The 72,089-nt window shown below is 34.4% G+C and overlaps 3 protein-coding genes across 4 annotated transcripts; all 3 read left to right on the top strand.

Moving 5' to 3' along the window:
* Nucleotides 1-33,956: 33,956 nt before the first annotated feature.
* LOC141678169 (uncharacterized) lies at nucleotides 33,957-37,630 on the top strand. Of its 2 annotated transcripts, none has more exons than XM_074484419.1 (14): nucleotides 33,957-34,284; nucleotides 34,764-34,861; nucleotides 34,933-35,225; nucleotides 35,370-35,437; nucleotides 35,544-35,703; nucleotides 35,801-35,825; nucleotides 35,914-36,003; nucleotides 36,123-36,294; nucleotides 36,426-36,502; nucleotides 36,585-36,654; nucleotides 36,780-36,851; nucleotides 36,943-37,076; nucleotides 37,175-37,248; nucleotides 37,352-37,630. In XM_074484419.1, the coding sequence occupies exons 3-14, from the start codon at nucleotides 34,934-34,936 to the stop codon at nucleotides 37,444-37,446; spliced, it is 1,329 nt and encodes a 442-aa protein (XP_074340520.1). In that variant the 5' UTR covers nucleotides 33,957-34,284; nucleotides 34,764-34,861; nucleotide 34,933; the 3' UTR covers nucleotides 37,447-37,630. The 2 variants fall into 2 exon arrangements, with proteins under 2 accessions (XP_074340520.1, XP_074340522.1); XM_074484421.1 differs by having other exon boundaries at nucleotides 33,961-34,284; nucleotides 36,429-36,502.
* Nucleotides 37,631-38,067: 437 nt separating this feature from the next.
* LOC141678875 (dirigent protein 18-like) lies at nucleotides 38,068-38,971 on the top strand. The gene has a single exon (XM_074485296.1). It carries the CDS (start codon nucleotides 38,117-38,119, stop codon nucleotides 38,852-38,854), a length of 738 nt encoding a protein of 245 aa, XP_074341397.1. The 5' UTR covers nucleotides 38,068-38,116; the 3' UTR covers nucleotides 38,855-38,971.
* Nucleotides 38,972-39,847: 876 nt separating this feature from the next.
* LOC141681038 (beta-glucuronosyltransferase GlcAT14A-like) lies at nucleotides 39,848-43,839 on the top strand. Its single transcript, XM_074487100.1, has 4 exons — nucleotides 39,848-40,641; nucleotides 41,620-41,695; nucleotides 41,790-41,905; nucleotides 43,184-43,839. Exons 1-4 carry the CDS (start codon nucleotides 40,137-40,139, stop codon nucleotides 43,690-43,692), a joined length of 1,206 nt encoding a protein of 401 aa, XP_074343201.1. The 5' UTR covers nucleotides 39,848-40,136; the 3' UTR covers nucleotides 43,693-43,839.
* Nucleotides 43,840-72,089: the final 28,250 nt, after the last annotated feature.

Below are 72,089 nucleotides of genomic sequence, written 5' to 3'. Positions count from 1 at the left end.
AAAATTAATAGGGAGGTTCCAAAATAATCATGAAGCCACGTATAAGGCAAATCATTGTAAATGTGTAGGTCGCTTCACACTTTACGCAAAAACGATACCCTGTAAGGGAACAAATGAACTTAACTTCTGCAAAATATTTTACGATTTCCCAGAAGTTAAGGGAAAATGATAGGTGTTGGTGAGATTGCGTAGCTGTATAAACAGTTACGTGATAACTCAACACAAGCATAACAGCAGAATAAGACAGGTTAATATGACCACGACTACACAAGAAATCAGGATGAATGAAGACAAGACAAATACAAAGAATCAAAAGATTAGAAGAAGGCCTGAAGTCCGTCTACAGGTCACTGAAAGAAGTTCATTAATATGATCATGCCTCAGTGTAGAATAAAGGTTAAAGACTTTCAGGGTTTCAGAAATGTTTAAGATTCAGTATACAAGTGCTACCAGAAGATTTCAGTATATTAGCATTGATTGAAGATAGACAGTGTTTGAAGCATAGGAATCTGAAGAATTGAAGACAGGGTATAGACAGAGGTTAATGAAGATGTTGTCTAAAGTACCAGAAAGGAATCCAGTGAAAGTACAGTTGTTTATTGACAGTCAGTGTCTGAAGCGATAAAGTTGTTGCAAGCTTAACAATATAATCAAGTCTATAATACGAAGACCTGAATCGGGGTTAGTCATCTGTGAACCAGACCAGTTGCACTAGGCATCAATAGCCCGTGAAAGGAATCTGGCTATTATTTTCAGAAGAATTGTTAAGTTGAGGAACATTGTAACACCCCCAGATCCGGGGTTAGGGATCTGGGTCGTCACGGTCTTTCTTTCCACAATATCACTTCACTTAATTAATAATAAATAACCCTATGCTGTGACCCCACACTAACACACACCACAACCCGTTATAGTCTCAGAGATGAAATTGAAATAAGTACAAGTCCTTGAATCCACAATTATAAGTTATTACATCCCAAAATGATTACTTGATAAATTTACAGTTAATTGCCATTATCTGCCACAAGTTATAATTATACATAATTTGATTCTCAAAAGTAGAATGCCTGATCTACCAATAGATCTACCTCTGCAGCTATAGCAGCTACAACATCAACGGGAAGACGCGGGACGCTTCCCACGCGCTTGCGCTGGGTCTGCTGGAGTCTGGCCATCTTTCCTAACTGTTGTTGTGTGATGAAGAAATAAAGCAAGAGTGAGCCTTACAGCTCGCAAGATAATATATAGTGATAACAATAATACAAGTATCTAAATGGATACTTACTAGAATTCTTTATCATGTGTAAGGTAATTACTTACTGGATATAAGTTTTAAAAAAAGATGAAGTTACCAATTACTTCACTATACTTATACCATTTTTAGAAATCTACTTGAACTACTACTGTTTAAAGTATAATAAGATTCACGAGGTCATCCCATAGATGAGACCACAAATAAAACTTGAAAATATTTGATCTTTGAAATATTTTGAAAAGAAATGAAGTTACGAGATACTTCATTCAATGGATACACCAATAAAACTGTTTGACCCTGTCAATGCTTCGGCAACCACCCATTAGTAGCCTTTCGATCGAAATGCTACGGGTAGTGTTGCAGAATTATCCAAATGGATGATGAACTCATTACGGGAGTTTGCCGCGCCAGGAAGACCACTTACGATGATCAGTCGTAGTAGTACAACCCCACCATTTTCTACATGTAGAGGAGAACCTGTCGGATTTACTTGTCAACTGAACACTGAACTCCTAAGGAATGGACCGCCTTAAGGGAACTTCCAGGCCATTTGGGCCAATATAATAATACGGCTGGGCCGGCGCTACTCGGCCACTTACGCCACTCCTAGTTCAGATGAAATCCATGACTCTGAAACGTAAAGCTCGTCCCCACTTTCCCCAAGTAAAAACTTGTTGATACGGCTCCACCAAGAAGTCGTATCTAGTTGGAAAGGAAAACTCACCGATATTTCCCAGGCGATGCCTAATAATGGATTAACTTGTTCCAAGAATTTTACTTCCCGAGTATTGGGTAAGTAATCAAAAACTCTTTTATCAAGACAGCAACCTTGTTGCGAATATAAAACACACCACAGAGCCGGATCCCTCAGGTTTTGAGCGAGTATTTAAATCCCCTTCGAAAGGAGGATCTTAAATATAAAAATGAGTTTTGGGATCCGCTCTACCTTTTAAAAATCATTTTAAAGACTCGAAAACACTTTAAAGAGTGTTTGGAATAATGCTGATTTAATAAAGTAAATCAGTCTCAATAAAAAGAAATATCTGGATATTATTATTTAACTAATATTTCCATAAAGAATAATCTTTATAAAAATAATTGAAGTAGAAGTTTTAAAACTCTTACTTGAATGAAAATTAAATAATCAAGGATATACTTATACAAAAGTACTATCTTTATTTGAATAATCGAAAATAAGTTTGATTATCGAAACATTATTCTTTAATAAATTAAAGAATATTATTAAATAATAAGAGGAGTCATAATACCTCGAATGAATATTATAATTAATATTCATTAAATAAAATAACGGAGTCATACATCCTCAAATGAATATTCAAGTAATATTCAATAAATAATATAAAGGAGTCATAAGTCCTCGAATGAATATTCAAGATAATATTCATTAATAAAATAAAGTTATCGAATAAACCTTATTCGATTAATAGTTTTGAAAACTATAACCATATATATATAAATATATATGTATATCAAATCTACTCGGGGTCCTCAACTCCCGGTTTTTAGAAAATGTTTTCACCTTTGGGTCCCTATACTAAGGGTATATGCAAATTACCGCTATTCTCTAGCATAGGTATTATCAACTGAATCAACAGATATATATATAGCAAGAATACAAAACAGGCATGCATATGTACCATATCACATACTACAATATATCGCAAGAATTTGCTAATATAACCATCATGCATCTACTACAAGATAATGCATATACAAGCGTATACATCAAAACAACAGTATAACGGATAGAAAACTTGCCTGAATGACTGGGGGTGATAAAAGGCTCGGGACGAGTCTGGTAACCTATAAACAACAAGTAAGTTGGAATTAAACCAAAGTCACTTGTAAATATATACTTTAACCAACTTAGACACTAACGCTTGTTTTGCGCTTACTGATTCTCTTAAGTCACTCGAGTACCCTCGACTCCACAATTTTTAATAATTTAACCATTACGAGTTTTAAGGCGATTCCTTCGCGAGTGTCTTACCAACTGCCTAACACTCTTACCATAATTGTTTCATACATTAATTAACTCTTTTTGGTCTTTAACCTATGTTTCAAAGTAAGGCGAGGGGAAATATTTCGTTCGCGAAACGCCGTTACTTAAAACGGTCGTTTCTCCTAAACCGTATATCGGAATCAAACGAAATACATATCAAAATGAAGCTCGTAACATGAACTATCTAAACATGGCAATGGTTAACATCTAGAAGGGGGTTCTCGGGTCCTAATGTTATGAACAAAAGCAGTCTAAAGTAAATCGGACATTACGACGGCTATGTTTACGCGATTTCCCAAATTTAAACCCTCAAAACAACCACAATTCAACCCCAATTCACAACCCAATCAAAACTCCATCCAAAATACATTACAACAGCCCCAAACCAACTCATTATAATCCATTTACTTACTCCTAAAACTTGAATTTAAACTATACTACAATCTTTAACCAAATCTTAAGATTTCAACAAATCAATCACCACCATTCCAACCCAAACTCTTAAACAAACAAGTTTCAAGCTACTCTTTACTCTAACAACCAAAATCAACCTAATATACAAATTAAAGCTAGGGTTTGGAGATGATATACCTTCCTTGAAGTGGTGTGAGTAGCTAGGAAGCCTTAGGAAGCCTTGAGGAGTCTTAGGAAAGCTGGGATCTTAAAGGAAAATCAAGAAAAAATAAAGTTAAAACCTTGAAATCACTATTCATTGTCTTCTTCATTGATTTATTGGAGAAGATAGAGAATGAATGGGATGCTTAAACTCATAATATAGCCATAACTATGCATAAGGATGACTAGGGAATTATCTTACAAATTTAGGAAGCCTTGATCTTGAGTTTTGAATTTTGTCTTCTTTGAAATAGTAAAAAGCCGAGAGCATGAAGAAAATAAAATGCCTTGTGTTCTTGTTTTGATGAAAAATGAATTATTTGGCTTGGTTGGTTGAATGTTTGATTTGTTTTTGGTTAATTACCAATTTAACCTTGATTTTGTGTGGTTAATATTCCACCACATTTCCTTCCTTCCCATGTCATGCTTATGTCATGCTATGATGTCATCTTTCCCTCCTTGTCCTCTTCTCATTGGTTGGGTGACATCATCCTCTCTAATCCCTTTGATTAACTTCCTAATTGTTTGCCTAATGACCGCTGATCTGTTATACGGTTCGCTTAACTTTCGTTTTCGTTTATCGTTTGAGGGATCATACCCGGGATCTTATTACTTAGGTTCCCTTAACCTTTCTCAATATATTATATTCCTTTTATGATCCTCTCTTATAATCCTTTAATTTAAATCCTTTTTATCCTGTTACCTTATACTCAATTCTTTCCGTATTTAGTGGATTTCCGGGAAAAATCAAAGTGTTCGGTATTGGATTCTAACGATCTTTACATACACTTATATACCATGTAGAGTACTAATAAAATCTCAGAATATTCATAACAGAACCCCTACATAGTAAGGCATGAAAAGTTTTCTCATTCAGCTAAAACACTATTCATAAGGGTTACAAAAAGTTCAAAATTTTGGGGGTTATTACAAACATACTTGGATTGAACATTTATGTGTTAAAGTACGAGAAGAGGTGCACGGGGTATACAGCTAAACAACTCAGGGGACTGGCGAAGCTCAAAGTTTAATTGGTAAATTAAATAAATTTATTTAGTGGACTTTATATAATTTATTTAATAAACTTAAAATGATTTATTTTATAAACTTTAAATAAGTTTATTTTATAAATCTAAATTAGTTTATTTATATATATTATATTTAAGTTAATTTTATAAATTAATTTAGTTACAATTTAAACTTAAATGAAAAGAAAAGAAAGAAAAAGAAAAAGAAAGAAAACAAAATAGAAAAGAAAACAAAAAAAAAAGAAAGAAAAGAAAATAAAAAAAAAGAAAAGGAAAAACAAAACAAAACAAAAAAAGAATAAAAGAAATGATAAAGAAACCAGGGTGACATAAGGTCGCCACGGGTGTATATTTTGTTTAGTTAACTTAGTACATACAAGTACTGGTGGTACTAGTATTAATAACTAGTCGCCACAGGAGATCTCACACCCCTAGTCGCCACATAACCTGTATATCCTAGTCGCCATAGAGAACCTAACGCAGTCGCCCACAGAAGCTCTCCTCAACCTCAACCACTACTTTATTGATTCATTCAATTTATTTATGTGGTTAAAATTGAGCCACACATTTGAATTGAATAAAATGACTACACTCAGCAGCAGATGAGATTCAAGCTATTAAAATTTTTCTGTTCATCTTCTCTCCCAAGAGAGGTGAAAAATAGCAGCAATGATTTAAAGAGAAGCTCAAGTTTTTTGTATATCTGTTTAACTTCTCACCGTAGTAACGTTATAATGCCCAATTTAATTCTTGTATATTCATAGGGGAATTATAATCGTTACCCGGTAATTAAATCCTAATACAAACAAAGCTAGATTATTGTATATGATTTAATTTGTAAATCTTTATAGAAGTTAGGAACTTTATTGTTCTTAGATTGTAGCCGGTTAATTTATTTATCGGAGTGTAGCAACACCCTCGAGGATTTATATACGAATATATATTTCTCCGAATATCTTGTGTTCCTCTTTTATTGTTCCAAACACTATTTCTCTCAAGAACACGAAATCACTAACCGAGCACTAAATCTTACATCCGCTAAAGATTCGAAAGAATTTTTAATTTAGTGATTATCGTATTCAACCCCCCCTTATACGATAATTCGGGACCTAACAATTGGTATTAGAGCTGACTGGTTGATACACAAATCAGGATCCTTAAAAATAATTTATTTTATTAATTTTTCATTTACATAAATTTATTTGGTAAATTTGATTTAGAAAATTTATTTTATAAATTTAATAAATATAAGTTTATTATGAACTTAATTTATATTTTATAAATTTAACTAAATTAATTTACTATTTAAATTTTAGTAAATAAAAGTTTTTAATTTTAATTTATTTTTATTTCTTTCGAGTGTATTTTTTTTTGCTTTTCAGAATTTTTTTTCTGCCAATTTTATTATATTCCTCCTGTACACTGTAGTCGCCATACAATTTCTTTTTCAAGTAAAAGTCGGCTGAGTCGCCAAAGAAGTTACACAGGAGTAACATTCGCCATAGAAGAATGAACCTGTAGTGGCCACAGAGATAGCACTTAACAATTTCTTTTGTAATCCCAAAAATTAATTATTTCTGATTTATTTATTTTTTCCTAAAATTTAAAATTTTTATTTTCTTAAATAATAATTTACATTTTATTTAATTTTTAAGAAAAATCAAAATTCTTGAAAATTAGATTTTATGTAAATATTTATTTTTGATTAATTTATTTTCTAAGAAAATTAACAATACTGGAAATTTAATTTCTCTTAAATATTATATTAAGGGTACTCAAGATATTGGTAGACTCGGGATTCCTCCGGGCTGTTAAAGTGGATTTTAATCTTTCGAAGAAAACGAAGACCATGTGCTATTTAGACGGAAAATTCCCGAATACGGAAATTGAAGATAATGGTGTTCTTACTCCAATGGAACTGATTTCAAGACCTAGAAACGAAAATTGTGGATCTTGATCAAAGGCTCGGAAATTGAAGATAATGGTGTTCTTACTCCAATGGAACTGATTTCAAGACCTAGAAATGAAAATTATGGATCTTGCTCAAAGGCTTACTCCATAGGATACCACTGGGTTTTCAGACGCAGGAATTGAATGAAATTTCTACGGGTACAATTTTTCTCGGAGATTTTAAGACAACTCTATGATTCCAGATTATATAGTCACACAGTGGTTTGTACCAATGCTATATTTATCCGGGAATCAATGAGATCATACAGGCAGGAATTGTGGAGGTCAGAGAGAATAGTGGGGACAAACAAACATCTCAGTCACAGGTAGTAAAGTTGGAACATCAGGATAAAACGTAAGAGTTAATGACAACTGAATCAAAGGAAGCTCAGGTAGAATTACTTGAGGGACTGGATGTCAGGGCAGTGTTTCACTTGTCAGGGAAGTTTAGCCGTATCACATTCACAAGGAGTACATAAGCTATATCCAAGGATCAAGCATATTTATTCCGAAACAGAGATTCTTACAGATTCAGTTCAAGGGGTGATTACAAGACTGAAATTGGAACATAAACAAGAATTGATAGCTACAGGTTTGACATGTAATATGTGTCAAGTAACTATCAGGGATTTTGCTACAACAGAACAAGAAGCTTGACAAATAAGGATGAGTAGGGATTCAGTTGAAGAGCTGAGACAAAGGTGGAATGTTTTCTTAGGGAAGCAGCCAGTCAAAACTTTTAGTGCACGGGAAAGTTGGGATGGATCAAATGACGAGAATCATTAATATCTTGCTTTCACAACAATCTCTGAAGATGGTCCAACTCACATATCTCAGGTTTCAATTTCTTGAACCACTGCAATATCTTGCTCTCAATATTCAATGCATGATAAGATCATAGTGTTTAAATGTTTAACACTCGCACAAGCATGATAGCATCACACATAGATAATGCCGAACTAGTTCACTAGATTATCTTTCTGATAACTAAGATTGATGTTTAACTTGTGCATGTTACTTTAGACGATCTTAATATGTGTTTGAATATTTGTTGAATATGATTACTTGCTTTAGTGAGGTATATGTTTTTCCAGCATATAAGACCTTTGTTTATGCTTATCTTCTGTATCCTATTACAATGTGATTTACTCATTTGATCTAAATTGGTTGTTAAGATGTATTATTTTATGATTGGTTTGAGATAGTTAGATGAGATACATCAATAGGAATAGACTAAATAGAATTAGTGATTTATTAGTTAATTCTATTTGTTCCATATCATGCCTCTATTGCTTAATTCTTATGTGTCATGTTTCTGAATGAATGCCATGTATTCCTAATACAATGCTTGTTTATTTATATGCCATGAATGCATCTCTTAGTACTTGCATAAATTATAGAAAGCATGTTTAGAATTAGAATAGGGCAAAGACTGCTAGTCCTCTTTATGTAAGGTTGGAACCATTTTTCCCTAGCCTAGAGACAATTTTGTCAAGGGTATTAAAATGGAGAAAATGGTCAGTCAAAGATAAGAATTAGCATGATAAGGTTGTAGCTGTTGTTATCTATGTTTATAATAATATCTTTAATCCATCTGGACCCAAACTGATAAGTTGGGTACCAAGAACTGTTAATCCATTTGTGAGTGCAGGACATAATAGGTTAATTGATTCATATTTATTCTTGGTAATTCATACTCAAGGCAGATGATCAAAGATAGAGCCTCACAATCAAATGTGATTGACAAAAGCTATTCCGTCAGTAATCTTTGAAGATGATAGCAAAGGTTTTCATTACGGGACAAGCTATATAGTTAAAGGGATGTCACCATGAATTGAACAATTGGTATCATTGATAACAACTAATCATTGGAGTCATTGATAACAGTTGAAGCAACTTCCTTGCTGGAGAATCAAGGCACAAATCCTCTTATCAGACAGTTCTGCATCAAAGGACAAAATGTCAACTCAATGAAGGATCAGTGTCTCATCTGAAGCAGGAAGGTTGAGAAGCTTGCTCTTCGAAAAGTAAGGAAAGGAAATGCTCGTGGCTAGACTGGAAACTCTGAAAAGGTGAAGTCAATGGTTTCTACTATAAAATTTCATCTAACAAAAGTTTAGCTATGGAATTGGAAGCTCTCTCCCTTGAACATCAACTCAAGGAACACTTTTGTGGAAAGTGGTTAGTGAGAGGACTGCCTCATCTGGAATTCAGAAGATGAAAAATGTGAGGCATGTCAGAAAGAGAAGTCAAAGACAACTTCACATCAAAGTAAAGATATATCTTAGTGATGGTAGTTGACTACTCTTATGAAACAAAGTTGTTGTTTATACATTCTCAAGACAAGACATCACAGATGGTGATTGATCATATCAGAAGATCAAGCTGGAAGCAACTGTAAAAGAAATGATCTTATGGTCAGATAATGGGACTGAATTCAAGAAGCAGTTTTAATTAATATCTGTAAAATCAAGAACATTTTGAGACAAATTCAGCACTGGGAAATCTGTGTCATAATGGAGTGGTACAAAGAAAGAACCGGAACGTGATTAAAGCAACAAGGACAATGTCAAGCTAATAAAGATTTTCTAAATACCAAAGGGCTGAAGCGGTCAAAATAGTTTGCAACAAGTAAGATCAAGCCTTGATCTGGATGTATACATGAAGACCACTAATGAGTTAACGGCCAACAGGAGCAAACACTGGATAACCTGAAAGTGTTTGGAAAGAATGTTCTACAGAATCAAACACTGGATAAACTGAAAGTATTTGGAGAGAATATTCTACAGAAGAAAATAATGAAATGTTTTCAGTTGTTTGAAGATCTTGGCATTTGCAGCTAGGACTTGTTAGGATATTTTTCATCGCTACTCAGTGGAGTATACAACCTACAGGGCATTTGTGGTTGATCAACACGTGGTGATAGACAGTCTAAGTGTACAGTTCAACAACTCCATGCTCCAAGCTGTTAAAGGAAAAATTAATGGTATTGATGATTCATATCCAAGCAGTGGAATGGCAGTGTATAACACAACTCATTATTTCTATGAAGCGAGACAGCAAGGGTAAGGATTTTTAGGAAATCTCAGCAACAGGGGGAGCAATAGAAGGATCAACTAGTAAGATACAATACCACATTGACAATCAAAGGACACTGAAGAACATATCTAATGAGACAAAGGGTTTGATGTCAATATTATTCCCAGAGTCTAGTTCTTAAGTGATCTAGATGGTGGAGTAATGATTAGCAGGGCTACTGAGTATAAATAATTAATTCTCTAGTTTTCTATCTGAAGAAGAAACTAAGAAAGTTACAGAAGATCTGATAGATCCGGATTGCTTCGGTGATTGCAAAGCAAGATGAGATCAATCAGTCAGCAAACAGATTGAAGGGAAGTTGGTATCCAAACCAAATGATAAATATTGTAATTGGAACAAGGATAACCAGAAGTCAAACTGGATGACAATGGCATTGTTACGAGGGACAAGGCCAAACTGGAGGTTATTATCAGGAAGCAGTATCTGACAGAAAGCACCAGTGACGAGACTTGAGGATATTACGACATATCAGGCACCTGATGCACATTACACTTGGAATTAGAATCTAGTAGATGTGTACAAGTGCACTCCTGGTTGGTGAGTCAAAAGAGGATGTCAATGCACCACAGTTCATGGACTTTGCAGTTGCAGATCTATTGGACCATGCATATCTCTTCTTCACAATCTCACTTCAGGTTGGTCTGAACTAGTATACTACTCAAGCAATCATCAAGGACATGGTATGGTATGGCACTCTAACTGAAGTTACAATTTAATGTGAACTAGTAGAGTCGTCATATTAATATCTCTCTTATCACTAGGCACAAACATATTATTTTATATTTGCAGTGATATAATGATAATGTTATATGTTGGTCTACTAACAAAAACTTGTGCAAGATTATTTGCTAAGTAATTGCAGAGTAGGTATGGAGGAGCGTGTTGGAAAGGTGCAATTCTTTTTAGGATTACTTTAAGTAAGCCATTAGAATAATTCATTTAGGAGCTCAAATAAGCCAAAAGAACAATTCTTTTAGGAGCACAAGTAAACCAAAAGAATGATGGCAATACAAGTAAGTTAAGGATCTTTTAAAGATGCAAAATTTGGAAGATTATGAACATGCCAAGACTACTTACCAACAGAAACGACTAAAGCTTGATCAGTGCAACTCAGGTATAATGACAAGCTATAGAGGTATGACGAGATCACTCTTTTACTCAAATGCTAAAAGACAACATGTAATGTTCTCAAGATGCCAATGTGCAAGGTTCCAAGTGGATCCTAAAGAATCCAATATTATAGCTATTAACAAGATTATTAAATATCTTAAGGGACTACCAACTCTTGGAGTAAAGTACCCTCAAGATATTATACTTAACATGTTTGTGAAAGGAATATGTCCTAAGTCCAATCATGTATGAGGATTTAGGAATAACTTTTCAATAATCTATTTTGATTTCATTGATATTAATAAAAGACTTGTTTTATTTTTATTACGGGCTTTATCTATTTAAGTGTTTAAATAAGATATACCATAGTTTAGAGTAAAGCTTTTTATGGATTATGATGAGATCATAATAGTGAGACCTAAAAAGATGATAACTCTAAATTTAAATAGTTCCTGGTCATAGGATTACTAACTGGTAATTAATAATCCGCAAAGATCGGTACATACTATGCCTGCTTCATTATGAAGGATGTCTGTTCTCATAGACATTTATGTGGTGACACTATAGCTAGTATGTAGGTGCTTATTATAGAATAAGTTCACTGAACATGACTCGCACAGCTGAACAACTGATGGAGTTCACTCACGTGTCAGCAGTTGTTCACATAGTGATAGTTGTACAAGTATCCTTAGACTTGAGGTCATCATAGTCATCTTGTGTACACTGAACTATGCTTTGGTTTAGTTCTTAGTCTCCAGGGACAATTATTAAGGCTCTACTGGGTATAGGAATTTGTACACGAAGATAGTGTATGATCAATATAGGATCTACCCCTTCCAGTGAAGGAAGCGAATGTTCAAGGCTGATCCACTTATGCTAGTTCAGGAATCTCTGGCCAGAGTGAATGAAATTAGAAAGTAGTTTCTAATTTGCATAGAACTACGCATAGTAAATGGTAAGCAAGTGATTAAATTAGATATGCTTGACACGAGATCCATGCCTTGTATTTAATCGGGACATTGTAGGGTAGAAGGAGTTTATTGTACGGTAACTATTCACTGAATAGGTTCTTGGTATTCTAAGCAGTGAATTCATATTATCCGGATAGTCGCGATATGCTGAGAAGTATCCCTCACGATGTAGAATAAATGTGATTAATTAATTAATCATATTTAATAAATTAGAGAATTTATATAAATAATGATAAAATAGTTTTATTATTATTTATTTCTACTACCGGCTTAATATTGAACCTACAGGGTCACACCATAAAAAGAGAATGATTTAATGGTGGAGGAATTAATTAATAATGGCTAATAATTATTTATTTGTGAAATAAATAATTAATTGGCAAATTTAATAATTGATTAAATGAGATTTAATTGATTATAAATTAATTAAGAAAAGTTCTTAATATTATTAATTAAAGGATTTAATTTTTGGAAATTAAATCAAGAGAGAGAATTATTTCTAAAGTGTTTAGAAAAAGGATTAATAATTAAAAGGTGTTTTAATTATTAATGAGAATAATAAATGGGATAATAATAATAATATTTATGGGAAAATTTTAGCTAAAAATTTTGCCTATAAATACACTTTTATAGACCCTATTTTCATTCTAACCCCAAAAACCCAAAAAGTTTGGAAAACCCAATTCTCTCCACCTCCTTCCTCCTCCTTAACATCGTTTTCTTGGTGGATACCGGTGGAGTGCTTCACACTTGAGGAGCAACTGCTAAGGATCTCTGATCGTTGTCTCCGAATTATTTTAAAGGTTAGATTCGATCCCTCGAATTTTTATTCATGATCTGTATGCTTTTATTTGGATTTTATGTGTGTAAAAGTGTTTTTCCATGCCCCCTCTACGATTAAAATCCAACAATGGTATCAGAGCATAGGTTGTATGCATATAGATCTGTGGTAAAAATTTCAGAATTTTATGTGCTTGTATGAATTTATTATGATTTTTACAAGTTATATCATGGATTAATTTTGTCTGATGAGAAATCATTTCTCAGAATTATTTTGAATGTTGATCTGGGTTCTACAAGTGTTGTAGATCGTCTGGGTATTTTTTTCATAATTTTATGATGTATAGATTTTTTATTATGAATTTTTGAAGTTCTTGTAATTAAATTCATAATTAAATAAGTAAATATATGTATATATAGTATATATATATATATATATTTGTATATACATCTGTATTGTCTACTGTCTGCTGTGTTGCACGGAAAGAGAAGGAGAACAAGCGGTTGCACGGCGATCGAGGAAAGCTGTCGGCTGCTGCAGAAAAAAGAAAAAAAAAGGGTGTCACGCATTCCGGGAATGCGTTACACATCTGTGGCGCATTCACGGAATGCGTTACACCTTTTAATTGGTTAAAAGGGTTGTAACGCATCACCGGAATGCGTTACAGGGCTTGTAACGCGTTCCTCTAATGCGTTACAGCCCGACTGTTTACATTAAAATTGATTTTCTAGGAGTTTCGTAACTCCGTTTTAGGCGTGCAATATACCGTTGGATTCGTTTTTCCGAGACGGATCTAATGGAGTGATCAATTTTAGTTTATATAAAAGTTTTGAACTATTTATATTTCCGAAAGTGTTTTAAAGTTGTTTTTAACTGTTTTTAATTGCTTTTAAATGCTTCATGTGATACATAGAGATGTATAATGCTTAGACTAATGTGCTAGATGATATAAAATGCCTACCTTGATGTTTATTCATGTTGATATATGTGATATATTCTTAGTTTATCATGCGATGATAGATTTAGGTGAACTTAAATGAACATAAGACGTTTGTTAGACAACCTAGTATAGTGAAATTGTTTCATAACCTTAAGAATAATATTATGAATACAATCATGAGATTCTTGTGTTTATGAAACACGTAATTGAATATGAATTTTTGATATGAGAGAAAGGATGATTCTGTCAACAACAGATTTCTATCTGTAAGAAAGGGTTATTAAGTGACGCCTCTTGACAATGCTCCACCCGATCAAGGAATCATCTGATTATTGATTATTGATTTGAAATATTTAATTTTAAAGGAAGAATTTCTTTATAATATGATTATAATTGTAACGTAATATAATCCCTCTAAAATTAAATAATATCAAGTAGTAATTGGCCAATGATACAACGGGCTTGTGTCGGTCATAGCCTTCCAACATGATAGAAAAGTAGTTCTTATTTTTGAATCATTGTCGGTTCGTGCTACAGCCGAGGGCTTTGATTTCGAAATAAGAAATACTTGCCTATTACATAGAGATGTGTACATTGAATAAGAATCTAAAGGTCGGTACGTGCTACAGCCGTGGGCCTTTGGGGACTGATTCAATTGTACGGAATGTTGGGTTAGACTTGACTTAGAATATTGAGTTTATCGTGCCACAGCCGAGACTCAATTATTCAAGAGGCTAACGTTTGATTAGGGAATAACATAAGATGTAATTGACAAGAGTTGTCTGCCTATTGAACATTACATGGCGGTTCGTGCTACAGCCGGGGTTGTGTAATGGAATGTAGGATCCCTATTCCCACTAGCATTATGAATGCTTAATTTTTCACGTAGGGGGTTGAATAAATTAGATAAACTAGTGGGAGTCACTTATGAATAAAGACCCGATTCATATAGTGTTTTAAAATGAAATCAAATATTTGCTAAGTGTTGTTATGTGTTTATCATTTACAGATTTACTTTGTACGTTATGTCTTCTGCACTATCACTCAGGAGCATACTAGATGCTCACAAATTGACTGGTCCTAATTATGCTGACTGGCTTCGAAACTTGAGAATTATTCTCAGGAATGAGAAGCTGGAATACGTGATTGACTCACCTAAGCCTACTGAACCTGCTAGTGATGCACATAATGATGAACATGTTGTGTATCATAAGTGGATAGATGATGCAAATGTTGCTCAATGCATCATGCTAGCTTCCATGAACATTGAGCTACAGAAGCAACATGAGCATATAGATGCTCACACTATCCTAATGCATCTACAAGAGTTGTATGATGTGGCAGGGAGGACAGCTCGATATGAGATATCGAAGGAGCTGTTCGGTTGTAGGATGTCTGAGGGATCATCTGTGAATGACCATGTACTTAAGATGATCAATTTGATTGAACGTCTTGGACAACTTGGTTTTGCCATGGATGGGGAGCTGAGCCAAGACTTGGTCTTGCAATCGCTTCCGAGTTCGTTCTCGCAGTTTGTTGTGAACTTTCACATGAATAAGTTGGATGTCAGCCTGCCTGAACTCCACAACATGTTGAAGACTGCGGAATCGAATTTTCCCCCTAAGAAGAGTTCTGTTCTTCTAATTGGTGAAGGTTCCAATCCTAAGAAAAGGAAGAGGAACCCTTCCAAGAAGAAGAAAGTAGGTGAGAAAACGCCGGTTCCACCAAAAGCTGAAGACCCCAAGAGCAAAGTTGTTTGCTTTCACTGTAACAAGGTGGGGCACTGGAAGAGGAACTGCAAGGTTTACCTTGCAGAATTGAAGAAGAAGAAGGGTAGTGAGACTACCGCTTCTGATTCAGGTATGTTCATGATAGAAGTGAATATGTCATTAAATCAAATTTCTACTTGGGTATTAGATACCGCCTGTGGTTCTCAAATCTGCAATTTGTTGCAGGGACCAAGGAGAAGTAGGACTCTTGAGGAAGAGGAGGTGATTCTACTGATGGGAAATGGAGCAAGAGTTGCTGCTGAAGATGTAGAATCATTTCATTTACATATGCCTATGGGCAAGACTATTGTTTTAAATAATTGTTATTTTGTTCCCTCGATTGTGAGGAATATTATTCCCATGTTAGACTTGGATGGATTTTCATTTATTATTGAGAATAATGAATGTTCTATTCTTAGAGATAATATTCTTTATGGACGTGGTGCTTTAAATAATGGTCTGCATATATGTGACATAATTTACTTCAGATTGAATAAACTAATAAAAGAAAAGGGATGATGAAAATCTCACTTTATAGTGGCACTGCAGTCTCTATTTAGTAGACATGGAGAGAGGACTGCAAATTTGCTAGGAATGGTACACACAGATGTATGTGGACCAATGTCTAAGCAAGCCATGGGTGGATTTTCATACTTCATTAATTTCATAGATGATAGATCTAGATTCGGATATGTGTTTGATGAAACACAAGTCTGAGGCCTTTGAAAAGTTCAAAGAGTATAAGTATGAAGTGGAGAAACAAACCAAACATAGTATTATAATTCTTCGATTAGATCGAGGTGGTGAATACTTTAATGGAGTGTTTCTAGATTATCTCAAAGTAAATGGTATAGTCTCCCAGTGGACTCCTCCAGATTGGTATCTGAAAGGAGAAATCGAACTTTGTTAGACATAGTTCGGTCCATGATGAGCTATGCAAATCTTCCAGTATTCCTATGGGGTGATGCATTGGAAACCTCAGCATATTTACTGAATAAGGTGCCTTCCAAATCTGTTCCTCAAACTCCGTATGAGATATGGAAAGTAAGGAAACCGAGTCTTAAACACGTTAAGATTTGGGGATGTCCAGCTTATGTCAAGTAAGTTGACCCAGATAAGCTGGAATATCAATCCGTAAAATGTAGTTTTGTGGGATATCCTAAAGAGACTTTAGGGTATTACTTTTACACCGATCATCGGGTGTTTATCTCCAGACATGCTACCTTCTTGGAAAAGGAGTTTATCCTTGAAGGAAACAGTGGGAGCAAAATTGAATTTGATGAAGTTCAAGAAGCACAAACTACTACGGATCAAGTGGAAACACCTGTTCTGACTGAACAACCTTTTGTGGAACAACCCATTCATAGAACAGGGAGAGTGTCTCGCCAACCTGAGAGGTAATATGGCCTTGTCATTGAGAATGACAATGAGTTGTCGATCATTGATGACGACGACCCTGTGACCTATAATGAGGCTATGAGTAGTGTTGACTCAGAGAAATGACATAGTGCCATGAAATCCAGAATGGAATCTATGTATACGGTATACAAAAGATAGATTATAGCAGATGGCCGGGTGGAGACCTATAAGGCCAGGCTTGTGGCAAAAGGATTCAAACAAAGGCAATGGATTGACTTTGATGAAACCTTTTACCTGTAGCCCTGTTAAAATCAGTTCGGATTTTGCTTGCGATTACTGCTTACTACGACTATAAGATATGGCATATAGCCAGATGGTTTTCTTTCCAAGGGAAATGAAAGCCTAGTGTGTAAGCTACTGTGAACCATATATGGTTTAAAGCAAGCTTCTCGTAGATGGAACATTCGTTTTGATGAGACAATCAAAGAGTTTGATTTTATCAAAAACGTAGATGAACCATGCGTCTACAAAAGGGTTAGTGGGAGCGCGATAACATTTCTTATATTGTATTGAATTAGAGTTGACACACATAATAGCATAGCAGACCCACTCACAAAGCTACTTTATGAAAGTCACTTTGATCGTCATGAAGACAAGATGGGTATTAGATACCAGAGTGATTGGCTTTAGTACAAGTGGGAGATTGAAAGGAATATGTCCTAAGTCCAATCATGTATGAGGATTTAGGAATAACTTTTCAATAATCTGTTTTGATTTCATTGATATTAATAAAAGACTTGTTTTATTTTTATTACGGGCTTTATCTATTGAAGTGTTTAAATAAGATATACCATAGTTTAGAGTAAAGCTTTTTATGGATTATGATGAGATAATAATAGTGAGACCTAAAAAGATGATAACTCTAAACTTAAATAGTTCCTGGTCATAGGATTACTAACTGGTAATTAATAATCCGCAAAGATCGGTACATACTATGCTTGCTTCATTATGAAGGATGTCTGTTCTCATAGACATTTGTGTGGTGACACTATAGCTAGTATGTAGGTGCTTATTATAGAATAAGTTCACTGAACATGACTCGCACAGCTGAACAACTGATGGAGTTCACTCACGTGTCAGCAGTTGTTCACATAGTGACAGTTGTACAAGTATCCTTAGACTTGAGGTCATCATAGTCATCTTGTGTACACTGAACTATGCTTTGGTTTAGTTCTTAGTCTCCAAGGATAATTATTAGGGCTCTACTGGGTATAGGAATTTGTACACGAAGATAGTGTATGATCAATATAGGATCTACCCCTTTCAGTGAAGGAAGCGAATGTTCAAGGCTGATCCACTTATGCTAGTTCAGGAATCTCTGGCCAGAGTGAATGAAATTAGAAAGGAGTTTCTAATTTGCATAGAACTACGCATAGTAAATGGTAAGCAAGTGATTAAATTAGATAGGCTTGACACGAGATCCATGGCTTGTATTTAATCGGGACATTGTAGGGTAGAAGGAGTTTATTGTACGGTAACTATTCACTGAATAGGTTCTTGGTATTCTAAGCAGTGAATTCATATTATCCGGATAGTCGCGATATGCTGAGAAGTATCCCTCACGATGTAGAATAAATGTGATTAATTAATTAATCATATTTAATAAATTAGAGAATTTCTATAAATAATGATAAAATAGTTTTATTATTATTTATTTCTACTACCGGCTTAATATTGAACATACAAGGTCACACCATAAAAAGAAAATGATTTAATGGTGGAGGAATTAATTAATAATGGCTAATAATTATTTATTTGTGAAATAAATAATTAATTGGCAAATTTAATAATTGATTAAATGAGATTTAATTGATTATAAATTAATTAAGAAAAGTTCTTAATATTATTAATTAAAGGATTTAATTTTTGGAAATTAAATCAAGAGAGAGAATTATTTATAAAGTGTTTAGAAAAAGGATTAATAATTAAAAGGTGTTTTAATTATTAATGAGAATAATAAATGGGATAATAATAATAATATTTATGGGAAAATTTCAGCTAAAATTTTTTCCTATAAATACACTAATATAGACCCTATTTTCATTCTAACCCCAAAAACCCAAAAAGTTTGGAAAACTCAATTCTCTCCACCTCCTTCCTCCTCCTTAACATCGTTTTCTTGGTGGATACCGGTGGAGTGCTTCACACTTGAGGAGCAACTGCTAAGGATCTCTGATCGTTGTCTCCGAATTATTTTAAAGGTTAGATTCGATCCCTCGAATTTTTATTCATGATCTGTATGCTTTTATTTGGATTTTATGTGTGTAAAAGTGTTTTGCCATGCCCCCGCTGCGATTAAAATCCAACAGTTTGGCTATATTGATACAAATTATACAGGTTGTAAGAAAGACATGAGAAGCATCTCTGAAGCTGTCAACTTAAGTGACATGAGAAGCATCTCAGGAAGCTGTCAACTTCATGGAAGAAGATTGATTTCTTGTTATGATAAGAAACAACTTCAAAGCCATCAACTCTGTGGAACACTCTATGACAAGACACCTTCACATTAGGTATCATTAATTTCGAGAGCATGTCTTTTAGTCAAAGAATCACTTGTAGAAACACTTATTAAATCACTTGTTAAAGTTAATTTTTGAAGACTGGTTTGTAAGTGTGGGATACCATTCATTGCATAATAGCTGGAAATCCCATCTATAAGGAATTCTTCATATAAGCTCACAAGTATTAAATCTTCAATATTTAAAGGACTTGTGAATTTATCAGTAATCCAGTACCTCGTACTTAGTGCTACTATCTTGATTATCATGATTACAATGTCAGATACATTTGTGGTAGTTAAGTATTATAGCATTAAGTTTGAATACTATTTTAATTGATTTAAATTATGACTGTAGACAATTCCATTCTATATTAGTCTCATAATTTAAATTATGTTAAAATAACATGCAGCATAGTTATTTGTATCATGTACGAATAATTGTGATACTTTTAGTATTAGTGATATTCTTTAGAATTTTTGTTCTAAGTAATCAATGTTTATTTCTAAAAATCACTGATATTGAAAGTTGAAGTATTCTCTAAGTGATGTGTATAAAACTCTCAATATTTTATATGCTTACAAAGTATTTCTAAAATTACTAATTATCCAGAGAGTGATTGTCATGTATATAAATCATATATCCTTTTGGTGATTATTCAAGGATAATTATGAAAATATTTAAGTGCTAGTATTTAACTCACAGATATTTGGTATTTATTTATTTAAGTATTTATTTTGGGTAGTTTGGATTATGGAAATTGAAGCAATTCAATAATTTTATTTGCTCCATAATTCAAACTAACTTAAAATAAATAAGTAGCATGATTGATTATAACTAAATCTGTCAACAATTGATATCTAGTATATTGATTGTAACTTATGTGTTATAAGTTAATTATAAGATTTTGGTTTTAGTAAATTTAGCAATGTTTATATCTCAAGAATTTACTGAAATCAGAATCATGATTGTAGCATGATTAGTTGTGTGTAAATTCTTGACTTATATCAGTTAATGATATTTAGTTAAGAGTTAAATTATGAACTAATTGTGAAGTATTAGTATTTGTGACATTACTTTGAACTCCTCTAAGTAATCAATGTTTATCCTCAGTCACTTATACTAATATAAAGTGTAAAAATCTTTCTTAAACTATTGTAAATTCTTGACTTATATCAGTTAATGATATTTAGTTAAGAATTAAATTATGAACTAATTGTGAAGTATTAGTATTTGTGACATTACTTTGAACTCCTCTAAGTAATCAGTGCTTATCCTCAGTCACTTATACTAATATAAAAAGTGTAAAAATCTTTCTTAAACTACAACTATGGTTACAATGTTTGATGTTTTATTATAAGTAACCATATGTTGTCCACTTAGAATAATTTTTAAACTTACTTGGAAATTCCTAAACACTTTGATATTAGATGCAATACTCAATGGATCAAAGTATATGGAACTTAGAATATCTTTCTAATATTGCATTCAAGACAATGTTGGTAAATGTTGCTTTATTTATCGTACCAGTATTGTTTGAGATACTACAGTTGTTAGGAGTTAACAATTGTATGATATATGAAATTGAATGCTGATGTCTTTTTGATAGATAATTGGTATTTAATTTATTGATATCTTATTTTAATATTTAAAATAGGATGCAACATAATTATTGGTATCTAAAGTACTTGACAAGTATCAGAAAATGATATATTGTTAATATTTTGTTGCAGATAATTGTGAGATTTTAAGTTCTAGTGGATTTATATGAGTGCTATATCTGACAAATTCACTACAATTTGAAATCAGCAGCATCGTCAGTCTTATTAAGGATATTTATCAATAAACAATTTTTTTGATTATAATCTTATAAAGATAGATTATGGAGCTTTTGATATGAATGAGAATTGCTTAGACTTTACAATAAGTGATCAATGCTTTTACAAAAACTCATTCATTATAAAAGACAAAATCTTTCTTTCTCTTCTTAATACTGCTAGGTCATCAGTCTGTGTCTTATCAAATCATTTATCTTTTTAGGCATAAAAACAGACTTGTGCACTCGAACAGTTTTAGGAGAAAATCAAACTTCTTTCTACATTGGTGATTTCTTATTTCATTAAAATCGTTGTCAAATCACTATTGTACATCATTTCTCTCAAAAGATTAAATGCATAATTTTCATTCATTATTGATCTTAAGTGCATTATATTTCTATATTTCCATGTGTTCTGTGATACAGGTTCAGCCTCCAATGGCCTTCTTTCATTTGATAGTCATAAGGTTGAAAACCCACAACTTCTATACCAGACTGTAAAGACAAAAATAGAAACAGAACCAACCAACACTCTATTACCCCTAAAATGAAGTATGAATGAGCGTGAGGGAGAAAGTGCCTTAGTGCACCACATAAGGAAGGTTTTGAAGTCAACCCAACAGCTCTGTCTCCTACAAAGATTAGTAGTATTTAAACAGAGACAACTTCTAGCTCCCATACATCTTCTCAAAAAGAGGTAATGGCTGAAAAGGCACAAAACAGTTACGAGATTCATCCTCTCAACAGGGTGCGTCTATTGAAATTCACCTGTCGGCCAGGGTATCCGATGTAGTGTCACCACCTCAAACATAAGCAATTCTTGATGCACAAGGAAAGGTTACACATTCAAAGGATGAGTTGATGGAAACAAGAGTTTCGACCATTTTACGGTCAGATCCGATTGTTCAAGGTTCTTTAATGGACCAATTGTTTTTATAAGTGTTAGGAGAGGATACTGATCCAATAGCCATATGTCAGTGGCCAGTGTCTACCTCCCCAGGACTAATAAACCTGGATGCATCTACGGATAGTGGATCTGACATAGGTGCGGATCGGCAACTTGTTGACAATGATTCAGATATTACCTGATGAGTCACAAGGAAATGTCTTCACAGACATTAGAAGGAAACTTTGATCTTTATGCTAAATTCTTTGGATCATTGCTTACCTTCCCAGAGTTCAAATCTGGAACCCTAAAAAGGAAACTAGCAACTTGTAGATTATGACTCAGATTCATCTGACGAGTCTAACAAGGATGGGGATTTGTGAACTCCTATTGCACCACCTGTGACCTCCTTGAGGATGGCTAAGGTGATTTTCCTTGTAGGTACAGCTGGATTTTGGAGCTATGAGAGGAGTGATACACTTGTGAGAATGAGTGTAAACACCAGTGGAGAGAAGAGTGAAACACTAGTGAGGTACACGAAACAGAATCACACACTCACAGTGAGGAAGAAAGAGAAACACCATATCCCATTCCTTATCCCTAAACATGGTTCTTGATACTTTGGGTCTCGAATTTATTTATGATTGGAACCTAACTCTTAGGGACCTAACATTTACAGGTTGGATTAGAATACTTTGATACCTAACAAGTTGGGAGCTAACAATTGGTAACAAGTGGTGATCTCACATTTGGGAGGTATAAGGAGTTGGGAAGATTGGTGAACATTATGATCAAGAGTGAAGTCATTCTTGCAGCATTTAAAGGGACATGGTTGATCAGACTATGACTTGTTATTTCTCTTCCAACCAAGTGAAATATGAGAACTTCTTCAGACAACGGCATACATTCCTTTTTAAAGGGGGTGATAAAAGCTTAAGTAATAGTTTGGCGGATTCCTCAACTAAGGGGGAGAAATAGCAGGGAGGAGGCACATGTACACTACACCACACCATTGTTGTTTGTAACTACGGATCCTATTGTACGGAAGAGGTGGTAAAACACAAGGTGATTTTCTGGTAATCAGAAGAAGTGAAGAAGTGGTTTGGTTCATCACTATTCTTCATAAGAGGAGAAGCTGTTTTCCAAAAAGGGGAGTACCATTAGTTCTTATCTGCGGATCCTATTGTACGGGAGAGGTGGTAGATGAAGGTGATCTCCATTAAGCAGTTGATTCTCATAGGGGGAGAAGCAAGAGAGATATGCGCTTCTCAACAGGAAATATGGTTGTACAAAAGAAGTTGATGATGATAACTTCAAGACTGAGAAGTATTATCTGGAAGAGATTTAAAGAACCAAGGAAATGAAGATGAAACTACTTGAAGGTCAGTTCAATGCTAGAGGAACATGCATATTTCATTTCAGTTACTCAAGAAACCTGGAAATGCAGTATTTGATCCAAAAAACCAGTAGCATTATTTACAAGTTCTGGTACATTACTTATTCTAGTTGTTAGTTGAGTTATCCTCTCTATTTAATTTGTTTTTTAGGTTTAACAATCAAATAGGGGGAGATTGTTGGTGAGACTGCATAGTTGTATGAACAGTTATGTGATAACTCAACATGAGAACAACACTAGAACAAGACGGGTTAATAATATTACGACTACACAAGAAATCGGGATGAATGAAGACAAGGAAAATACAAAGAATCAAAAGATTAGAAGAAGGCCTGAAGTCTGTCTACAAGTCACTGAAAGAAGTTCATTAATATGATCATGCCTCAGTGAAGAACAAAGGTTAAAGACTTTCAGGGTTTCAGAAATGTTGAAGATTCAGTATACAAGTGATATCGGAAGATTTTAGTGTATTGACATTGATTGAAGATATACAGTATTCGAAGCATAGGAATCTGAAGAATTGAAGACAGGGTATAGACAGAGGTTAATGAAGATGTTGTCTAAAGTACCAGAAAGGATTCCAGTGAAAGTATAGTTGTTTATTGACAGTCAGTGTCTGAAGCGATAAATTTGTTGCAAGCTTAACAATGTAATCAAGTCTATAATACGAAGACCTGAATCGGGGTTAGTCATTTGTGAACCAGACCAGTTGCACTAGGCGTCAACAGCTCATGAAAGGAATCTGGGTATTATTTTTAGAAGAATTGTTAAGTTGAGGAACGTACTTTGATTGAACACGTATGTGTTAAAGTACGAGAAGAGGTGCACGGGGTATACAGCTAAACAGCTCAGGGGACTGGCGAAACTCAAAGTTTAATTGATAAATTAAATAAATTTATTTAGTGGACTTTAATATAATTTATTTAATAAACTTAAAATAATTTATTTTATAAACTTTAAATAAGTTTATTTTATAAATCTAAATTAGTTTTTTTATAAGCTATATTTAAGTTAATTTTATAAATTAATTTAGTTACAATTTAAACTTAAATGAAAAGAAAAGAAAAGAAAACGAAAAAGAAAGAAAAGAAAAAGAAAAAGAAAATAGAAAACAAAACAAAAAAAGAAAGAAAACAAAACAACAAAAAAAAGAGAAAAGGAAAAACAAAACAAAACAAAAAAAGAATAAAAGAAAAGATATAGAAACCAGGGTGACATAAGGTCGCCACAGGTGTATATTTTTTTTAGTTAACTTGGTACATACATCTACTAGTGGTACTGGTATTAATAACTAGTCGCCACAGAAGCTCTCACACCCCTAGTCGCCGCAGAACCTGTATCTCCTAGTCGCCATAGAGAACCTAACGCAGTCGCCACAAAAGCTCTCCTCAACCTCAGCCACTACTTATTGATTCATTCAATTTATTTGTGTGGTTAAAATTGAGCCACACATTTGAATTGAATAAAAAGATTACACTCAGCAGCAGATGAGATTGAAGCTATTGGAATTTTTTTGTTCATCTTCTCTCCCAAGAGAGGTGAAAAATAGCAGCAATGATTTACAGAGAAGCTCAAATAAAGTCCAAATAAGGATACAATTCCTTGGAGATTGGCCCCCAAGAAATCCCATAGGATAAGGAATCAACTTCCTGCATTATAGGACTCCAAAGTCCATTCTAACTATGAGACCTGTCCACCAAGTCTCCTAACCCTAGTCCATTTTAAGGACTCCCAACATATATATAAGGGGCCTCACCCCATAAATCAGAACTATTTTTTTGACTTGATCCTTGGCGAACAGCAAGGTACGTAGGCATCTTGTTAAGGCAGATTGAGTCACGAAACAAAAGAGCAGTCAAATCGAGTCTCAAAACTCATGAACCCTAGTAGTAAATACAACAATAAATACAACCTAGTTTTTGATCCATAACAATTACGCTGTCAAATTAAAAGAAAAAACTGAAGATTGCAGTATGCAGATATATAGACAGAAATAGCGTAGACAAAAAGATTGCAGATTGAGAGGAATATAGGTAGATGGACAGATTGCAGATTGAGAGAGATAGGGTGGAGATATATGGGAGTTTGAGAAGTATTTATAAGATGACATTAGAGTCGTTGTAGCTTTATTGAGTAGCCGTTGGTGGGTGGGGTGCAGACTGCGATGACAATGAGCAAAAAACGGGAATAAGATGGGAAATTCAATTTTAGAGACGTTGATGTGTGGCATTGACTCTCGAGCCTGTATGGGTTCAAGCGGCTCGTGGCTCGTGAGGGTTCGTGCGTGCCAGATTCGGTATCGGATTTTTTAATTCCTTGTTCGTGATCTGTTTGTCAATAATTAGCAAGTTATGCGATTTTGAACCGGCCCTGTTCAGGCTGAATAAAATCGGGTTTCCGTATAAGCCGATTTCAAACTGACGGTTCAAACCTGCATGACTGACCACTTTTATAAGGGCAGCCACCTCTATTAGAAATATAAACCGTTGTTGTGCATGCTTTTAATGTTAATATCAATGTTTATAATACATGCGTTTAACTTGCTCACTTAAATAGCACACACGATTGTATGTACGGAAATTTTCTATGATACGTTAAGTTTTCATCTTAACTAGTGACATCATACACATGTTGTCATTATCTTTTTTTCAGTATTGAATGTACAGTATTATCAAACTGAAACATTACATATGTGTCGCGCGAGGCCCAGACTTTAGAACGGTGCCATTCTGGACACTAAACTCTAATTTTGTGTTATTTTGAACATTTTATCTTGATTTGATGCATAAAATAATATAAAACCCCAGTCCCACATCGAGAAGATTTGGAACTTTATTCAGTTTATAAGGTAAAGATTTGATGCACCAACAAATCATGATCTTTTGGGGGGTCTGTAGTGGGCTTATTTTTTTTATCAAAGTTCGCTGCATTTGGGCCAATAGGCCTCGGCTTATTAAGGAATCGGAATCGGAATCGAAATCGAAACTTGAACCGATTTTCAAAAAAGACTTGGAATTTGGCCCAGATTGTCACATATTGTATCAGACTCGACTCTCAAAAATTTGATACGTCAAATTGCCGGAGGTGGGGACACGAGGGCCGGTGATATTATCCCACAATGGAGAAAGATCCGAAGGGGGGACAAGAAGCTAGCTTATATTATCACACAATGGCTACAGATGAACGATCTGGACCTAGGGCTGTCAATGGATCGGATCTGGATCAGATCGGCCTTGATCCATATCCTGATCCATTTAACTTTACCGGATTCGAATTAGGATCGGATTTTTGTCGGATTTTTTATAGCTCGATCCATATCCGGATCCATTAGGATCACGGATCACGGACCGGAGCTCCGATCCGTTAATATTTAAAAAAAATGAGCCCTTTTGTATTTAATCTCAGGTTAAGGGGTTGCTACTGTAACACCCCCAGATCCGGGGTCGGGGATCCGGGTCGTCACGGTCTTTCTTTTCACAATATCACTTAACTTAATTAATAATAAATAACCTCATGCTGTGACCCCACACTAACACACACCACAACCCATTATAGTCTCAGAGATGAAATTGAAATAAGTATAAGTCCTTGAATCCACAATTTAAAAGTTATTACAACCCAAAATGATTACTTGATAAGTTTACGGTTAATTGCCATTATTTGCCACAAGTTATAATTATACATAATTGGTTCCCAAAAGTAGAATGCCTGATCTACCAATAGATCTACCTCTGCAGCTATAGCAGCTACAACATCAACGGGAAGACGCGGGACGCTTCCCACGCACTAGCGCTGGGTCTGCTTGAGTCTGGCCATCTTTCCTAACTGTTGTTGGGTGATGAAGAAATGAAGCAAGAGTGAGCATTACAGCTCGCAAGATAATATATAGTGTAAACAATAATGCAAGTATCTAAATGCATAACTTACTGGAAACCTTTATCAAGTGTAAGGTAATTACTTACTGGATATAAGCTTAAAGGAAGATGAAGTTACCAATTACTTCACTATACTTATACCATTTTATAAAACTACTTGAACTACCACTGTTCAAAGTATTATAGGTTTCAAAAGGTCATCCCATAGATGAGACCACAAGTTAAGACTTGAATAGATTCAATCTTTGAAATATTATTGAATGAAATGAAGTTACGAGATACTTTATTTAGTCCCGATATATATATCCACATATATATCTCTTATACATTTCCTGGAAACCTCTGTTAGGTAAAGTATGAACAGAGTTTGTAACATCCAATGAATTTTGGAAAGGAAAAGAATTTTGGCATAAACCCGATATCTTGCTGATCAGGCAAAGATACCAATAAGTAACCTTTTCTACTAGTAGATGGACGAATTCCCCACTGGTCATCACCCTGACCGCAATAGGACCTTATGCTGGACTGCCACTCAGCCACTTACGCATTTGATGGACTCCCATTGAGCCACTTACACTTTCATGGACGCCCACTGAGCCCATGTTGCTTATGCCGACTCAATAGATGGACTTACTTCCCGAACGTTGGGTAAGTAATCAATTCATTTATCAAAATAGCAACCTTGTTGCGAATATAAATACTCCACAGAGCCGGATCCCTCAGGTTTTGAGCGAGTATTTAAATCCCCTTTGAAAGGAAGATCTTAAATATAAAAATGAGTTTTGAGATCCGCTCTAACTTTTAAAATCATTTTGAAGACTCGAAAACATTTTTAAGAATGTTTGGAGTAATGCTGATATAATGAAATAAATCAGTCACGATATATTAAAAAATATCTGAATATTATTATTTAAATAATATTCCCATAAGGATAATCTCTATATAAATAATTTGAAGTAGAAGTTTTAAAACTCATACTTGAAATGAATATTAAATAACCAAAGATATACTTATACGAAAGTACTATGTTTATTTGAATAATCGAAAATAAGTTTGATTATCGAAACATTATTCTTTAATAAAATAAAGAATATTATTTAGTAAATAATCGGAGTCATAAGTCCTCGAATGAATATTCAATGTAATATTCATTAAATAGAATAAACAGAGTCATAAGTCCTCGAATGAATATTCAAGATAATATTCATTAAATAAAATAAACCGAGTCATAAGTCCTCGAATGAATATTCAAAGTAATATTCATTAAATAGAATAAACAGAGTCATAAGTCCTCGAATGAATATTCAAGATAATATTCATTAAATAAAATAAAGTTATCGAATAAACCTTATTCGATTAATAGTTTTGAAAACTATATATATATATAAATATATATATATAATATACTCGGGAACATCGACTCCCGGTTTTAGAAAATGTTCGCCTTTGGGTCCCCTATACTAAGGGTATACGCAACTACTGCTTATCTCTAGCATAGGTATTATGCAATTATAAGAATTGGAATCAACAGATAGATATCAAGACTACGAAACAGACATGCATATAAACCATATCAGCATGCTCCAATATATCGCAAGATTTGCTAATTAACCATCATTCATCTATCACAAGATAATGCATATACATATATACATCACAACAACAGTATAACGGGTAGAAAACTTGCATGAGCGACTGGGGGTGGTAAAAGTCCTGGGATGAGTCTGGTAACCTATAAACCACATATAACTTGGAATTAAACCAAAGTCGCTTAAGAATCTATACTTTAACCAATTAGACTCTAACGCTCGCTTTGCGCTTAATGATTCTCTTAAGTCGCTCGAGTACCCTCGGCTCCACCATTTTTAATAAATTAACCATTAAGAGTTTTAAGGCGATTCTTTCACGAGTACCTTACCAACTGCCTAATCCACTTTACATAAATGTTTCATACTCCAATTAGTCATTTAAGGTCCTTAACCAATGTTTCAAAGTAAGGCGAGGGGTAATGGTTCGTTCGCGAAACGCCGTTACTTAAAACGGTCGTTTCTCCTAAACCATACATCGGATTCAAACGAACCACATATCAAAACGAAGCTCGTAACATGAACTATCTAATCATGGCAATGGTAAAAATCTAGCAGTGAGTTCGCGGGTCCTGATGTTAAGAACAAAAACAGTCTAAAGTAAATCGGGCATTACGACGGCTATGTTTACGCGATTACCAAGTTTTATCCTACTCCAAATCACCCACAAATCAACCATACAACCAAACTCCATCCATACAATACTACAACAGCCCCAACAACTCAATATTTCTAATTTATACTACTTCTCAATCATGAACTAAGAGCTTACTTAAGTTCATTAACTAATCATCAAGATTTACAACTCCAAAAATCACAAAACCAATCAATCTCTAAATACACAATAACCAAGCCTATCATGAACTATACTACTCATAATAAGCTCTTAACATTCAATAACCAAGCTAGGTTAAGAGATTATACCTTCCTTGTGAGTAGGAATAACTAATAAGCTTGGAACAACCTTGGAAAATCCTTACTAAAGCTTTATCTAATCAAAAACACAAGATCAAAATTTCAAGTTCTTGAACAACACTATTCACCCTCTTCTTCCATGAATTTTAGGAAGAGATTGTGAAGGAATTTGAAGCTTAAACTTATAGGACATTTATATCTATGTACAAGGAACCTTAGATAATTACCTCACTAATTAACAAAGCTTGGAACTTTGATTTGGGTTTTTCTTTCCTTGAAAAATGAAAGGGGCCGAGAGCTTCTTGCTTGAAATGGGAAGTCAACTTTGTGTTTTTGTGTTTGTGATTTGTTTTGTTGGTTGTTTTTTCCTTTTGTTTTAATTAGTTACCTTTTTTACAATCAACCAACAACACACTTCTTTTTGTCATGCTTAGGTCATCATTCTTATGTCATCTTCCCATGCTTGTCCTCTTCTTATTGGTTTGATGACATCATCATCACTAACCTCTTTGATTAGCTCCTAATTACTTGGCTAATGACCGCTGATCTGTTATACGGTTCGCTTAACTTTCGTTCTCGTTTATCGTTTGAGGGATCATACCCGGGATCTTATTACTTGGGTTTCCTTAACCTTTCTCAATACATTATATTCCTTTTATGATCCTCTCTTATAATCCCTGAATTCAAATCCTCTTTATCCTATTACCTTATATTCTTTCGGTATCTGGTGGATTTTCGGGAAAAATCAAAATGTTCGAATTTGGATTCTAACGATCTTTACATACACTTATATACCATATAGAGTACTAATAAGATCTCAGAATAACAATAGAAGAACCCCTACATAGTGTGGCATGAAAAGTTTTCTTATTCAGCATAATCAGCAAAAACACTATTCATAAGGGTTACAAAAGTTCAAAAATTTTGGGGTTATTATAGCTACGAAAAGTACTGCTTATTTATCAATTTGACTTTGTGATTTCCAAAATTACTAGCCAAGTTTCTTGCACTAAGAAGCTGCGTACATAACATATATGTCAACAAAAGTTTGTGAATAAATAGATTATTAAAAATCAACACACAATTAAGCAAAGATAATGCCAACACAGTGTCTCGGTGACTTGCATAGTGATAAAATATTATCAAAGAATAATATAAATATATTATATATTTTATATATAATTTATTATAATATGTAAATAAATAAATAAATAAATAAATAAATATATATATATTTTATGAAATATAATAAATTATCCGGATCGGATCCTTAACGGATCAGATCGGCCTAAATCCATATCCGGTACTTATCGGATCGGATCGTTACCGGATCGGATTTTTTTAAGTGATCCATATCCGCTCCATTAGCCTTCGGATCGGACTGGATCGGACCGGATTTCCGATCCATTGACACCTATCTGGACATGTGGGTTATTTGTTCGGGCCTAACATGGACGTCATTAGTTTAAGTGGGGGAGTTTGTAACACCCCAATCCCACGTTGAGAAAATTTGAGATTTCTGCTCAGTTTACAAGTCAAAGTACTACTAATATTTGCACCAATAAATTATAATTTTTTTTATGGTGGATTTGTTATTTTCACAAATTGAGTGCATCTGGGTCAGTAAATTTCAGTTTATTTCGGACTCGAAACGAGAATTTGTCCCAATTTTCTAAGTTGTCACATATATAACAAGATACGACTGAATCAAATTTTTGCCCTAACAAAATAAAATTACCAAAAAATTTACAAGGGAGCTTCCATGGAGTCGATAGCAGCACCAAGAAAGTACTTGTGAAATTTGTGTTAAGGGGAGGGGAGGGAGCATCCTGCCACGCTATGGCCTTGTCCCAAATTATTCTTGCCTACCTCTACCTAATCCATTATCCAACTTCTCTAATTACTAAATTTTCTGGTGACTCATTCTAAATGACAAATCTCAAGGGGTGTTGTTAAAGAAACACACAAATCTTTTGAGTTTAATAATACAACACCTAACATAACACACAATGAATACACCAACATGTACATGTACACTACATTTTTTACATTGGATCCAGTTGGCAATTGTTGACAAGTAATGCGAAAACAAAAAACAGCTAAAAAGGAGAGTCAATATTAAGTACTCCCTCAGTTTCTTTCGATTGTTTGTGTGTGGCACGCATTTTAAGGTGCATAAAAAGTATTATTATGTAAGTTATTTTTATAAATTTCTTTTTCTGAATAAAAGTTGAATGTTTTAATTTTTATTCAGAAAAACAAAATTGTAAAAAAAAAATTTACAGAACTATACATTATATGCACTTTAAAATACATGTCGGACACTTTCTAAAAAATATAAACAATTAAAAGGAACGGAGGGAGTAACTTCTAATAATTGGAGTTTAAAATTCCGAGAGCACATGACAACATTATTGGGTTTATCCAATTTTAATATTTCACATATGTTTGCTCAAAGTTTTGACAAGTTCTTTTTGTTTTTGGAAGGTTTACATATTTTTATATGTCAAAAATAAGTTTTTGGAAAACGCAATTTTAAACTAACATTATACCTTAGCTTGTACACTACTAATATTTCTTTCTCTGACACAAACAAGTTAAAGTTTAAATAATCTGCAGTTAAAAACACAGAAAGATTATTATTTTTAAAAATTACTAGTATGTAGATAAAAAACAATGCTTTTTAAATAAATAAACTGAATCTAAGATCACTTGGAATTTACCCCTAGGCTATTCTACCAAGTTCACAAAATTACTTTTTAACGTCAAAAGCTACTAAATATTTTTGATAAAAAATATGCAAAAATAATGTCCAACAATTCTATCTATCTATCTGTACAATTATATTAAAGACGAAATATTAAAATTTTGACAATTAATCCTTATTTACTCAATTCGGAACACTTAAATCAAATTGATAAAAACAGTTAGATATAGTATTAAAATTATTACTAAAAAGATATAAATAGCCAATATCAGAAAAGACATAATAAAATTATAAATTATAAATTATAAGATAAAAATAAACATACAACGCACTGATTATATTATAGTTTATAATTATGGGAGTAAATATAAAAAACAAAATTAACGGGTTACATGACCATATAAGTGCTAGTAAAACTGTATATTAAGTGGTAAATGCTTCAATTTAGAAATGGTAGTATACTAATGAGGACTTATCTCGAGCACCGCTCCTGCACCTCTACAACGGTCATTAGGATTTTCATTACATGCAAAAGGACGCGTAATTAAAGGCTTTCTTAATAAATTAAACTTTAACTTATCTAATTTTATTAACACGTGTCTTCACAAAAAACAGTCGATCTACACTTTCAGACTACATTTTTCTTAACCCCAATTTATATGTCATGTTTGACTTTTTGTGGTCAAATTGACCTAACTTTGATCATAAATTAAATATCAATATTTTATTATTTTAAAAAATCGAAAAATACATATTAAAATAAATTACATGTACTTTCTAATGATATAATTTTTGTAATTTTTTTTATTATATACTATATAAAATTTTTGATCAAGTCAAATTAAATATAACAGATAAATTGGGACGGAAGGAGTACTTTGTACCATTTTATTTGATTCCCCACCATGGCCTTTACTTCGCTCGCCGGAATAAATGATGAATTTAACCGAATAAGGATCGCACTTATAACAAGAAGTAACATCTATTTTCCGCTAATTTAAACATTGTTTGGTTATTTTAAAATTCAAATATATATTACTATATATGAAATGTTGGATTTAACGGATCATAACAATCATGTGTGTAAGTTACATTTACGTTTGGTTGGTTCAAGAGCAAAAATTCGATAAGTTCGTTTACTTGTTTAGCTAATAATTTGATTTTATGGTAACTTAATTTTTAAGTTATGGAGGAACTGGCATGTTTTAGTTTCTACGTTAAACAGACTTCGAATATGAATTTAAAGGAAGGTGATACACTTAGCATGTTTATTTGATAGTATTAAGATTGTGTGAACCCAGACAGACTCGAACTCAGAAACAAGTATTTAGACACTGAGAATTTAGTTAACCTTCCAAATTAATTAGGAGGATCTGATAGTATTGCACTACTAGACTATACTTGGTAGGTGGGCAGACCATAGACTAAAAATATTAACAGAAAATTGTAATGAGAGATTTATGCATATGTGAGATTGGGGTTTGTTAGTTTGTACTTATATGTTTATCTTCTTGTTTGGAAAAGATATGAGCCAAGCACAAGATTAATCAATTCCCCCCCCCCCCAGTACTTCATCCTCACTTCTTTCATCAACAAAGAGTGTAATTCTCTGAAGAGTTTTCTTCTTCAAGTCCTTTAGAGTAAGGTTGGTTACTTTTCATGTTTTCATTTAGCAGTGTCACTTCATTGTTGTAAGTAGTAGTTCTCCTGTTCCGAATAATATACATAGTAGTTCTTATGCATTGCACAGTTGCATTCTTGATGAGCTGTTTGAGGTACATAAGAAGTTTTAATGTCCACTAGAAGTTATTATGGTATATCAATTTTTTTATACTGGATTCTATTGTTTTACCAAAAACTTAAATATAGCAGCTAGATTATTAATCCGCTACATGCTGTGCATGAAGCAAGTTCTTCCGGCAATGTAGTTTTGCATTCATATAAAGAAGAAGAATTTATTGGTTATTGCTTGTACATTGTACCTCCAGCAAGTGAAAAACTTGTATTAATTGGTAGGCAAAGAAACTTACCTCAAGTTTTGAGCAAAAGTTCTTCCTTTAAGCTTATTCCTCATCTGGGACTGCACTTAATTGTCGATCGTAATGTAATTTTATGATCTTGCAGGAAGAAGGAACAGCGCCTTTTATTTATGCTGCACTTGACACAAATGAGATAGAGTTGCGATTGTGGCACAATAATAAATCAAATAATATAAGCTGAAGGTATGCTAGCTTGGGTTGAATTGTTGGAACTCCATTTTACGTGAATAAATTTTACAAATTATAAATTTCAGGATGGGTGAGTCTTTGGAATTGGTTAAGACTGAAGATATGGTTGAGGAAGGCCAGGTGATTAAAATTAGACTAAGTGATCCGGAGGCTAGAGTAATCGAAGTCAGACTAAGTAACTCTGAGATGAAACTGTTGAAGGAACATTATGCATCTCAACAGAAGAGCATTGAATGCTTGGTTAAAAGGAAAAAGTCGCAACGAGCACGCTACTCATATGGCATTATATTCTTATTGACAAATCTGATTGCTTGGGCTGTTCGGGACTATGGCCAAATCGTTTTCTCTGACCTCCACTGTATGTGAAAGTTCCTTCGCCACATTTAAGGGAAAAACCTGATGTGTTTCTTAATAATTTTGTTCTTACACTTTTTTTTGTTAAATATATGTAGTTCTTACACTAACTTTTACCTTTTCTAAATGTGCTCTGCATATGTAAAAGCCTGTGGAATCGAGGGACGTAGTTGTTATCAGAAAATGGGAGTTCTTCGTGTTAGTTTAGGATGTTTTGTATCTTTCTCTGTGAAATCTAGAATAATTTTCCCTCCATTTCTGTTTGCTACTTAATTGTCAATAGCATTGCCGTCACAATGTAGCATCCTTAACATGAATCCAGATATTCTTCTTCATAATGTTTCTTGCAACATTCAAGACAAGCAAATTGTATGATGGTGGAAATCTGAGGCACTCCGAATGGTGGGCATTAAAGTTCATTATATGGGTCATATCACTAGTCATTTCACTCTTTGTTCCTTCGGGTTTCATTCAACTATATGGTACGTTTCCATGATACTCCGAAGTTCTTTTTCCATATATGAATCAAGAGCCAATCAATAATTTGAACCTCCTGACAATTAATACATCTTCTTGCAGGAGAAGTTGCTCGTGTTGGTGCAGGGTAAACTCAAATCCTTAAAAACATTAGGTAATTGATTTCTCATTTGTATCAAGTGATGCACCAACTGATTTTCTTCCACATGGTACAGGGTTTTTCTTGTTCTCCAACTCATAAGTGTGATCGAGTTCATCACTTGGTGGAATTCCTATTGGACGCCTGAAGAGGGACAAAAGCAAAGGTATTATTTATTGGAAGCCTCGAAACAATACTACTAAAAATAACTTTTTGCAGCTATGTTATTTGTCTTACTCTTTTTTTATAAGCTTCATGTTTGAGCTCAGAGATATATATTTGCAGCTGCTTTCTTGGCCTATTCATGTCAACACTCTTCTATATAGCTTCTATGTGTGGAATAGGGGTAATGTATTCGCTATATGCTCCGAATGCCTCGTTCAGTCTCAACATATTTTTCATCACCTGGACTGCAATTTTGTTATTAGTAATGATGGCTATGTCCTTATATTCTAAGGTGTGCATTTCACATTCCTTTTTCTCCTTATTTTCAACTTTTATGATGCGCAAGTTCATAAAGCTTTACACATTAAAAAAAATATTTGAGCAAGAAACTACTGTGTTTTTTTGACATTCTGATGATTAAAGCAGGTGAATAGAGGCCTTCTATCTTCTGGCATTATGGCTTCCTACATAGTTTTCCTCTGTTGGTCTGCTATAAGAAGGTTAGGAAGAAAGACTAATCTCCTGATCTCCATTAACGAGCTCTATCTGTTCAACATTAAGCCTAATTTTTCTAATTTTCAGTGAACCTGCTAGTAAAAAATGTGGCGCCCAAACGCATGGAAACGGACACAGCGATTGGACCTCCATATTAGTAAGACTTTGCCATATTCTCTGTATACCTATTAGAAAATTTTCGAACTGAAAAAAGAAAAAATCACCACAGAAAGAAAAATTGCGTCTACTACCGGTTCTTACATTTGTTTCTACTGTTTTTAGGGCTTCCTCATAGCTATCTGTTCAATTGTCATGGCAACCTTTTCTACAGGGATTGATTCAAAAACATTTCAGGTAAAAAAAATGATAATCTTCCCAATGAGTAATTCTCTATTAATAACACAAAAGTAAGATTTAACTCCTAACTAGTGGATATGCTTAACAGTTCCGCAAGAATGAACCTCAAGTGGAGGATGACATTCCCTACAAGTATGGTTTCTTCCACCTGGTATTCGCCTTGGGGGCCATGTACTTTGCGATGCTATTCATCAGCTGGAACTTGTATAGCCCAACTACAAAGTAACAATTCACATTATTCAGTATAAATTGATTACTGAGGTCCTCTGCTTAGTTCATAGGAATAATTTATTTTATTAACCAGATCTTACCCTATGTAGATGGAGCATGGATGTTGGGTGGGCGAGTACATGGGTGAAAATTGTTAACGAATGGTTTGCAGCAACAATATACTGTAAGCAAATTCAAACCTACTACACGTCTGCACTCACTGCCCACATGTATATGTTACATATGTTTATGGTTTCTTGTTAATTCTGTTTGATATGGCAATGCAGTATGGAAATTGATCTCTCCGCTCGTGAAACAAACTCGAGTTGCAAATCACGAAGAGAAAAGTGGGCAGCAGAGTGATACTTTAGAGTCTCAATAATTTTTGTAAATTGTAAAGTACATACAAGAAGTGTTTTGCAGTTTTGGTCCTTCATTATCTGTTTGTTAGCTAATCATTCTTCATTTGTTATTGAGTGGTTCAACTACTCTTATTAAAGCCGCGGGAATATAGATTGTGTAAAATAACATAGTCTAGTATCATTAAAGAAAAAACCATGGTTTGAATCTACTCATTAGACTTGTGTATCGTTTTGTGATATTTTGTCGATAAATGAAATTTTGCAATTGCATAGACTTGTTAAACAATCCTTATACTCTTACAAGATGTGAGCTTTATATATGTTCATAACTCAAACAGAAACCCTTGTGATTATTCAATGTTCTCTTAGCAGAGTATGTGGTTTTGTTGCAACAGCAACCAACAGCTCCAGAAAGAAATGGATGGTTGTAATTCCTTTATCAATTCATCTTAATATGTTATCTACTTGTAATGATCAACAGAGCACAACCCATTATAACTACTGCTCTTACATTGAAAATTAACATTTAGCACAACTCTAACAACTTCACTCGTTAGAAACAACTCCACCTCTGATTCTGTAACACATTGTGTATTTAAAGAGCAACACCAAGGTCTAATAACATATACCAGTTACATTCTTCAAGGGCTTCGAATCAAACAAATCCTTCTTCTATACAAATATTTCAAAATGTTAAAGCAATTATCAGCCTCTATTTTCGTCGCTGCATTACTTGCAGCTATGCATGTAGCAACATTAGTGGCAGCAGTTGACCCACCAGTTGCTGAAGTACCTTTTATTGAGATATACATGCATGACGTTCTTGGAGGTAACAGCCCTACAGCCAGGCCGATCACAGGCTTATTAGGAAACATCTACAGCGGTCAAGTGCCATTTGCTAGGCCGGTAGGCTTCCTTCCACCACAAGGGGTAGCCATTCCCAATGCCAATGGCGCAATTCCAACAGTTAGTGGCAATGGCATTCCACTTGGTACGGGTTTATCCGGTACAAGGTTTGCTGGAAATTCCAACAACAACGGTGTGCAGACTCAATTGGGACCAGATAATTTAGGACTAGGTTTTGGAACAATTACAGTCATTGATGATATATTGACCACCGCACCCGAGTTGGGTTCACAGGCAGTAGGAAAAGCTCAAGGAGTCTACATTGCAAGCTCTGCAGATGGGAGTACACAGATGATGGCTTTTACTGCTATGCTTGAAGGAGGAGAGTATGGCGATAGTCTCAACTTCTTTGGAGTATTCAGGATAGGAAGCACTATGTCCCGGTTGTCAGTGACTGGAGGTACTGGAAAGTTCAAACATGCTTGTGGATTTGCAGAGGTTCGCTCACTCATACCAGCTGGCCAGCATGTCGCGGATGGCGTAGAGACATTGTTGAGAATCACCATTCATCTCAACTATTAGGTTGCTTTTCACCAAGATGCATTTGTCATTTGTGTGTTTGTTTCAACTGATGTTATGTTGATTTCTAAATTTTTCTTTGTGATATGGCAATGAATGTGCGAATTCGTGTTTATATATACTTCCAATATATGACAGTTTAACGGACTATTTCCAACAGAGGAGCAAACAACGTAAGCAGTAAAAACAGATCCCAAGCAAATTTAAATTTTTTAAAAAAACAAAAACCTTGCTGCATATAAAAGCAACTGATTGGAACTTACATAACACTCTATTTAACTACATACAGGTTTCTACATGTAATGTGGAAGAACTACCTAAATCTGATCTTCTTTTACCATATGTTGTTTCTACAGACAATCTGCAGAGGATTATTATGTTACTGGTTGATATACAGACAATCAGAAACGGCTCCTGATTAACGACTATAAACGTTATTTAGGAGTCTCAAATTTGAGTGGAGTTTGTTATTCGCAATTACTGTAATGGACACAAATTTAACCTTGAATGTATACTTGGTGAATATTCTTTGAACTCATAAACAAAATACACAAAATGCATATTAAAACAACATAATTGTTATTCCGTACTAATCAAAATTACAAAGTGCATGTGTAAATTCAACCTAGTCCTAAGAGGAATCGGCAAAAATGTCTCATGATAGTTTTGTGAGTTTCATATATTTAAAATCGGTTACCAAAAAATATATTTTCACTTCTATCTCGAGATTATAAAAAAAATTATTATACATTATCCGCTTCTTTAAATATATTTAACAATGTTCTTGTGAACATATTTAATAAATTATCTGCGTCTTTTGAACATACTTAATGACGTCCTTGTGAACATACTTAACAAATTATTAGCAAATAAATTTGTGAACAATAGTAAATTGTTGGATGATAGTGAGGTACTCGTTGATGTCTAGATTGCTCTATAGTTTCCTGTCTCATAGTGAACTTGTACAATGTTTCCTGTAATTACATGTCTGTATTACCATTCTTGCTGTATACAAAAATCTAGTAGTACAATGTAATAAACCTGTCTTCTACCTTAAGTATCAAAAGCTAACAGTTCACCTACTCAAAAAGTCTCAGTCATCATAATACACCTGCCAGCCATTGCACACAATATCACAGTAGATTCATCAATCTCAAAGCCCAACAATCATTTCTTTAGTATCATCCACCACCAACAAGAAAAAGATCAAATCTTTTCAACAAAACAAGAAAAAAGATCAAATTTTTTTCACATTAACAAGAAAAAAAACTCAATCTTTTTGACAATGCAAACTCAAAAACAACCACCAACTAAGACCACCATCTACCTCTCCACCACCATCATCTTCTCTCTCCTCTTCATTCTCTATCTCTCTACATCCACCTCTCCTCCTTCTCTCTCCTCTGACCCTTTTCTTTTTCCACCCCATTCCACCAATTTTTCAACTCCATCAATAGCCTATTTGATTTCAGGCTCTAATGGCGATTCGGGTCGGGTCATTCGGGTCTTGCTCTCAGTTTACCACCCAAAAAATCACTACTTACTTCACCTTGATCTCACAGCTTCAAATGCTGACCGTGAAAAATTGGCACTTGAAGTTGAATCAGTTCCAGTTTTTAAGGCTGCCAAGAATGTTAATGTGATTGGTAAGGCTGATTTTGATGACCCAAATGGTTGTTCTTCTGTTTCAGCTACTCTACATGGTGCTTCCTTGCTTCTTCGTCTTTCGGAGAATTGGGATTGGTTTATTAACCTTAATGCTGCTGATTATCCACTTGTGACCCAAGATGGTAAGCTCTTTTCTTGATGCTTGGCAATTTTGTTGCTTTATTGTGTATATATTGTGTTATTTGTGGCATTGTGTTAGTTGTTTCGAGATGGAAAGTTCTTTTCTTGATGGTGTGTGGCTGTGTGCTTGTTTGTCGAATTTTTTTTCATATAGTGAATATAATGTGCTAGTAATGTGCATTGTTGTCACTCACTCAAAAGGATCATTCCCTTTAATGTGTAAGAATTTTTGTGTTTCAGGTCATTGCATTTGTCAATTTCGTGTCATTTTAAAATTGAATGGTACTTGGTCAATGTGAATATGTGAGTGTGAAGCCATAAAATTCTAATAAATGAATCAGTATGGGTGACATTTGAGTTGATGCAATCGTGTTGTATGATTTTTTGTGTTACATCTATCTGATCATGATGATGATTAAGTCACACTTAGGCCGTCGGACATTAACACTCCTAACATTTCTTAATGATATGTGTTATGTTCCATTACATATATTGTGACTCAAAGAAGTTATTTTTCTTCATGTGTTTCTGTGTGTCTAAAATTATCTTGTTAATTATCAAAAAAAAAATAAAAAATTATCTTGTTTATTAAGTATGCAGTTGATGAGTGCTATGTGGCATTCCATTACTGGTGCTTCAGTTGTCACATTAAGTTGTGCAAATAGTGGTAGTGGACTCTTAATTAAGCAATTATCTTGTGACTTAATCCTCTGATTTTATCTTTTTCCGTTACGTATTCATTTTTCTAGTTAGTTTGATAGTGCACTAATCTGGTACTACTGGATCTTGATAATGATTTGTCTTTATCTATAACAGATATATTGGAGACTCTGTTATCCAATTGATTCTTCCATTAATTAATAGAATTGAGGGTGTCTCATTGGCATTTTATTGGATAGTGAATTGGCTGCAGAATTTGTTTAAACGTTGTTACGTTCTTGACTGCAATAATCTGACGATCTTGTTTTGCTTCTTTCCAGATCTGCTTCATATTTTGTCTTACCTTCCTACAGACCTGAATTTTGTAAATCACACAAGCTACATAGGCTGGAGAGAGTATGCACTGCATTATTTTTCATATTATATATGTTGTTGTAATAAGCTCACACTAATCGTTTAATCATTAGAGTTCAATATTGTGCTTTCATAGGTCTCGAAGGTTGAAACCAATTGTTGTTGATCCTGGACTCTATCTATCGCAAAAGCATGCAATATCTTATGCTTCACAGAAGCGAGAGCTTCCAGGTGCCTTTCGATTGTTTACAGGTATATCTCCAATTGCTGCCCCGTCTTTTATGTTCCTGCTCAGGAAATAACAATGAATTAGCTACTGCAATAGTTTGAATCAATTCTATATCTATTTCATCAAGTGTCTCTGTGTGTGTATGCTGCACAATTGAAAGTGACACCCTAGTTTAAGTCCATTAATACTAAACTTATTCCTTCAAAAATGAAATGCTAAACTTACTCTTACATTACTTAAAGCGCATATGAAATTGCTTGTTAATTTTAATCATTGTATATGAATATATAGTCTTGCAATTGTGGAAACATTTGTTAACCTTAAATGAGCATACCTAGTATTTTTGTTAATAAGTGTAAGTAAATTTCTCCTTTTAGCTATACACATGAATTCATCTATGAGATGGGGATACATGTTGATAAGATTTAGGACATACAGGCATCATGTCTATGTTCAGCATTTAATGTGAGGCAATTATTAATCAATATTTGAGGTAACTCTATGTTTTTTGTTACCCATAGGCTCTGGCATGTACAGTGGACCGGAGACACCAAACTAGTAATCCTATATTGTGGAATATGATATTGTTTAAAAGACAATGTGCTGAATAATATATCCCTTTTATTCATAATTTCATGTTCTTGATAATCATAAATTGGTTTATCTGTCCCTAATTAGGTTAAGCATATTTTCCGTTCTTCAAAATATAAATAATCAAAAAAATAAAAATAAAAACCTTAGTCAGTGTACTCCATCATGAAGGTCCGGGGTAGGACCCCACATATTGTGTTCCTGATATCTTTCTCAATTTCACCTTCAGACGCAATGGGTTTTTTTTCTATATATGTTCTTCACTTTAGTTAGGACACTTTGTGATGTTCTAATGATGGTTGATAGCTGATCAAAGTTATATGTACTCTATAAGAAGGAACTTTAGAAGTTTAGGTATTAAGTAATGGTGGCTCGAATCAGATTTCAAGAATTACTGGAGGCGATAGAAATGGCAATAGATATGACCTGATTTCCTGTTAGAAATTGTGTGTATCCTATTTGCAGCTCGAATAGTATGTTACTGGCTCTGATCATCTCGATTAATATATTTCCAGCCTTGATTAATTACATATGTAATGGGTGTCTAATCTACTTTTGGTGACATGGCTATTGAATTTTGCTTCCAGTTCTAAGCCCGTGAGAAAGCAAATTTCATTCACTTGACATTTTTTTCTAAATTAACTTAGCACTCCCACAGAATGAAAGAAAAAGATAGATAAAACCAAAATAATTTGTTTCTTCTTCTGCAGGTTCAGGATCTGTTATATTGAGCCGCAAGTTAATCGAGTTTTCCATATTAGGTACAGAAAACTTAGCAAGAACTCTACTTATGTATATATCAAACAGCCCGTCACCCAAATCTGTGTACTTTCAAACTTTAATATGTAACTCTAGACAATTCAGTAGAACCGTTATCAACCACAATTTACAGTATTCTGTCCTTAGTGTTCGACATGAAGCCCAACTTCTCAATTCCACTGATTTCTTTCTCCTAATCAATGCTGGAGCTGCATTTGCTTCACCATTTCTCAAAGACGACCCGGTTCTTGACCTCATTGACGAAAAGATTCTGGGCCGCATGCCAGGAAAACCAGCACCTGGTGGCTGGTGTATAGGTGGAAATGAACATGACACGTGTATGGAATGGGGTGACGCTGAGGTTTTGAGGCCAGGTTCAGGAGCCAGAAGACTCGAGAAACTCTTTCTTGACATACTATCAAACGGGACGTTTAGGTCTGATCAATGTGTATACATGTGATATCCGAGAAGCTATAATTTTATTGTTGAGTTTGTTGTTCATTAGTGTAGCTCATTCTTTTGTTAACCCCGGATGCTGCTGGTGTTTTCAAATTAGCAAATTGAATTTGAAAGTTGTATGCAGCCATGAGAGAACCCCATTCTTGCACTTAAGTAGATGATTTTACTTTTTGCACCGACCTTCCTCATCCTGAATTTTGTTTTAAATTAAAATTACAAAATGTAAATAGGGTAAAGGAAAATTTTAGCCTATTTCTATAAATAATTAACAAAATTGGTCAATTTCTGAAAAGTTGGTTAATTTTAGCCGATTGGATATTCACTTTGAGTGAAGTATTCACTTTAGGAGGAGAGGAGTATTCGTATATGAAATACCCAATTACGAGTGGAATATCATATATAAATTGGGATACTAACTGATAGTGGCGTATTTAATCGGCAAAAATTGATCATTTTTTAAGAATGATTATTTTTATTATTTTTTTAAAAAAAATCGGTTATTTTTATCATTTTTCCATGTTAAATATTGATATTTTACTATCATTTTACATTTTAAGTGTATAATTCTAAGTTGTAAGCCCTTATTTCCCATCGTTCGAGAATGGAACCATATGCCAACTACTATTAGAATTTAGAACCAGGGTCTGTCTAGTCCATAGCTATTTCATTAGAGCATTTTTAAGAGAAAGCCCAGTCTTTTTCTCTTTTTTTTTTTGACAGAAGAGGAAGTCCACTGTCCAGTCTTAAATGTAATATAGTTATAGTTGTATGTGATATATATAGTATCAAAAAAATATTTTATATCGGCGCCAAAATAAATGTTACCCTCCAACCTTAATTTTATACGTCCCATTTATTTTTATACATTTTTCTTTTTGGAATATATCATTCAATTATATATATTTCAAAACTTATCCAAAATAGTTCTCCCTTCATTTCATATTATGTTTTCTCTTTTGACTATTATCTAGTCAAGTTGATCATATTTTGACCGATATTTAAGATAAATTTATGTATTATTTTTATAAATTGAAAAATACATTTTAAAGAGGATAAAAATATATTTTCTAATGATATAAGTTTTGACATTTATTTAATTATATATTAAGTATAATTTGCGATCAAAGTTCGAATAAGTTGATCATTGACTAGTCAAAACATGACTCATTTATTAATATAAAATTCAACACATCCAGTTCCACTACACCTATTTTATTCATTAAATATTGATTGGTTCCACCACTTTATCCAACTTTATACTTTTTTCTCAATAAATTACATTTTCTCTTTCTCTCATCCCACTACCTTACCAAAATAATATTATTTTAACATGTTACTTATCCTCATTGCCCAAATTATTTGTATAAAAATGGAGTGAGGGAGGAGAGAGGGAGTAACTAATTTCAAATTTAATTTCTTTTAACTTTTACCCGATTTAATATATTTTTTACTATTTGATCATATTTCATCTGTAGCTGCAAGTAGATAAGGATCCATCTTGATTTCAAATATAAAAGGACGCATGCATTTATTCACATTAGTGTTTAAATATGAAATCTCAGTTTTTTTTTGTATTTAGTATTATAATATTATAATATGTTGTATAAGACATGCCTATACTATCACAAGACTAAGTCAAATTGACAGCCCTAAGTAAGTTGTATGATAATCTAATTTTGCATTTTGTATTGTATTACTTGAGTCTATAAAAGTGTAAATAGATTAGACTGGAATATTATTCTGTAAACAGTCTCAAGCCTAAGAATAAATTCTGCAATAAGATCATGAAGATCATGCCTCAGAGAAAGTGTGAAGAAACTTGGAGTTGAATTAATCTGTTTTGAGAAAAACATTTCAAGTCAAGAAATCTACAAGTCATAGATCAAGTCATATAGAGAAGTCACTTAAGAACTTCAGAATGACTTATCGACAAGTCAAAAATAGCTTTTAGAGAAGTCTCAGAGATATCGACAAGATAAAATGAAGATATGAAGATTGGAGATATCGACAAGTCATTTTTGCATTAGAGAACTCAGAGATATCGATAAGCCAAATTAAAGATATGAAGATTAGAGATATCGATAAGTTAATTCTACATGCAAAGACTTGGAGACCTCGACAAGCCAAACTCATTCGAGAACTCAGATATCTCGACAAGTCAAGTTCATGTTCGAGAAGTCATAGATCTCGATAAGTCAAGTTCACATTCAAGAACTCAGAGACCTCGATAAGTCAAAACACTTGTAGAGAACTAAGAGATCTCGATAAGTCATTATACTTATCGAGATGTCGGGTTCTCTAGATAACAAACTGGAGATCTCGATATAAAACTCAAAGTACAAAATGGAGACCAGTTAAAGATCCAAAATTATCAATCAACAAATAAATCAATTACTGATTTGAAAAGTCTACAAAAAGCAGCTTGAAGAGTATAAGATCAAAGGCCAAGATCAACTGACAAAGTAAAGTCACATACATGCATGATTTGCAAAGATACACTAAGCCATAAATAAAAAGTTTTAGTTAACTTAAAGTAGAGTTTAGTACATGCTATTGCATACTATTTAAAACCTGTGTTTACTGTTCTATAAAGTAAACACTAGATGTTTTGTGTTAAGTTGTAACAAATAGATCTAAAAATCTTGTAACTATCTCAAGAAAGAAATTGAGTTCTTTATCAACAAAGAACCCAGAAATTTGTAGCAAGACATACTTGATTTTAATATAAAATTAAGTGAGTTTTGAAGATAGTGTTCATGTGCATGTTTTATTATTTCTATTAAAACGCCTTATCTCTACAAGTTTGATTACTTTGTTCCTTCTATAACAGTTCAAAAAATTTAAAATAATCCAAAACACATTCATCCCCCCTATGTGTGGTATTCATTACCTAACAAGTGGTATCAGAGAAAAATCTGAAAGCAAAAAGATTAAAGATCTTGGAAGAATGAATACACAGAAACTTAGCAGTATCAAAATCCCTACATTTGACAGATCTAACTAAATATTATGGAAAAAGAAAATGATGTTGTTCATAAGGATGGTCAATCCACAATATATTCACATCCTCAAGAATGGGCCTTTCACCCCCATGGTAAGAGTTGAGAAATCTACAGATGGAGACATGGTTATTCCAGCACAATATGCTCCTAAAGATCCTTCAGAATACACTGAACCTGAAAAGGAAAAAGTATCTCTGGACAGTGGCTAGCTTGCAGTTGATCTTAATAGAGACACTTGACAATGTAATGTACAATAACATTGTCAACTGTGACACAACCAAACAGATCTGGGAAAAGATAGAGATTCTATGTGAAGGAACAGAGGAAGTTAGGTCAAACCAAAGGAGGATCCTGGTTTCTCAGTATGAGGGGTTTATGGCTAAACCAAAAGAAGGAATAACTTAAGTTTTTGAGAGGTTTGATAAATTGATAAATGACTTGCAACTACATGATAAATATTATGAAACTGAGGAGGTTAACCTAAAGTTCCTGCTAGCTCTTCCTGACCATCTTGAACAGAAAATATCAGCTATTAGAGAAGGAAGAGATCTAAGCAGAATGACTTTGGAAGTTCTATATGAAATCTTGAAAATTTATGAACTTGAGATGCTGCAAAGAAAGTCATTGAAAGCACATCATGGACATGTTGTTGTTGATTCCAGTGCTTTGATTGTAAATGATAGAGAAGAAAGTGAAGATGAGCAAGAAGATCAAGTTCCAACTACTCAAGCTATGGAACAAAAGAACAAAGGACCTCAGAAGCAAGTTGTATTGGAGCTGGAAGAAGATGAATATTACACCCTGGATGAGCTAGATGAAATGGATCAATCCATGACTTACTTGGCTAGGAAATTTTCCAACATAAGAGTCAAGAATCCAAGGTTTTTCAAAAGCAAGGGACAATCTTCCAACAACAATAATTGGAAACCAAAAGCTCAGTACAATTCAGCTAGCAAAGGTGGCTACAAAACTGGATCTGTGAACAGATCAAAGATAAGGTGCTTCAATTGTGATGAGTCGGGTCACTTTGCTACTGAATGCAGAAAGCACAAACAGGTGAAGAAGCATAAATCTTACTTGGAACTGGAAGCAAAGTATGAATCTCTCTTGAAGAAACAGTCTGGAAAAACCTATATTACAGAAGGAAAGAGTTGGGATGACACTGATAATGATGATGAGGATGAAGAAGTTGGAAACTATGCACTAATGGCCTTTGAGCATGGAGAAGCATCCACTTCAAAATCAAAGGTACCAACTATAACCACTATTAATTTAAATGCTAGTCAATATAAGGAGACTGTAGAAAGGATTTGTGTGTAGATGTTTCATATACACATTAGCTTGGTAGAAGCTACTGAGGAAATCAGTAGGCTAACAAAAGCCAATGAGAAACTTGAGAGTGAGAAGCAAAAGCTGGATTTATTGCTTGTGGAGCTTGAGTCAGTCAAGCAAGAAAATGAATATCTACAAAATGAGCTAAAGTGTGCTACTAAAATTGAAGCTGGAAATGAATGAAGTAAAATTGAAGTATTTCAGGAATGCATTTGAGCTGGTTGGTCAGTACTATGAGAAAAACAAGCGATGTGCTAACATAACTATTGGTCTTAGTTATGATGCTTTGAATAGCAACAAGAAAACTGTAGGTGGTAAAGGAAAAGCAACTGAAAATGAAGATATCCCAGATATGCTAAGAAAGGTTGGTTCACCTATGTTCAAAGCATGTAAAGTAGATTTCAGCGAAGAAGAGTTGATCATAAAGCAAGAAATTACTGATGAAGACAAAGAAAAGAAAAATGTAGAAACAACTCCAACTTCCAAAGTTGAAAAGAAGCCCATGGTCAACCAAGATTCCTAGAGACCTGTCAAGAAAGTAAAGATTGAAGATGCAAGAAAGAAGAAGAAGAATAGAAATAAGAAAATTGGGATAAATAAAAGTAACAATTTTGCATTTGTTGCATATGCTCCAAGGAAACGGTGTAAAAAATGTGGCTCAGTAAATCATCTAACTCACCTTTGTAAAAAGGTTGTTAGTAATCCAGTAAAAGGAGCATGCAAGTACAATAAAGCAAATGCAAATAATCCATACTCATTCTGTGACAAGTTTGATTGCATCCCTTGCAACTTGAAAGTGATGAAAAGTTGCCACAAGCTAAGAGTAGATCTCAAAGAAGTAAAAATTGGGTCTACATCAAAAAGGGAAAATGCACAACAGTCAATGAACACTATTCTTTATGAAAAAACTCATTCTAATTTTGCTCATTCTGTTAACAAGAAGAAAGTACCCAACACTGCTTGGGTTGTTAAACAAACTTAATCCTCATTGTGTGCAGGGTAAAAAGAAGAAAGTCATATGAATCATAGACAATGGATGCTCAAGACATATGACAGGTGATATGGCCCTGCTATCACAGTTTGAGGAGAAGGTTGGCCCATTAGTGACTTTTGGAGACAACAACAAATGTTTCACAATGGAATATCGCAAATTGATTTCTGGAAATGTTGTCATTGAAGATGTAGAACTGGTAGCTAGTCTTGAAGTGAATCTCCTCAATGTTAGTCAATTTGCAGACAAAGGATTCAAGGTATCATTTGACATAGGAGAATGCATTTTTATCAGCAAAAGACTAGTGAAGTTGCTCTGAAAGGAGAAAGGAAGGGAAACTTATTTGTTGCAAACTTAGACTCAACAAATGAGGATGAAATTTGTTGCTTCTACACCAAGGCATCTGTAGAGCAAAGTAAGTTATGGCATAAGAAGCCATCTCACTTGAATTTCAAAACAATCAATAATCTCGTCAAAAAGGAGCTAGTGAGAGACATGCCTAACCTGAAGTTTTCTCAAGATGAAGTCTGTGATGCTTATCAAAAAAGGAAAAATGAAAAGATCAAGTCACAAGAGTAAAACTATGAATTCTATAAGTGCACCTTTGCAACTTATTCACAAGGATTTGTTTGGACCAGTTAATGTCCTATCAATTTAAAGGAAGAGATATGCACTTGTGATGGTGGATGACTACTCATAATATACATGGGTAGAATTTATGTATTCCAAATATGAGACTCCACACATCATAATTGAACATATTAAGAAGATTGAGAAGCAGGCTGACGATCATAATTGTGTGAAAAGATTGAGAAATGATGATGGAACATAATTCAGGAATGTAACCTTAACTGAATTCTACAAAAAAGGACATTGTTCAAGAATTCTTAGCTTCTAGAACACCTCAGCAAAATGGGGTAGTTGAGAGAAAGAATAGAACACTAGTAGAGGCTGCTAGAACAATGCTACAAGATGCAAAGCTGCCAACAAGTGTTTGGGAAGAAGTTGTGAACACTGCATGCTTACAAGAATCTTGGCAAGTCACCTTACTCAATCTTTTCTAAAAGAAAGCCTACTGTGAAGCATCTTCATGTGTTTGTAAGCAAGTGCTATGTTTTGAAGGACAACTCTAAATATGTGGGAAAATTTGACTCTAAGGTTTTTGAAGCAATTTTTCTGGGATATTCATTGGAGAGAACTGCATACAAAGTCTATGTGATTGATCAGAAGAAAATTATGGAGAGCGCAGATGTCACTTTTGATGATGACAAATGTCCAGACTTGGAATGCCTTAGTGAAAATGAAGCTGAAACCTTACAATTTGAAAATCTCAAAATTGATAGTAATTCTGAGGATGAAGCCGAAGTCAACACAAATCAAAAAATTTATGAAGAGTCAAAAGATCAAGTGAATCATGAGAATCGAAGCTCATCTCAAACACCTGAATTTGATAGCACAACTTAAAGGGGAGAAAAAGGAGAAAATTCTAAAAGTCATGCTAATGATGAAGAAGAAGCAGAAAACACAAGTCAACAAACTCACACAAGGAAATGGGATAGGAGTCACAATGCAGATACAATTATTGGTTATCCCAATGATGGAGTAAGGACTAGAAGTGCAACTGCAAGTGAATGTCTTCATGCAAATTTTCTATCTCAAGTTGAGCCTAAGAAAACTGAGGAAGCCCTTCTTGATTCTGATTGGATATCTGCTACGCAAGAAGAGCTTAATCAGTTTGAGAGAAACAAAGTGTGGAAATTGGTTCCTGCACCAAAAAATAGAAGTATAATTGGAACAAAGTGGGTGTTCAGAAACAAAATGGATGAAAATGGAATTGTCACCAGGAACTATTGTGCAAGACATGCCTGTACAATAACAAGACTAAGTAAAATTGACAACCATAAGTAAGTTGTATTGTAATCTTAGTTTGCATTTTGTACTTGTAACATTTAAAATCTGTAAAAATGTCAAAAGAGCAAACTGGAGTCTTTTTCTTTAAACAGTATCAAGCCTAAGAATTGTATCTGGAAGAAGATCAAGAAGATCATGCCTCAGAAGAATTATGAAGAAGCTTGGAGTTGAATAAATCTGTTTTGGGAAAAATGTTCTAAGTCAAAATCTCTACAAGTCACAGATTTAGTGTTATAGAGAAGTCATTCGAGAACTCCAGAATGACTTATAGAGAACTCAGGAAAGCTACTAGAGAACTTGGAGATATCAACAAGTCATTTCTTTACCGGAGAACTCAGAGTTATCGACAAGTCAACATTGTAACACCCCCAGATCCGGGGTCAGGGATCTGGGTCGTCACGGTCTTTCTTTCCACAATATCACTTCACTTAACTAATAATAAATAACCTTATGCTGTGACCCCACACTAACACACACCACAACCCGTTATAGTCTCAGAGATGAAATTGAAATAAGTACAAGTCCTTGAATCCACAATTAAAAGTTATTACAACCCAAAATGATTACTTGATTAATTTACAGTTAATTGCCATTATCTGCCACAAGTTATAATTATACATAATTTGATTCTCAAAAGTAGAATGCCTGATCTACCAATAGATCTACCTCTGCAGCTATAGCAGCTACAACATCAACGGGAAGACGCGGGACGCTTCCCACGCGCTTGCGCTGAGTCTGCTGGAGTCTGGCCATCTTTCCTAACTGTTGTTGTGTGATGAAGAAATAAAACAAGAGTGAGCCTTACAGCTCGCAAGATAATATATAGTGATAACAATAATACAAGTATCTAAATGGATACTTACTAGAATCTTTTATCATGTGTAAGATAATTACTTACTAGATATAAGTAAAAACAAGGGATGAAGTTACCAAATACTTCATTATACTTATATCAATTATAAAGTTACTTGAACTACCACTGTTCAAAGTATAACGAGCTTTCAACAGTTCATCACATAGATGAGACTACAAGACAGATTTGAATAGATTAAATCTTTGAAGTAGTATTGAAGGAAATGAAGTTATGATGTACTTCATTAAGTTCCGATATATATATCCACATATACATCTTCCTTATACAGTCCCTGAAAACCTCTGTCATGTAAAGTATGAACAGAGTTTGTAACATCCAATGAATTTTTGGAAGGGAAAAAGAATTGTGGCATAAACCCGATATCTTGCTGATCAGGCAAAGATACCAATAAGTAACCTTTTCTACTAGTAGATGGACGAATTCCCCACTGGTCATCACCCTGGTCGCAATAGGACCTTATGCTGGACTGCCACTCAGCCACTTATGCATTTGATGGACTCCCACTGAGCCACTTACACTATCATGGACGCCCACTGAGCCCATGTTGCTTATGCCGACTCGATAGATGGACTTACTTCCCGAACGTTGGGTAAGTAATCAATTCATTTACCAAAACTGCAACCTTGTTGCGAATATAAAATACACCATAGAGCCGGATCCCTCAGGTTTTGAGCGAGTATTTAAATCCCCTTTTTAAAAGGAAGATCTTAAATATAAAAATGAGTTTTGGGATCCGCTCTAACTTTTAAAAATCATTTTGAAGACTCGAAAACACTTTAAAGAGTGTTTGGAGTAATGCTGATTTAATGAAGTAAATCAGTCCCAATATATTTAGAAAATGTCTGAATATTATTATTTAAATAATATTCCCATAAAGAATAATCTTTATACAAATAATTGAAGTAGAAGTTGTAAGACTTATACTTGAAATGAGTATTAAATAACCAAAGATATACTTATACGAAAGTACTATCTTTATTTGAATAATCGAAAATAAGTTTGATTATCGAAACATTATTCTTTAATAAAATAAAGAATATTATTAAATAACAAGCGGAGTCATAATATCTCGAATGAATATTATAAATAATATTCATTAAATAAAATAACGGAGTCATACATCCTCAAATGAATATTCAATTAATAATCATTAATAATATAACTGAGTCATAAGCCCTCAAATGAATATTCGAAATAATATTCAATAATAAAATAAAGGAGTCATAAGTCCTCGGATGAATATTCGAAATAATATTCAATAATAAAATAAAGTTAAAGTTATCGAATAAACCTTATTCGATTAATAGTTTTGAAAACTATAACCATATATATATAAAAATATATATATTATACTCGGGAACACCGACTCCCGGTTTAGAAATATGTTCACCTTTTGATCCCCTATACTAAGGGTAAACTCAATACCGCTTATCTCTAGCATAGGTATTATGCAACTGTAAGCATTTTAACCAACAGATATATAATCCAAAAATATGAAACAGGAATGCATATATACCATATCACATGCTACAATATATCGCAAGAACTTGCTAATAACAAATATGCATTTATCGCAAGATCATGCATATACACATATACATCACAACAACAGTATAACGGGTAGAAAACTTGCCTGAGCGACTGGGGGTGATAAAAGGCTCGGGATGAGTCTGGTAACCTATAAACAACAAGTAAGTTGGAATTAAACCAAAGTCACTTGTAAATCTATACTTTAACTAACTTAGACTCTAACGCTTGTTTTGCGCTTACTGATTCTCTTAAGTCACTCGAAAACCCTCGGCTCCACCATTTTTAATAATTTAACCATTACGAGTTTTAAGGCGATTCCTTCGCGAGTGTCTTACCAACTGTCTAACACTCTTTCCATAATTGTTTCATACATTAATTAACCCTTTTTGGTCTTTAACCTATGTTTCAAAGTAAGGCGAGGGGAAATGTTTCGTTCGCGAAATGCCGTTACTTAAAACGGTCGTTTCTCCTAAACCGTGCATCGGAATCAAACGAACTACATATCAAAACGAAGCTCGTAACATGAACTATCTAATCATGGCAATGGTCATAATCTAGCAGGGAGTTCTCGGGTCCAAATGTTATGAACAAAAGCAGTCTAAAGTAAATCGGACATTACGACGGCTATGTTTACGCGATTTCCCAAATTTAAACCATTCCAAAACCATCACAATTCAACCCCAATCCATTCATACAACCAAAGTCCATCCTTATTACATCATAACATCCTAAATAAGTTCAATATTAACATTTATACTTATGCTTAAGCTTGAATTTAACTATACTTAAGTTCTTTTAACCAAAACAACAAGATTCACCATTCCATTTCACTACCACTCCAACCCAAACTCTAAACCACAAGCATTAAGCTACTATATCACCATAACAATCAAAATCATCTTATTATACAAAGGAATCTAGGGTTTGGAGATGATATACCTTCCTTGAAGTGGTGGGAGTAGCTAGGAAGCCTTAAGAAGCCTTGAGAAGTCTTAGGGATGCTTGGATCTTAAAGGAAAACAAGAAAAAATCAAGTTAAAAACTTTGAAATCACTATTCATTGTCTTCTTCATTGATTTCTTGAAGAAGATTGAGAAAGAATTGAAGGCTTACACTCATAAGATAGCCATAACTATGCATAAGGATGACTAGGGAATTATCTTACCAATTTAGGAAGCCTTGATCTTAAGTTTTGAAATTCCTTTCTCTTGAAAATGGCAAAAGCCGAGAGCAAGCCTTGGTGATGAAGAATAAAATTTTGTTTTGATGAGAAATGATTTGTTTGGCTTGGTGGATGAAATTAGATTTGTTTTATTTTAGGTCAATTACCCATTTACCCTTGATTTTGTGTGGTTAATATTCCACCACATTTCCTTCCTTCCCATGTCATGCTTATGTCATGCTATGATGTCATCTTTCCCTCCTTGTCCTCTTCTCATTGGTTGGGTGACATCATCCTCTCTAATCCCTTTGATTAACTTCCTAATTGTTTGCCTAATGACCGCTGATCTGTTATACGGTTCGCTTAACTTTCATTTTCGTTTATCGTTTGAGGGATCATACTCGGGATCTTATTACTTAGGTTCCCTTAACCTTTCTCAATATATTATATTCCTTTTATGATCCTCTCTTATAATCCTTTAATTTAAATCCTTTTTATCCTGTTACCTTATACTCAATTCTTTCCATATCTAGTGGATTTCCGGGAAAAGTCAAAGTGTTCGGAATTGGATTCTGACGATCTTTACATACACTTATATACCATATAGAGTACTAATAAAATCTCAGAATATCCATAACAGAACCCCTACATAGTGTGGCATGAAAAGTTTTCTCATTCAGCTAAAACACTATTCATAAGGGTTTCAAAAAGTTGAAAATTTTGGGGGTTATTACAAACATTCATTAGAGAACTCTGATTTATCGATAAGTCAAATTTCACTAGAGAACTTAGAGATATCGATAAGCCAAAATTGATTAGAGAACTCTAAGTTATCGACAAGTCAATCAATCACTAGAGAACTCGGAGATATCGATAAGTCAAAGTGAAGATATGAAGATTATAGATCTCGATAAGCAAAATTCTCTTATAGAGAACTCGGAGACCTCCACAAGTCAAATAAACTATGGAGTATTAGAGATCTCGATAAGTCATTATACTTATCGAGATGTCAAGATCTCTATATGCCTAAGTGGAGATCTCGAGGTAAAATCTTAAAGTATAAATTGCAGACCAGTTCAATATCCAAGATTAACAATTAACAAACAATCCAACCAGTTGGATTGACAAGTCTACAAAAAGCAGCTTGAAGAGTGTGCAAGATCAAGGGTGAAGATTAACTGACAAAGGAAGATCAAAATTAACACAGTATGCAAAGATATGCCAAGCCAGAAATGGAAGATATATTTTTTCTTAAATGGAATGATTATTGACAGCTTACTAAAGTTAATAGCATGTCTTATTATACAGTGTGTAAACCAGCAGTTAACTGAGATATAAAGTTAACACTGGTCCTTTGTTAGTTGTTAGAATTCAGATAAGAAAATATTATATTTCTCTCAAGATAGAAGTTAAGCTCTTTATCAACAAAGAACCTAGAAATTTTGTAGCAAAACATTCTTAATTTTAATAGAAAATTAAATGAGTTTTAAAAGATCTGTGTTATTCATAGTTGCATGTTTAATTCTTTTTTAACACAACTCACTACAAGATTTGATTTACTTTGTTCAAACCATAAACACTTTAAGAAAAGCATAAAAACACAAAAACACATTCACCCCCTCTGTGTGTAATTAATTACCTAACAAGTGGTATCAGAGCAAAATCTGAAAGTAAACAGATTCAAGATCTTGGAAGAATGAATACACGGAAAATTAGTAGCATCAAAATTCCTACTTTTGACAAAGCTAACTACACTCTTTGGAAAAAGAAAATGTTGCTGTTTATCAGAATGGCCAATCCACTCTATATTCAGATTCTCAAAAATGGGCCTTTCACTCCTATGGTTAGAGTTGAGGAATCTACCGATGGTGATATGGTCATTCCAGCTCATTATGCTCCAAAAGATCCTTCTCAGTACACCGAGCTTGAAAAATAGAAAGTTTCCCTGGATAGTGGCCTACAGCTAATATTGATAGAATCACTTGACAATATAATGTACAACAATATTGTCAATTGTGACACTGCCAAGCAGATCTGGGAAAAGATTGAGATACTTTGTGAAGGAACTGAGGAAGTTAGATCTAATCAAAGAAGGATACTGATTTCACAGTATGAGGGTTTCATGGCTAAGCCAAAAGAAAGTATCACTGATGTGTTTGAAAGGTTTAACAAGCTGATAAATGACTTGCAGCTGCATGAAAAATACTATGAAGCTGAAGAAGTGAACTTGAAGTTCTTGCGTACACTCCCTGACCATTTGGAACATAAAAATTTCAGCAATTAGAGAAGGGAGAGACTTGAGCAGAATAACACTATAAGTTTTATATGGAATTTTAAAAACATATGAATTAGAAATGATTCGAAGAAAATCATTAGGAGCTGGTCAAGGGCATGTTGTAGATGGTTTAAGTGCTCTAACTGTCAATGAAAGCTAGACCTCTAATGATGAGCCAAGATCTCAGACTCCAGTTACCTCAACAAGTGAGCAAAGAACCAATGATTCACAGGAATAAGTCATTCTGGAATTGGAAGAAGATGAGTTCTATACCCTGGATGAACTTGATGAGTTTGATCAGTCAATGGCCTATCTGGCAAGAAATTTCTCTAACATTAGAGTAAAGAAGCCAAGATTCTTCAAGGGTAAAGGATAATCATTCAACAAAGACAACAGCTGGAAAGGAAAAGGGAAGTACACATTTGATAGCAAAAATGGTTACAAAACTGGATCTGTTGACAGATCAAAGATAAGGTGCTTCAATTGTGTTGAACTAGGCCATTTTGCTACAGAATGCAGGAAACCCAAGAAAGCAAAGAAAGATAAATCTTATCTTGAATTGGAAGCAAAGTATGAAGCTCTTCTAAAGAAACAACAAAGCAAAGCTTATATTGCAGAGGGAAGAAGTTGGGATGACTCTAATAATGATAAAGATGAGGAAGTTGGAAATTATGCATGCATGGCCTTGGAGCAAGGAGAATCATCCTCATCAAAATCACATGTACCAACTCCCACCACTATTGATTTAAATGTAAGTCAATATAAGGAAACTATAGAAAAGATGAGCACATAAATGTTTCACATTAATACAAGCATGGTTGCTGCTAATAAAGAAGTTAGTAGACTAACAAAGATAAATGAGAAGCTTGAAAATGAGAAACAAGAAGCGGAATTGTTGTTGGTAGAGCTTGAAGCTGTAAGACAAGAAAATGCATATCTTAAAAACAAGCTCAAGTGTGCAAGTGAAATTGAAGCAGTGCTAAGGGAGAAGCTTGAAAAAAATGAGGTGAAGTTGAAGTCCTTCAAGAATGCATCTGAGTTGGTTGGACAATACCATGAGAAGAACAAGCCATGTGCAAATATTACTATTGGTCTTGATTATGATTCCTGGAACAGCAAGAAGAAAAATATATGTGACAAAGGAAAAACAACAGAAAATGAAAATGTTCCAATTCTGAAAAAGGTTGATTCACCTATGTTCAAGGCATGTGAAGTTAACTTTAGTGAAGAAGAGTTGATTATCAAGCAAGAAATTGTTGAAGAAGACAGTGCGAAGAAACATGCAAAAATAACTCAATCTTCCAATGCTGAAGAGAAGCTCATGAAAAACCAAGACTCCAAGACACGTGTCAAAGAAACCAAAACTGAAGATGCAAGAAAGAAGAAGAAAATTAGAAATGGGAAAATTGGAATAAAAAAAGCAATAATTTTGCTTATGTTACAGATGCTCCAAGAAAGAAATATGAGAAACGTGGCTCTGTAAATCACCTAACTCACCATTGTAAGATGGTTGTTAGCAAGCCAGCTGAAGGAGTCTACAAATACAATGAAGCAGATACAAATGATCCTTACTCATTCTGTGACAAGTTTGATTACATCCCTTGCAACTTGAAAGTGATGAAAAGTTATCACAAACTAAGAGTAGACCTTAAAGAAACAAAAATTGGGTCTACAGCAGATAGGGAAAATGCACAACAGTCAATGGATTCTATTTTATCTGAAATAACTCATTCTACTTCTGCTAAATCAGTCAACAAGAAGAAAGTACCCAACACTGCTTGGGTTGCTAAACATACTTAAAAGTCATTATGTGCAGGGAAAATGAAGAAAGTCATATGGATCATAGACAGTGGATGTTCCAGACATATGACAGGTGATAAGGCCCTGATATCACAGTTTGAGGAGAAAGCTGGCCGTTTGGTGACCTTGGGAGATAACAACAAATAATTCACAATGGGATATGGCAAGATTATTTCTGGAAATGTTGTCATTGATGATGTAGCACTGGTAGCTGGTCTTGAAGTGAATCTTCTCAGTTTTAGCCAATTTGCAGACAAAGGCTTTGAAGTTTTATTCAACAAAGAAGAATGCACTTTTATCAGCAAGAAAATTGGTTAAGTTGCTCTGAAAGGAGCAAGAAAAGGAGGCTTGTTTGTTGCAGAGTTGGACTCAACAAATAAGGATGGTATTTATTGCTTCTACACCAAGGTATCAGAAGAACAAAGCAAGCTATGGCATAAAAAGTTGTCTCACTTAAATTTCAAGGCAATTAACACCTTGATAAAAAAGGAGTTAGTAAGAGACATGCCTAATTTAGAGTTTGCTCAAGTTGAAGTCTGTGAAGCTTGTCAGAAAGGGAAAATGAAGAGATCTAGTCACAAGTCAAAAACTGAGAATTTTATAAGTGCACCATTGCAGCTTATTCACATGGACTTGTTTGGGCCAGTAAATGTCTTATCAATTTCAAGAAACAAATATGCACTTGTGATGGTGGATGATTTCTCAAGATACACTTGGGTAGAGTTCATGCACTCTAAAGATGAAACTACACACATCATAATTGACCACATCAAGAAGATAGAAAAATAGTTTGAAAATCATAATTGTGTAAAAAGATTGAGAAGTGATCATGGAACAAAATTCAGGAATGCAATATTGAGTGAATTCTGAAAAAGCAAAGGCATTGTTCAAGAATTCTCAGCTGCTAGAATGCCTCAACAAAATGGAGTAGTTGAAAGAAAGAACAGAACATTAGTTGAAGCTGCTAGAACAATGTTGCAAGATGCCAAGTTGCCAATAAGTTTCTGGGAAGAGGCTGTTAACACTGCATGTTATACTCAAAACAGATATCTCATTAACAAGGCTCATGGCAAATCACCTTACTCAATCATGTCTAAGAGAAAGCCTACTGTAAAGCATCTTCATGTGTTTGGAAGCAAGTGTTACATTTTAAAAGACAACTCTGAATATGTGGGAAAATTTGACTCAAAGGTTTTTGAAAAAAAAATTCTGGGATATTTATTGGAGAGGACTACCTACAAGGTCTATGTGATTGATCAAAAGAAGATTATGGAAAGCACATATGTAACTTTTGATGATGACAAGTGTCCAGGCTTGGAATGCCTTGATGAAAATAAAGCTGAAGTCCTTGCATTTGAAAACCTCAATATTGATAGTGATCCTGATGGTGAAGATGAAGTCAATGCACAACAGATGTTGAATGAAGAGACCACTGAACAGGAAAATCATGGAAATAGAAGCTCATCTCAAAAACCTGAATTTGATAGCACAAACTCAGGGGGGAAAGAGAAGAAGAATCTACAAGTCATGCCAATGATGAAGAAAATGATGAAGGCATAAGTCAACAGACTTATACAAGGAAGTGGGATATAAGTCACACTAGAGAAGCAATTATTGGTGATCCTACTGCTGGTGTGAGAACTAGAAGTGCAACTGCTAATGAGTGCCTACATGCATGCTTTCTGTCTCAAATAGAGCCTAAGAAAATAGAAGAAGCTCTAATGGGTCCTGATTGGATATCTGCCATGCAGGAAGAGCTGAATCAGTTTGAAAGAAACAAAGTTTGGAAGTTAGTTCCTGCACAAAAGAACATCAGTTTAATTGGAACAAAATGGGTGTTCAGGAACAAGATGGATGAAAATGGTATAGTTACCAGAAACAAAGCAAGGTTGGTTGCTAAAGGCTACTCACAGGAAGAAGGAATTAATTATGATGAGACTTTTACTCCAGTTGCAAGACTTGAAGCAATAATAATTTTTCTAGCATTTGCTGCACATTCAAATTTCAAAGTGTATCAAATGGATGTCAAGAGTGCCTTCCTAAATGGTGAGCTAGAAGAAGAGATTTATGTTCAACAGCTACCTGGCTTTGAAGATCCAGAATTTCCAGATTTTGTGTACAAGTTACTCAAGGATCTATATGGACTAAAACAGGGACCTAGAGCTTGGTATGATACATTGTCAGAATTCCTACTTAAATATGGTTTTACTAGAGGTACCATAGATAAGACTTTCTTCTACAAAAACCATGATGATGATATAATCCTAGTTCAAATCTATGTGGATGACATTATCTTTGGTTCTACAAATGAAAAGCTTTGCCAGAGATTTTCTAAGCTTATGCAGAGTGAATATGAAATGAGCATGATGGGGGAATTGAGTTACTTTCTTAGACTTCAAGTTAGTCAATGAAGTGATGGGATCTTCATCAGCCAAACTAAGTATGTCAAGGATTTATTGAAAAAGTTTGGTATGGTTGATTGTTCACCTGCTTCTACACCTATGTCTACAGCAACAAAGTTGGATGAAGATAGAAAAGGCAAGAGTGTAGATATTTCAAGCTATAGAAGAATGATTGGATCATTGCTTTACTTAACTGCAAGTAGACCAGACATCATGTTTGCAACATGTCTATGTGCAAGATTTCAAGCAAATCCAAAAGAATCACATTTGATGGATGTAAAGAGGATTTTCAGATACTTGAAAGGGACTCCAAACTTGGGATTATGGTATCCTAAGGGAACTGTTTTTGAAGCTATTGGTTACACAGATACAGATTTTGCTCGATGCAGGGTTTACAGAAACAGTACTAGTGGAAGCTGTCAATTTCTTAGACAAAGACTTGTATCCTGGTATAGTAAGAAACAACAATCTGTATCAACTTCTACAGTAGCGGCTGAATACATAGCTGCAGGAAGTTGTTGTGCTCAAGTGCTTTGGATTAAAAATCAACTAATGGATTATGGCCTAGTGTTACACAAAATTCCTATCATGTGTGACAATACTAGTGCTATATCTATAGTAGCTAATCCAGTGAATCATTCTAGAACAAAGCACATTTATGTAAGGTACCATTTTATTAGAGAATATGTTATAAATGGTACCATTGAGCTCATTTTTGTTCCAACAGAAAAATATTTAGCTGACATTTTTACTAAACCTTTGGATGAAGCAACTTTCACTAGACTTGTAGGTGAAATTGGAATGCTTAATTCTTCATCCTAAGGCAAGAACTCAGCTAATGTGTTGTAGCAGATTAATTTCTAGTAAATCAAAATTAATTTGATTTAATTAGAAATTTACTGAAAAATAAATTTAAATATTTCAGAAATCTTTGCATATTTATTTTTCAAAAAAAAAAATTGAACTTGGAATTTTTCAAATTCTAAGTAAACTCCTTAGTTGTTAATTTACAGCATTAATATGTAAAATTAACACAAGGCATACTGAAATTGATCAAAAGTATATAGAGAACTGAGTTCTCGATAAGTCTAAACGACTTATCGACAAGTCATTTTAAGACCTCTCGAGTGAGTTCTCGATATATCAATTTACTGACTTCTCGAGTGACTTCTCGATAAGCATTATTATGACTCATCGATAAGTCGTTGTAGAGTTTTCTAGTAGTGTTAATTCACAGAGTTCTCTACAAGTATAATTTTTAGACTTATCAATAACTCAGAACTATAATAATTTAATTAAATAAATTATTTTGGTAAAATGTTTTTGGTAAATTTGTTCTAATTTTATTTTGATTTATTCAAATAAAAGTTGGAATTAATTCAGTCCATTTTGGACAAACTGGGTACTTATTTGACATCTCGATAAGTTAATTTTTTTGGTTCTCTACAAGAATTAATAAAATGACTTATCGATATGTTTTTCACTTCTTAAATTGAGATAAGTATACTCCAAGCGTTTATTTTTGACTTCTCGACAAGTCATTTGCTTTCACTATAAATACCCAGACACCTCGATACATATACACACTGACAACTTTTGAGATCTCAAGTGACCTAGCTTTTCAATCCAAAACCGATTTCTCTCTCGTTTTCACTCCTTTCTCACTATTTTTTCTTACCCATTCACTCTTACTAGTCAACAGTGGCTCTCAATATTGTTAGAGAAACTATCCCAAAGAAAGGAACAAACTACCTAGCTTTTACTGATGCTAATCAAGCCCCTGATAGTTTCAAGGGGTTTGTAAAATTTCTGTCTGAATCTTACCTTACAGGAGCTTTAACTGCTAACCCAGTGTTTTAGTTGGATGTGCTGCATGAGTTTTGGACAACAGCTGTGGTAAGGACTATTATGAATGACAACTCTGTATCTCTGGTGGTAAGTTGCTCAGTTGGATGCCATCAAATTGAGTTTAATGAGAAATATGTGAACATAGCCTTGGGTCTTCCAACTGCAAACTTGATGGAGGTGCAAACCCAGGATGAACTGACTGAGTTTATGGACTTCATCAATTATGGTGTAAGAATCAACTTGTCAAGATTGAACAGGACAAACTTAAGGAAGGAATGGTCCTTTATGTTTGATTCTGTAGTAAGGGCCTTCACATGCAGGAAGACTGGGTATGACAATATTTCAAGTGAGGTGCAGAAGCTGGTGTACTCAATAGCCCACAACAGGCGCTTGAATGTTGGTCTATTGATCCTGGAAAAACTTGCATCCAGGCTGACCATGCCCCTGTCTGGTAGAGGTGAGGAAATATTCTTTCCTAGATTCATTATGTCCACTTTAAATCATAAAGTAGCAGACATACATTTGTTGAATGGTATAGATAACACTAAAATAGGCAATTGTAAGCAAATGTCCAAAATAATATTTGGTTCATTTACTACAAAGAACAAGGTAAATTTAAGTCTGAAAATCACTTCATTCATATTGGAGAGGTTTAGGACTTACCCTTACACAATGCCTGACATGAGATCCAATGCACAATCTAGTACATCTATGGTTCCTGAACCTGTGGAAGTACAAACGCAGGAACACCCATAGGGACCTTCCCAAGCTGAAACCACTTCTTCCAACCAACCATTAGCATCTAGGAAACCAACCACCTCATCTTCTCAAAAGGATGAGGTGAGTAAAAGGAAGATAAAAGAGTTAACTTTAATTGTTTTGATTGAGAGTGGTGAGGACCAAACAGAAGCTGAGTCACCATTGGTCCAGAGATCAAAGAAGAGTAAGAATTCTGAGGTGACCACTCAAACTACCTCTGTATCCTTCCAAAAGGATATAGTTATAAATATGGGGATCAAATAGACTCTAGATACATCCTCTTAATAGGGTGTGTCTATTGAAAAGAGCATTCACCCTAATACATCCTGTATAGAGTCTGAACAACCTACACTTGATCAAATCCAAGTGTATGGTAGAAGAAATAAGGATGGCACACACAGTGACGGCACATCTATTGAAGCTCCCTCATCCATTCAGGGGGAGCTACCAACACTCACTTCTGAGGAACAACTTCTAATCTCACAAATTTCTTCTCCATCTACAACACTTGAATCTAACTCTTAAGTGCAAGCTAAATCAAGTGACTAGGTTCAAAAAACCTTTCTCACCATACAAACACTACAATCAGATGGTGAGAAGCTACTAGCTGAGGTAGACCTTGATGACACCATCAAAACCATGAGGGATTCATCAGTTTTTACTGAAGACCCCATGGAGATTTTAAATGCACCTTCATGTGCAAATAAGTCTTCACAGACTGTTAGGTTTGAGGGTAGTACTCCTGAGGGGGAGCTATCTAAATCCTCTCCAATTCAATTGGAGGTTCCTCATATAGGAACAACTCCCCTCAAAATCCTAGCAGAAATTGCATTAGCAGTTGATGCTAGGAATACAATTGCCAATGATCCTGCTATGAGGGAGGCCAGTTTATCACTTTCATGTGACAGTGCTTTACAAGAAGCACAAGGATTTGAGGCTGGTGTACATGACAGTAACACATTCAAATCCCCTCCAATTCCATTGGAGATTCCCACTACAAGTGGAGGACAACACACTCTCATAAATATAGAGCAATCTATAAGTAAAACTATGACTTTAGTCACATGTGGTTCTATTACTCCCTCATACCTACCTTCAACCTCACAACCTCAACAACCACATCTCCTCTCACAATGGCTGCAAGAATCAGACTCTCAACCTTTATCTGTAGATGATCTTCTAGTTGAGCAGCTTTCTGGGTTAGCAAACATATCACAGCATCTACTTACTTCAAACATGATCAATCAAAACTATCAAGCTATCATGCTTACATACAATGAAGAAGTTAAGAAACAAAAGGAGAAAATTGTCAACGATGCAGAACAAGATGGTAATGTGGATTCATGGCCATCTTAGGACTTTATATTAGAAATGGATCAAGTCTTGGCCAGGTTTAGAGAAGAATACATCACTATTCTGGGAAGTAATGCCAAGGCCTTGACTCCACGAGATGTATATGATGCAGTTACAGAAGTTTACAAAGCTCAGCTCAAAGCTTTTCACCTTTTTGGTAAAGCTCTTGAAGTCAAACTGACTGGTCATGAAGATAAGATAAGGAAGCTAGTAAAGGACAAAATGGATGAGATTATACCATCTCAAGTACGAATCACCTCCAGTTCAAGCATTTTGATGATCAAATATCAAGGATGGATCTTACTACCATTGAAAAGGAAGTCAAAAATCTCAAACAATCCTTCATCTCTCTTCATACAGTGCTCCAACAGCAAATCACTCATTCAAATGACACAAAGGTCAAGCTGGAACAACTTCACCAAAGCAGATATGAGCCTTCAGCCTTACTTATGGAAGGCATCAAATAGGCTGTAGAAGAAACTTTTGGCCCCTCATTATCTATAAGCTCTTATCAGCCAGGCTCAACTTCCACAAATCTTCAGATTCACTCTCTTCAAGGTCAAGTCTCCACTTCGCAAGCTTCAAATGATCAACTCACAGCTCAAGTGCAAGCTCTCACTACAATGGTGAAGAGTCAACAGGCAGAAATTCAAGCCATGGTGGACTCCTACAAGCACCTACAAATGCAAAATTCAGTTGCTTTGGGAGCCATCATGGGTAAACTTAATATTCTATTGCCTGCACTTCCTGAAGCTGTGAGGCCTGAAATTCCTACTCCCCTTCTCATGCCTGCCAACAAGATTAAGGGGGAGATAAAGGCTAGGCTAGAAAGATCAAGATCATCTACTTAAAATGTCCAAGGTGCTGAAAAGAGCTTAGTTCAAGAAGTAGATATTGGTTGGAGAGGCTCATTAGGGCTGCTGAAGGACCAAGTCTGAGCAGGGAATTTGATGAATTGCTCAAGGCTCTAAGGGCTTCTCTCAACAATAATCTTTTAACCTACAAAAAGGCCTTGGACATGACAATAAATTCATTAAGGGTGAATTTGGTGACTAAAGACAATTTTCAGGAGAAGAGGATAGTGGTCAATATAAATGACTCTGGGGTAGATAGGTGTATGCATGTGTCCCTCAATTATCTTATCTCAAGGAGGGCATCTGAGTTGGATATTCTGATAAACAAAGTCAACGTTGTGATCCATGAAGACACTCTATTGCTAGCTGAACTGAAAAATGCTCAAGTGGCTGCTTTTCCAGAAGCATGCCTACAGCTAAGTAAGGTCATACATTTGTCCTACCACCAAACACTTCAAACACTTCCAAATCCCTAAACAATGTGTCATGGCCAACAAGAAGCTAATCATGACTTTGGAAATTGCGTTACAGGTGAAGAAGAATAAGTCTTTTGAAGATGAATAGATGATTAAGCTATTGGGGAGATATCTAAGGGATGTTGTAGCCAACTTGCCCAAAACTCAAATCAACAAGGATAATTTGGATGATGATGAGCAGAAGAAAGATGATCAAAAACCTTCTGGCTCAAATCCAAGTCAATCCAGTAAGGTAGTTGGAAGCAAGGGTGGAGAGAAGAAGGAGGATGAGAAGAAGGATGGTAAAAGTTAGAGGATAGGAGAAAGAAGGAGCAAACAAAGACATGATGGCTCAGAACCACAACAAACCCTAAAAATCCAAACACAACTAGCTCAACCTTCAGCTCAACCTTCAGAGTCAACATTCTCAAACATCAAACCACCTCAAACCTCTAAGCCTAAATTCCTATACAAGCAAACTGCTAACTCTTTTCTAAAAATTCCAATCACTACAAGCCAAACATCTCTAAAGAAAATCACAGTCCTACCTTCTGTCAAACCATCACACAGAACTCATTTCAAGTATGTTGGGAGAAAACCTAAGAAAGTTAAGCCTACTGAAAAAGTTGAAGTTACTGAAAGGGCCATCAAGAATTGTTTCAAGCAGAATGATTTTCTACCCTTAAACTGGTGCAGTTCAGATGAGGACTATTTTCAACAACTAGCTGAGGAAATAGTTAGAGTCTGGGTTGTTACTTTAAAGGAAGTAAGAATTTACTTTCAAGATGGGTCCTTCACATTTCTAGGCAGCAATTTGATGGATACTCTCTCTCCAACAAAAATCAAGAGAGTGATAAGTTTATTGAAATATAAGGATACTGCTACAAGAGCATGGAGATCAGTTCTAGCTGATGGTTGATTGCAAGGGAGGAAAGAAGAGCAAGGGGTATAGCAGAGCATGAGGAGAAAATGAGAAAGTATGATGAAGAGATTGAAATGTGCATCAAAAGATCAGAAGAACTTAAAGCTAAAGGGATGAGCAGAATTTCTAAAGATGGAAGATTTCTAAATGTAAAAGCTGGCTCATTTTCAAAATTCAGAATTAAAATGTTAGATGGTTATCCAAAGTAAGACAGACTCAAGCTGATAGAAGCTCTAACAGGGACTCCAATTATAGAGGAACTTGAAATTTTTGTATATTTAAAAGACCTCATTAGAGAAGAATCAAAAGTTCCAGTCTTTGTCTGATGCTTGTAAATACTCAAACTCAAAATCATCTAATGTACAATTGTTGTAATTGTGTTAATTTTTATTTTAGTCTTATTTTCCATTATAATTTGGGGTTAGTCTTGTTAACAGCTATGAATTTGTGTTAAGCAATCTTCTCACAGATTGGGGGAGATTGTTGTGCAAGACATGCCTGTACAATAACAAGACTATATTAAATTGACAATCCTAATTAAGTTGTATTGTAATCTTAGTTTGCATTTTGTACTTGTATCATTTAAAGTCTGTAAAAATGTCAAAAGAGCAGACTGGGGTCTTTTTCTTTAAACAGTATCAAGCCTAAGAATCCTATCCGGAAGAAGATCAAGAAGATCATGCCTTACTAGAATTATGAAGAAGCTTGGAGTTGAATAAATCTGTTTTGGGAAAAATGTTCTAAGTCAAGATCTTTACAAGTCACAGATTTAGTGTTATAGAGAAGTCATTCGAGAACTCCAGAATGACTTATAGAGAACTCTAGGAAAGCTACTAGAGAACTCAGAGATATCGACAAGTCATTTCTTCACTAGCGAACTCAGAGTTATCGACAAGTCAACATTTATTAGAGAACTCTGAGTTATCGATAAGTCAAATTTCACTAGAGTACTCAGAGATATCGATAAGCCAAAATTGACTAGAGAACTCTGAGTTATCGATAAGTCAAATTTCACTAGAGTACTCAGAGATATCGATAAGCCAAAATTGACTAGTGAACTCCGAGTTATCGACAAGTCAATCAGTCACTAGAGACTCAGAGATATCGATAAGTCAAAGTGAAGATATGAAGATTGGAGATCTTGATTAGCCAAATTCTCTTATAGAGCACTCAGAGACCTCTACAAGTCAAATCAACTATGGAGTATTAGAGATCTCAATAAGTCATTATACTTATCGAGATGTCAAGATCTCTATATGCCTAACTGGAGATCTCGAGGTAAAATCTCAAAGTACAAATTGCAGACCAGTTCAATATCCAAGATTAACAATCCACAAACAATCCAACCAGTTGGATTGACAAGTCTACAAAAATCAGCTTAAAGAGTGTGCAAGATCAAGGGGGAAGATTAACTGACAAAGGAAGATCAAAGTTAACACCGTATGCAAAGATATGCCAAGCCAGAAATGGAAGATATACTTTTCCTTAAATAGAATGTCTTATTATACACTGTGTAAACCAGCAGTTAATTGAGATATAAAGTTAACACTAGTCCTTTGTTAGTTGTAACAATTTAGATAAGAAAATATTGTATTTCTCTCAAGATTGAAGCTAAGCTCTTTATCAACGAAGAGCCTAGAAATTTTGTAGCAAAACATTTTTAATTTTAATATAAAATTAAGTGAGGTTTGAAAGATCTGTGTTATTCATAGTTGCATGTTTAATTTCTGTTTTAACACAACTTAACAAGATTTGATTTACTTTGTTCAAACCATAAACACTTCAAGAAAAGCATAAAAACACAAAAACACATTCACCCCCTGTGTAATTCATTACCTAACAGGAACAAAGCAAGGTTGGTTGTAAAAGGCTACTCACAGGAGGAAGGAATTTATTATGATGAGACCTTTGCTCGAATTGCAAGACTTGAAGCAATAAGGATCTTTCTTGCATTTGTTGCACACTCCAATTTTAAGGTGTATCAAATGGATGTAAAGAGTGCATTTCTTAATGGTGAGTTGGAAGAAGAAGTTTATGTACAACAGCCACCTGGCTTTGAAGATCCAGAATTTCCAAATTTTGTATACAAGTTACTCAAGGCTCTCAATGGAATAAAACAAGCACCTAGAGCTAGGTATGACACACTATCAGAATTTTTGATTAAGCATGAATTCACTAGAGGTACAATTGACAAGACTCTCTTTTACAAAAAGCATGGTGATGATATAATCCTGGTTCAGATCTATGTGGATGATATTATCTGGTTCTACAAGTGAAAAGTTTTGCCAAAGATTCTCCAAGCTTATGCAGAGTGAATATAAATTGAGTATGATGGGGGAATTGAGTTAATTTCTTGGACTTCAAGTCAGTCAAAGAAGCGATGAATCTTCATTAGCCAAACTAAGTATGTCAAAGATTTATTGAAAAAGTTTGGTATGATTGATTGTTCACCTGCATTTACACATATGTCTATAGCTACAAAGTTGGATGAAGATAAAAAGGGCAAAAGTGTAGATATTTCAAGCTATAGAGGAATGATTGGATCTTTGTTGTACTTAAATGCAAGTAGACCAGACATCATGTTTGCTACATGTCTGTGTGTAAGATTTTAAGCCAATGCAGAGGAATCACGTTTGATGGATGTGACGAGGATTTTCAGATATTTGAAGGGGACTCCAAACTTGGGATTATGGTATCTTAAGGGAACTGGTTTTAAAGTTGTTGGATACACAGATGTAGATTTTGCTGGATGCAGGGTTGACAGAAAGAGCACTAGTGGGAGCTGCCGGTTTCTTGGACAAAGACTTGTATCATGGTATAGCAAGAAACAACAATCTGTGTTAACTTCCACAGCTGAGGCTGAATACATAGCTGCTGGAAGTTAATACGCTCAAGTGCTTTGGATTAGAAATCAGCTAATGGATTATGGCCTAATGTTACACAAAATTACAATTATGTGTGACAATACTAGTGCAAAATCTATTGTGGCTAATCCAGTTAATCATTCTAGAACAAAGCATATTGATGTAAGGTACCATTTTATTAGAGAACATACTGCTAATGGTACCATTGAGCTCATTTTTGTTCCAACAGAAAACAAGTTAGCTGACATTTTTACTAAACCTTTGGATGAAGCCACTTTCACTAGTCTTGTAGGTGAAATTGGAATGCTTAATTCTTCATCCTGAAGTCAAGAACTCAGTTATTGTTTTGCAGCAGATTAATTTCTAATAAATCAAAATTCATTTGATTAATTGGAAATTAACTGAAATCTGAATTATAAATATTTCATATTTCTCTGGATATTTATTTTTCATTTTATTTTCATTTATCCTGGAATTTTTCAATTCTAAGAAAACTGTCTTAATGTTGATTTGCATTTTCAATATGTAAAATTAGCACAAGGCAGAATCAAAGTAATCAGAAGTATATAGAGAACTGAGTTCTCGATAAGTCTAATTGACTTATCGACAAGTCATTTTATGACTTCTCGAGTGAGTTCTCGATAAGTCAATTTTCTGACTTCTCGAGGGACTTCTCGATAAGCTTTATTATGACTTACCGATAAGTCATTGTAGAGTTCTCTATAAGTATTAACTCATAGAGTTCTCTACAACCATAAATTTTAGATTTAAAAATAACTCAGAACTGAGATAATTTAATTTGATAAATTATTTTGGTAAAATTATTCTGATTTTATTTTGATTTATTCAAATAAAAATTGGAAACAATTCAGTCCATATTTCAATATGTATCTATTCTCTTAATATGACTTCTCGATAAGCATATTTCAAACATTTATTTTGAGTTCTCGACATACAGCTCTTTACGCCTTCGAGAACTCTAAGTGACCTAATTTTCAAATCTAAACTGATTTCTCTCTCATTTTTCTTACCCATTCCTTCTTACTCAACAACAATGGCACTCAACAATGTTAGAGCTGATATCCCCAAGAATGGAACTAACTACCTTGCTTTTACAGATGCTAATCAGGCCCCTGATTCTTTCAAGGGGTTTTTTAAGTTTTTGTCTGAATCATATCTTGCATGTGCTTTAACTGCTAACCCAATCATGTACCTGGATGTTCAGCATGAATTCTGGACAACTGTTGTGGTGAGGACAATTATGAATGACAAATTTGTATCTATGGTGGTGATTTGCTCAATTGGAGGTCAACAAATAGAGTTCAATGAGCTAGATCTGAATGTAGCTTTGGGTCTTCCAAATGAAAATATGGTGGAGGTGCCAACACAGGATAAACTAAATGATTTTATGGATTTCATAAACTATGGTGGAAGAATCAACCTAGCAAGTCTGAATAGAACAAACCTGAGGAAGCTGGTGTTCTCCATAGCTCACAACAGACACTTGAATTTTGGTCTATTGATCCTGGAAGAACTTGCCACCAGGCTCACAATGCCCCTAGTTGCAAGAGGTAAAGAAATTTTCTTTCCTAGGTTTATCATTTCTACTTTAAATCATTAAGTGTCAGACATTTATTTACTTGATAGTATAGATAGCGCAAAAATAGGCAATTGTAAGCAAGTGTCCAAAATTATATTTGGCACACTTACTACAAAGAACAAGGTAACTGTAAGTCTCAAAATCACTTCATTCATGATGGAGAGGTTTAATACTTACCCTTACCCCATGCCTGACATGAGATCAAATGTTGAATCTGGTACAACTATGGCTCCTACCACTGTGGAAGTACAAACACAGGACAATCAACAGGGGTCTTCCCAAGTTGAAACCACTCATTATGTACCACTAGAAGCTAGGAAACCAACCACTTCATCCTCTCAAAAGGGTGAAGTGAGTAAAAAGAAGAGAAAGCAGGCAAACCTGACAATCAAAAATGAGAGTGGTGAGGAAAAAACAGTACCTGAGTCACCCTTGGTCAAAAAGACAAAGAAGGCTAAACAATC

Source organism: Apium graveolens, chromosome 8, assembly GCF_009905375.1.
Source record: "Apium graveolens cultivar Ventura chromosome 8, ASM990537v1, whole genome shotgun sequence".
NCBI lineage: Eukaryota > Viridiplantae > Streptophyta > Magnoliopsida > Apiales > Apiaceae > Apium > Apium graveolens.
The sequence above is the reverse complement of the archived record's forward strand: the minus strand, read 5'-3'. Positions and strand labels throughout refer to the sequence as shown.

Coding starts and splice junctions, on each gene's coding strand:
- LOC141678169 (XM_074484419.1), top strand. CDS start 34,934: ATGGGTGAGTCTTTGGAATTGGTTAAGACTGAAGATATGGTTGAGGAA. Junction 35,704..35,800: donor GGGTTTCATTCAACTATATG/GTACGTTTCCAT, acceptor ATCTTCTTGCAG/GAGAAGTTGCTCGTGTTGGT. Junction 36,503..36,584: donor TGTTGGTCTGCTATAAGAAG/GTTAGGAAGAAA, acceptor TCTAATTTTCAG/TGAACCTGCTAGTAAAAAAT.
- LOC141678875 (XM_074485296.1), top strand. CDS start 38,117: ATGTTAAAGCAATTATCAGCCTCTATTTTCGTCGCTGCATTACTTGCA.
- LOC141681038 (XM_074487100.1), top strand. CDS start 40,137: ATGCAAACTCAAAAACAACCACCAACTAAGACCACCATCTACCTCTCC. Junction 40,642..41,619: donor TCCACTTGTGACCCAAGATG/GTAAGCTCTTTT, acceptor GCTTCTTTCCAG/ATCTGCTTCATATTTTGTCT. Junction 41,906..43,183: donor TGCCTTTCGATTGTTTACAG/GTATATCTCCAA, acceptor CTTCTTCTGCAG/GTTCAGGATCTGTTATATTG.